This window comes from Engystomops pustulosus, chromosome 4 (assembly GCF_040894005.1).
Source record: "Engystomops pustulosus chromosome 4, aEngPut4.maternal, whole genome shotgun sequence".
In the NCBI taxonomy this organism is placed as follows: domain Eukaryota; kingdom Metazoa; phylum Chordata; class Amphibia; order Anura; family Leptodactylidae; genus Engystomops; species Engystomops pustulosus.
Window position 1 is genome coordinate 214112639 of NC_092414.1, and position 72089 is coordinate 214184727.

A 72089-nucleotide genomic window follows, 5' to 3' on the forward strand; every position below is an offset into this window, starting at 1 on the left:
GATATCTGTGGTAGATGTGTGTGGCGCCCCCTTCAGGAGGGTGAGACAGTATTATTATAGTATATATCTTACTCTTAGGTTATATGGGTGACCCTGGGGGGCAGATATCTGTGGTAGATGTGTGTGGCGCCCCCTTCAGGAGGGTGAGACAGTATTATTATAGTATATATCTTACTCTTAGGTTATATGGGTGACCCCGGGGGCAGATATCTGTGGTAGATGTGTGTGGCGCCCCCTTCAGGAGGGTGAGACAGTATTATTATAGTATATATCTTACTCTTAGGTTATATGGGTGACCCCCGGGGGCAGATATCTGTGGTAGAGGCAGGTGGCGCCCCCTTCAGGAGGGTGAGACAGTATTATTATAGTATATATCTTACTCTTAGGCTATATGGGTGACCCCGGGGGCAGATATCTGTGGTAGATGTGAGTGGCGCCCCCTTCAGGAGGGTGAGACAGTATTATTATAGTATATATCTTACTCTTAGGTTATATGGGTGACCCCGGGGGCAGATATCTGTGGTAGAGGCAGGTGGCGCCCCCTTCAGGAGGGTGAGACAGTATTATTATAGTATATATCTTACTCTTAGGTTATATGGGTGACCCCGGGGACAGATATCTGTGGTAGAGGCAGGTGGTGCCCCCTTCAGGAGGGTGAGACAGTATTATTATAGTATATATCTTACTCTTAGGTTATATAGATGACCCCGGGGGCAGATATCTGTGGTAGAGGCAGGTGGCGCCCCCTTCAGGAGGGTGAGACAGTATTATTATAGTATATATATTACTCTTAGGTTATATGGGTGACCCCGGGGGGCAGATATCTATGGTAGAGGTGTGTGGCGCCCCCTTCAGGAGGGTGAGACAGTATTATTATAGTATATATCTTACTCTTAGGTTATATGGGTGACCCCGGGGGCAGATATCTGTGGTAGAGCCAGGTGGCGCCCCCTTCAGGAGGGTGAGACAGTATTATTATAGTATATATCTTACTCTTAGGTTATATGTCTGACCCCGGGGGCAGATATCTGTGGTACAGGCAGGTGGCGCCCCCTTCAGGAGGGTGAGACAGTATTATTATAGTATATATATTACTCTTAGGTTATATGGGTGACCCCGGGGGCAGATATCTGTGGTAGAGGCAGGTGGCGCCCCCTTCAGGAGGGTGAGACAGTATTATTATAGTATATATCTTACTCTTAGGTTATATGGGTGACCCCGGGGGCAGATATCTGTGGTAGAGGTGTGTGGCGCCCCCTTCAGGAGGGTGAGACAGTATTATTATAGTATATAGCTTACTCTTAGGTTATATGGGTGACCCCCGGGGGCAGATATCTGTGGTAGAGGCAGGTGGCGCCCCCTTCAGGAGGGTGAGACAGTATTATTATAGTATATATATTACTCTTAGGTTATATGGGTGACCCCCGGGGGCAGATATCTGTGGTAGAGGCAGGTGGCGCCCCCTTCAGGAGGGTGAGACAGTATTATTATAGTATATATATTACTCTTAGGTTATATGGGTGACCCCCGGGGGCAGATATCTGTGGTAGAGGCAGGTGGCGCCCCCTTCAGGGGGATGAGACAGTATTATTATAGTATATATATTACTCTTAGGTTATATGGGTGACCCCCGGGGGGCAGATATCTGTGGTAGATGTGAGTGGCGCCCCCTTCAGGAGGGTGAGACAGTATTATTATAGTATATATCTTACTCTTAGGTTATATGGGTGACCCCGGGGGCAGATATCTGTGGTAGAGGCAGGTGGCGCCCCCTTCAGGAGGGTGAGACAGTATTATTATAGTATATATCTTACTCTTAGGTTATATGGGTGACCCCGGGGACAGATATCTGTGGTAGAGGCAGGTGGCGCCCCCTTCAGGAGGGTGAGACAGTATTATTATAGTATATATCTTACTCTTAGGTTATATAGATGACCCCGGGGGCAGATATCTGTGGTAGAGGCAGGTGGCGCCCCCTTCAGGAGGGTGAGACAGTATTATTATAGTATATATATTACTCTTAGGTTATATGGGTGACCCCCGGGGGCAGATATCTGTGGTAGAGGTGTGTGGCGCCCCCTTCAGGAGGGTGAGACAGTATTATTATAGTATATATATTACTCTTAGGTTATATGGGTGACCCCGGGGGCAGATATCTGTGGTAGAGCCAGGTGGCGCCCCCTTCAGGAGGGTGAGACAGTATTATTATAGTATATATCTTACTCTTAGGTTATATGTCTGACCCCGGGGGCAGATATCTGTGGTACAGGCAGGTGGCGCCCCCTTCAGGAGGGTGAGACAGTATTATTATAGTATATATATTACTCTTAGGTTATATGGGTGACCCCGGGGGCAGATATCTGTGGTAGAGGCAGGTGGCGCCCCCTTCAGGAGGGTGAGACAGTATTATTATAGTATATATCTTACTCTTAGGTTATATGGGTGACCCCGGGGGCAGATATCTGTGGTAGAGGTGTGTGGCGCCCCCTTCAGGAGGGTGAGACAGTATTATTATAGTATATAGCTTACTCTTAGGTTATATGGGTGACCCCCGGGGGCAGATATCTGTGGTAGAGGCAGGTGGCGCCCCCTTCAGGAGGGTGAGACAGTATTATTATAGTATATATATTACTCTTAGGTTATATGGGTGACCCCCGGGGGCAGATATCTGTGGTAGAGGCAGGTGGCGCCCCCTTCAGGGGGATGAGACAGTATTATTATAGTATATATATTACTCTTAGGTTATATGGGTGACCCCGGGGGGCAGATATCTGTGGTAGAGGTGTGTGGCGCCCCCTTCAGGAGGGTGAGACAGTATTATTATAGTATATATATTACTCTTAGGTTATATGGGTGACCCCGGGGGCAGATATCTGTGGTAGAGGCAGGTGGCGCCCCCTTCAGGAGGGTGAGACAGTATTATTATAGTATATATCTTACTCTTAGGTTATATGGGTGACCCCGGGGGCAGATAGCTGTGGTAGATGTGTGTGGCGCCCCCTTCAGGAGGGTGAGACAGTATTATTATAGTATATATCTTACTCTTAGGTTATATGGGTGACCCCGGGGGCAGATATCTGTGGTAGAGGCAGGTGGCGCCCCCTTCAGGAGGGTGAGACAGTATTATTATAGTATATATCTTACTCTTAGGTTATATGGGTGACCCCGGGGGCAGATATCTGTGGTAGATGTGTGTGGCGCCCCCTTCAGGAGGGTGAGACAGTATTATTATAGTATATATATTACTCTTAGGTTATATGGGTGACCCCGGGGGCAGATATCTGTGGTAGAGGCAGGTGGCGCCCCCTTCAGGAGGGTGAGACAGTATTATTATAGTATATATCTTACTCTTAGGTTATATGGGTGACCCCGGGGGCAGATATCTGTGGTAGATGTGTGTGGCGCCCCCTTCAGGAGGGTGAGACAGTATTATTACAGTATATATATTACTCTTAGGTTATATAGGTGACCCCGGGGGCAGATATCTGTGGTAGAGGCAGGTGGCGCCCCCTTCAGAAGGGTGAGACAGTATTATTATAGTATATATATTACTCTTAGGTTATATGGGTGACCCCGGGGGGCAGATATCTGTGGTAGAGGTGTGTGGCGCCCCCTTCAGGAGGGTGAGACAGTATTATTATAGTATATATCTTACTCTTAGGTTATATGGGTGACCCCGGGGGCAGATATCTGTGGTAGATGTGTGTGGCGCCCCCTTCAGGAGGGTGAGACAGTATTATTACAGTATATATCTTACTCTTAGGTTATATGGGTGACCCTGGGGGGCAGATATCTGTGGTAGAGGTGAGTGGTGCCCCCTTCAGGAGGGTGAGACAGTATTATTATAGTATATATCTTACTCTTAGGTTATATGGGTGACCCCGGGGGCAGATATCTGTGGTAGAGGCAGGTGGCGCCCCCTTCAGGAGGGTGAGACAGTATTATTATAGTATATATCTTACTCTTAGGTTATATGGGTGACCCCGGGGGCAGATATCTGTGGTAGAGGCAGGTGGCGCCCCCTTCAGGAGGGTGAGACAGTATTATTATAGTATATATCTTACTCTTAGGTTATATGGGTGACCCCGGGGGCAGATATCTGTGGTAGAGGCAGGTGGCGCCCCCTTCAGGAGGGTGAGACAGTATTATTATAGTATATATATTACTCTTAGGTTATATGGGTGACCCCGGGGGCAGATATCTGTGGTAGAGGCAGGTGGCGCCCCCTTCAGGAGGGTGAGACAGTATTATTATAGTATATATCTTACTCTTAGGTTATATGGGTGACCCCGGGGGCAGATATCTGTGGTAGATGTGTGTGGCGCCCCCTTCAGGAGGGTGAGACAGTATTATTATAGTATATATCTTACTCTTAGGTTATATGGGTGACCCCGGGGGCAGATATCTGTGGTAGATGTGTGTGGCGCCCCCTTCAGGAGGGTGAGACAGTATTATTATAGTATATATCTTACTCTTAGGTTATATGGGTGACCCCGGGGGCAGATATCTGTGGTAGATGTGTGTGGCGCCCCCTTCAGGAGGGTGAGACAGTATTATTATAGTATATATCTTACTCTTAGGTTATATGGGTGACCCCGGGGGCAGATATCTGTGGTAGAGGCAGGTGGTGCCCCCTTCAGGAGGGTGAGACAGTATTATTATAGTATATATCTCACTCTTAGGTTATATGGGTGACCCCGGGGGCAGATATCTGTGGTAGAGGCAGGTGGCGCCCCCTTCAGGAGGGTGAGACGGTATTATTATAGTATATATCTTACTCTTAGGTTATATGGGTGACCCCGGGGGGCAGATATCTGTGGTAGATGTGTGTGGCGCCCCCTTCAGGAGGGTGAGACAGTATTATTATAGTATATATATTACTCTTAGGTTATATGGGTGACCCCGGGGGCAGATATCTGTGGTAGAGGAAGGTGGCGCCCCCTTCAGGAGGATGAGACAGTATTATTATAGTATATATCTTACTCTTAGGTTATATGGGTGACCCCGGGGGCAGATATCTGTGGTAGAGCCAGGTGGCGCCCCCTTCAGGAGGGTGAGACAGTATTATTATAGTATATATCTTACTCTTAGGTTATATGTCTGACCCCGGGGGCAGATATCTGTGGTACAGGCAGGTGGCGCCCCCTTCAGGAGGGTGAGACAGTATTATTATAGTATATATATTACTCTTAGGTTATATGGGTGACCCCGGGGGCAGATATCTGTGGTAGAGGCAGGTGGCGCCCCCTTCAGGAGGGTGAGACAGTATTATTATAGTATATATCTTACTCTTAGGTTATATGGGTGACCCCGGGGGCAGATATCTGTGGTAGAGGTGTGTGGCGCCCCCTTCAGGAGGGTGAGACAGTATTATTATAGTATATAGCTTACTCTTAGGTTATATGGGTGACCCCCGGGGGCAGATATCTGTGGTAGAGGCAGGTGGCGCCCCCTTCAGGAGGGTGAGACAGTATTATTATAGTATATATATTACTCTTAGGTTATTTGGGTGACCCCCGGGGGCAGATATCTGTGGTAGAGGCAGGTGGCGCCCCCTTCAGGGGGATGAGACAGTATTATTATAGTATATATATTACTCTTAGGTTATATGGGTGACCCCGGGGGCAGATATCTGTGGTAGATGTGAGTGGCGCCCCCTTCAGGAGGGTGAGACAGTATTATTATAGTATATATATTACTCTTAGGTTATATGGGTGACCCCGGGGGCAGATATCTGTGGTAGAGGCAGGTGGCGCCCCCTTCAGGAGGGTGAGACAGTATTATTATAGTATATATCTTACTCTTAGGTTATATAGATGACCCCGGGGGCAGATATCTGTGGTAGAGGCAGGTGGCGCCCCCTTCAGGAGTGTGAGACAGTATTATTATAGTATATATCTTACTCTTAGGTTATATGGGTGACCCCGGGGGGCAGATATCTGTGGTAGAGGCAGGTGGCGCCCCCTTCAGGAGGGTGAGACAGTATTATTATAGTATATATATTACTCTTAGGTTATATGGGTGACCCCGGGGGGCAGATATCTATGGTAGAGGTGTGTGGCGCCCCCTTCAGGAGGGTGAGACAGTATTATTATAGTATATATATTACTCTTAGGTTATATGGGTGACCCCGGGGGCAGATATCTGTGGTAGAGCCAGGAGGCGCCCCCTTCAGGAGGGTGAGACAGTATTATTATAGTATATATCTTACTCTTAGGTTATATGTCTGACCCCGGGGGCAGATATCTGTGGTACAGGCAGGTGGCGCCCCCTTCAGGAGGGTGAGACAGTATTATTATAGTATATATATTACTCTTAGGTTATATGGGTGACCCCGGGGGCAGATATCTGTGGTAGAGGCAGGTGGCGCCCCCTTCAGGAGGGTGAGACAGTATTATTATAGTATATATCTTACTCTTAGGTTATATGGGTGACCCCGGGGGCAGATATCTGTGGTAGAGGTGTGTGGCGCCCCCTTCAGGAGGGTGAGACAGTATTATTATAGTATATAGCTTACTCTTAGGTTATATGGGTGACCCCCGGGGGCAGATATCTGTGGTAGAGGCAGGTGGCGCCCCCTTCAGGAGGGTGAGACAGTATTATTATAGTATATATATTACTCTTAGGTTATATGGGTGACCCCCGGGGGCAGATATCTGTGGTAGAGGCAGGTGGCGCCCCCTTCAGGGGGATGAGACAGTATTATTATAGTATATATATTACTCTTAGGTTATATGGGTGACCCCGGGGGGCAGATATCTGTGGTAGAGGTGTGTGGCGCCCCCTTCAGGAGGGTGAGACAGTATTATTATAGTATATATATTACTCTTAGGTTATATGGGTGACCCCGGGGGCAGATATCTGTGGTAGAGGCAGGTGGCGCCCCCTTCAGGAGGGTGAGACAGTATTATTATAGTATATATCTTACTCTTAGGTTATATGGGTGACCCCGGGGGCAGATAGCAGTGGTAGATGTGTGTGGCGCCCCCTTCAGGAGGGTGAGACAGTATTATTATAGTATATATCTTACTCTTAGGTTATATGGGTGACCCCGGGGGCAGATATCTGTGGTAGAGGCAGGTGGCGCCCCCTTCAGGAGGGTGAGACAGTATTATTATAGTATATATCTTACTCTTAGGTTATATGGGTGACCCCGGGGGCAGATATCTGTGGTAGATGTGTGTGGCGCCCCCTTCAGGAGGGTGAGACAGTATTATTACAGTATATATCTTACTCTTAGGTTATATGGGTGACCCTGGGGGGCAGATATCTGTGGTAGAGGTGAGTGGTGCCCCCTTCAGGAGGGTGAGACAGTATTATTATAGTATATATCTTACTCTTAGGTTATATGGGTGACCCCGGGGGCAGATATCTGTGGTAGAGGCAGGTGGCGCCCCCTTCAGGAGGGTGAGACAGTATTATTATAGTATATATCTTACTCTTAGGTTATATGGGTGACCCCGGGGGCAGATATCTGTGGTAGAGGCAGGTGGCGCCCCCTTCAGGAGGGTGAGACAGTATTATTATAGTATATATCTTACTCTTAGGTTATATGGGTGACCCCGGGGGCAGATATCTGTGGTAGAGGCAGGTGGCGCCCCCTTCAGGAGGGTGAGACAGTATTATTATAGTATATATATTACTCTTAGGTTATATGGGTGACCCCGGGGGCAGATATCTGTGGTAGAGGCAGGTGGCGCCCCCTTCAGGAGGGTGAGACAGTATTATTATAGTATATATCTTACTCTTAGGTTATATGGGTGACCCCGGGGGCAGATATCTGTGGTAGATGTGTGTGGCGCCCCCTTCAGGAGGGTGAGACAGTATTATTATAGTATATATCTTACTCTTAGGTTATATGGGTGACCCCGGGGGCAGATATCTGTGGTAGATGTGTGTGGCGCCCCCTTCAGGAGGGTGAGACAGTATTATTATAGTATATATCTTACTCTTAGGTTATATGGGTGACCCCGGGGGCAGATATCTGTGGTAGATGTGTGTGGCGCCCCCTTCAGGAGGGTGAGACAGTATTATTATAGTATATATCTTACTCTTAGGTTATATGGGTGACCCCGGGGGCAGATATCTGTGGTAGAGGCAGGTGGTGCCCCCTTCAGGAGGGTGAGACAGTATTATTATAGTATATATCTCACTCTTAGGTTATATGGGTGACCCCGGGGGCAGATATCTGTGGTAGAGGCAGGTGGCGCCCCCTTCAGGAGGGTGAGACGGTATTATTATAGTATATATCTTACTCTTAGGTTATATGGGTGACCCCGGGGGGCAGATATCTGTGGTAGATGTGTGTGGCGCCCCCTTCAGGAGGGTGAGACAGTATTATTATAGTATATATATTACTCTTAGGTTATATGGGTGACCCCGGGGGCAGATATCTGTGGTAGAGGCAGGTGGCGCCCCCTTCAGGAGAATGAGACAGTATTATTATAGTATATATCTTACTCTTAGGTTATATGGGTGACCCCGGGGGCAGATATCTGTGGTAGAGGCAGGTGGCGCCCCCTTCAGGAGGGTGAGACAGTATTATTATAGTATATATATTACTCTTAGGTTATATGGGTGACCCCGGGGGCAGATATCTGTGGTAGATGTGTGTGGCACCCCCTTCAGGAGGGTGAGACAGTATTATTATAGTATATATCTTACTCTTAGGTTATATGGGTGACCCCGGGGGCAGATATCTGTGGTAGATGTGTGTGGCGCCCCCTTCAGGAGGGTGAGACAGTATTATTATAGTATATATCTTACTCTTAGGTTATATGGGTGACCCCGGGGGCAGATATCTGTGGTAGATGTGTGTGGCGCCCCCTTCAGGAGGGTGAGACAGTATTATTATAGTATATATCTTACTCTTAGGTTATATGGGTGACCCCGGGGGTAGATATCTGTGGTAGAGGCAGGTGGCGCCCCCTTCAGGAGGGTGAGACAGTATTATTATAGTATATATATTACTCTTAGGTTATATGGGTGACCCCGGGGGCAGATATCTGTGGTAGAGGTGTGTGGCGCCCCCTTCAGGAGGGTGAGACAGTATTATTATAGTATATATCTTACTCTTAGGTTATATGGGTGACCCCCGGGGGCAGATATCTGTGGTAGATGTGTGTGGTGCCCCCTTCAGGAGGGTGAGACAGTATTATTATAGTATATATATTACTCTTAGGTTATATGGGTGACCCCGGGGGCAGATATCTGTGGTAGATGTGTGTGGCGCCCCCTTCAGGAGGGTGAGACAGTATTATTATAGTATATATCTTACTCTTAGGTTATATGGGTGACCCCCGGGGGCAGATATCTGTGGTAGATGTGTGTGGTGCCCCCTTCAGGAGGGTGAGACAGTATTATTATAGTATATATATTACTCTTAGGTTATATGGGTGACCCCGGGGGCAGATATCTGTGGTAGATGTGTGTGGCGCCCCCTTCAGGAGGGTGAGACAGTATTATTATAGTATATATATTACTCTTAGGTTATATGGGTGACCCCGGGGGCAGATATCTGTGGTAGAGGTGTGTGGCGCCCCCTTCAGGAGGGTGAGACAGTATTATTATAGTATATATCTTACTCCTAGGTTATATGGGTGACCCCGGGGGCAGATATCTGTGGTAGATGTGAGTGGCGCCCCCTTCAGGAGGGTGAGACAGTATTATTACAGTATATATCTTACTCTTAGGTTATATGGGTGACCCTGGGGGGCAGATATCTGTGGTAGAGGCAGGTGGCGCCCCCTTCAGGAGGGTGAGACAGTATTATTATAGTATATATCTTACTCTTAGGTTATATGGGTGACCCCGGGGGCAGATATCTGTGGTAGATGTGAGTGGCGCCCCCTTCAGGAGGGTGAGACAGTATTATTATAGTATATATCTTACTCCTAGGTTATATGGGTGACCCCGGGGGCAGATATCTGTGGTAGATGTGAGTGGCGCCCCCTTCAGGAGGGTGAGACAGTATTATTACAGTATATATCTTACTCTTAGGTTATATGGGTGACCCTGGGGGGCAGATATCTGTGGTAGAGGTGAGTGGTGCCCCCTTCAGGAGGGTGAGACAGTATTATTATAGTATATATCTTACTCTTAGGTTATATGGGTGACCCCGGGGGCAGATATCTGTGGTAGATGTGTGTGGCGCCCCCTTCAGGAGGGTGAGACAGTATTATTATAGTATATATATTACTCTTAGGTTATATGGGTGACCCCGGGGGCAGATATCTGTGGTAGAGGCAGGTGGCGCCCCCTTCAGGAGGGTGAGACAGTATTATTATAGTATATATATTACTCTTAGGTTATATGGGTGACCCCGGGGGCAGATATCTGTGGTAGATGTGTGTGGCGCCCCCTTCAGGAGGGTGAGACAGTATTATTATAGTATATATATTACTCTTAGGTTATATGGGTGACCCTGGGGGGCAGATATCTGTGGTAGAGGTGAGTGGTGCCCCCTTCAGGAGGGTGAGACAGTATTATTATAGTATATATATTACTCTTAGGTTATATGGGTGACCCCGGGGGCAGATATCTGTGGTAGATGTGTGTGGCGCCCCCTTCAGGAGGGTGAGACAGTATTATTATAGTATATATCTTACTCTTAGGTTATATAGATGACCCCGGGGGCAGATATCTGTGGTAGAGGCAGGTGGCGCCCCCTTCAGGAGGGTGAGACAGTATTATTATAGTATATATCTTACTCTTAGGTTATATGGGTGACCCCGGGGGGTAGATATCTGTGGTAGATGTGTGTGGCGCCCCCTTCAGGAGGGTGAGACAGTATTATTATAGTATATATCTTACTCTTAGGTTATATGGGTGACCCCGGGGGCAGATATCTGTGGTAGATGTGTGTGGCGCCCCCTTCAGGAGGGTGAGGCAGTATTATTATAGTATATATATTACTCTTAGGTTATATGGGTGACCCCGGGGGCAGATATCTGTGGTAGAGGCAGGTGGCGCCCCCTTCAGGAGGGTGAGACAGTATTATTATAGTATATATCTTACTCTTAGGTTATATGGGTGACCCTGGGGGTAGATATCTGTGGTAGATGTGTGTGGCGCCCCCTTCAGGAGGGTGAGACAGTATTATTATAGTATATATATTACTCTTAGGTTATATGGGTGACCCCGGGGGCAGATATCTGTGGTAGAGGCAGGTGGCGCCCCCTTCAGGAGGGTGAGACAGTATTATTATAGTATATATCTTACTCTTAGGTTATATGGGTGACCCCGGGGGGCAGATATCTGTGGTAGAGGCAGGTGGCGCCCCCTTCAGGAGGGTGAGACAGTATTATTATAGTATATATCTTACTCTTAGGTTATATGGGTGACCCCGGGGGGCAGATATCTGTGGTAGAGGCAGGTGGCGCCCCCTTCAGGAGGGTGAGACAGTATTATTATAGTATATATCTTACTCTTAGGTTATATGGGTGACCCCGGGGGCAGATATCTGTGGTAGATGTGTGTGGCGCCCCCTTCAGGAGGGTGAAACAGTATTATTATAGTATATATCTTACTCTTAGGTTATATGGGTGACCCCGGGGGCAGATATCTGTGGTAGAGGCAGGTGGCGCCCCCTTCAGGAGGGTGAGACAGTATTATTATAGTATATATCTTACTCTTAGGTTATATAGGTGACCCCGGGGGCAGATATCTGTGGTAGAGGCAGGTGGCGCCCCCTTCAGGAGGGTGAGACAGTATTATTATAGTATATATCTTACTCTTAGGTTATATGGGTGACCCCGGGGGCAGATATCTGTGGTAGATGTGTGTGGCGCCCCCTTCAGGGGGATGAGACAGTATTATTATAGTATATATCTTACTCTTAGGTTATATGGGTGACCCCGGGGGCAGATATCTGTGGTAGATGTGTGTGGCGCCCCCTTCAGGGGGATGAGACAGTATTATTATAGTATATATCTTACTCTTAGGTTATATAGGTGACCCCGGGGGCAGATATCTGTGGTAGAGGCAGGTGGCGCCCCCTTCAGGAGGGTGAGACAGTATTATTATAGTATATATATTACTCTTAGGTTATATGGGTGACCCCGGGGGGCAGATATCTGTGGTAGAGGCAGGTGGCGCCCCCTTCAGGAGGGTGAGACAGTATTATTATAGTATATATCTTACTCTTAGGTTATATGGGTGACCCCGGGGGCAGATATCTGTGGTAGAGGCAGGTGGCGCCCCCTTCAGGAGGGTGAGACAGTATTATTATAGTATATATCTTACTCTTAGGTTATATGGGTGACACCGGGGGCAGATATCTGTGGTAGAGGCAGGTGGCGCCCCCTTCAGGAGGGTGAGACAGTATTATTATAGTATATATCTTACTCTTAGGTTATATGGGTGACCCCGGGGGGCAGATATCTGTGGTAGAGGCAGGTGGCGCCCCCTTCAGGGGGATGAGACAGTATTATTATAGTATATATCTTACTCTTAGGTTATATGGGTGACACCGGGGGCAGATATCTGTGGTAGAGGCAGGTGGCGCCCCCTTCAGGAGGGTGAGACAGTATTATTATAGTATATATCTTACTCGTAGGTTATATGGGTGACCCCGGGGGCAGATATCTGTGGTAGAGGTGTGTGGTGCCCCCTTCAGGAGGGTGAGACAGTATTATTATAGTATATATCTTACTCTTAGGTTATATGGGTGACCCCGGGGGGCAGATATCTGTGGTAGATGTGTGTGGCACCCCCTTCAGGAGGGTGAGACAGTATTATTATAGTATATATCTTACTCTTAGGTTATATGGGTGACCCCGGGGGTAGATATCTGTGGTAGAGGCAGGTGGCGCCCCCTTCAGGAGGGTGAGACAGTATTATTATAGTATATATATTACTCTTAGGTTATATGGGTGACCCCGGGGGCAGATATCTGTGGTAGAGGTGTGTGGCGCCCCCTTCAGGAGGGTGAGACAGTATTATTATAGTATATATCTTACTCTTAGGTTATATGGGTGACCCCGGGGGCAGATATCTGTGGTAGAGGCAGGTGGCGCCCCCTTCAGGAGGGTGAGACAGTATTATTATAGTATATATCTTACTCTTAGGTTATATGGGTGACCCCGGGGGCAGATATCTGTGGTAGAGGCAGGTGGCGCCCCCTTCAGGAGGGTGAGACAGTATTATTATAGTATATATATTACTCTTAGGTTATATGGGTGACCCCCGGGGGCAGATATCTGTGGTAGATGTGTGTGGCGCCCCCTTCAGGAGGGTGAGACAGTATTATTATAGTATATATATTACTCTTAGGTTATATGGGTGACCCCGGGGGCAGATATCTGTGGTAGAGGCAGGTGGCGCCCCCTTCAGGAGGGTGAGACAGTATTATTATAGTATATATCTTACTCTTAGGTTATATGGGTGACCCCGGGGGCAGATATCTGTGGTAGAGGCAGGTGGCGCCCCCTTCAGGAGGGTGAGACAGTATTATTATAGTATATATATTACTCTTAGGTTATATGGGTGACCCCGGGGGCAGATATCTGTGGTAGAGGCAGGTGGCGCCCCCTTCAGGAGGGTGAGACAGTATTATTATAGTATATATCTTACTCTTAGGTTATATGGGTGACCCCGGGGGCAGATATCTGTGGTAGATGTGTGTGGCGCCCCCTTCAGGAGGGTGAGACAGTATTATTATAGTATATATCTTACTCTTAGGTTATATGGGTGACCCCGGGGGTAGATATCTGTGGTAGATGTGTGTGGCGCCCCCTTCAGGAGGGTGAGACAGTATTATTATAGTATATATCTTACTCTTAGGTTATATGGGTGACCCCGGGGGCAGATATCTGTGGTAGATGTGTGTGGCGCCCCCTTCAGGAGGGTGAGACAGTATTATTATAGTATATATCTTACTCTTAGGTTATATGGGTGACCCCGGGGGCAGATATCTGTGGTAGATGTGTGTGGCGCCCCCTTCAGGAGGGTGAGACAGTATTATTATAGTATATATCTTACTCTTAGGTTATATGGGTGACCCCGGGGGCAGATATCTGTGGTAGATGTGTGTGGCGCCCCCTTCAGGAGGGTGAGACAGTATTATTATAGTATATATCTTACTCTTAGGTTATATGGGTGACCCCGGGGGCAGATATCTGTGGTAGAGGCAGGTGGTGCCCCCTTCAGGAGGGTGAGACAGTATTATTATAGTATATATCTCACTCTTAGGTTATATGGGTGACCCCGGGGGCAGATATCTGTGGTAGAGGCAGGTGGCGCCCCCTTCAGGAGGGTGAGACGGTATTATTATAGTATATATCTTACTCTTAGGTTATATGGGTGACCCCGGGGGGCAGATATCTGTGGTAGATGTGTGTGGCGCCCCCTTCAGGAGGGTGAGACAGTATTATTATAGTATATATATTACTCTTAGGTTATATGGGTGACCCCGGGGGCAGATATCTGTGGTAGAGGAAGGTGGCGCCCCCTTCAGGAGGATGAGACAGTATTATTATAGTATATATCTTACTCTTAGGTTATATGGGTGACCCCGGGGGCAGATATCTGTGGTAGAGCCAGGTGGCGCCCCCTTCAGGAGGGTGAGACAGTATTATTATAGTATATATCTTACTCTTAGGTTATATGTCTGACCCCGGGGGCAGATATCTGTGGTACAGGCAGGTGGCGCCCCCTTCAGGAGGGTGAGACAGTATTATTATAGTATATATATTACTCTTAGGTTATATGGGTGACCCCGGGGGCAGATATCTGTGGTAGAGGCAGGTGGCGCCCCCTTCAGGAGGGTGAGACAGTATTATTATAGTATATATCTTACTCTTAGGTTATATGGGTGACCCCGGGGGCAGATATCTGTGGTAGAGGTGTGTGGCGCCCCCTTCAGGAGGGTGAGACAGTATTATTATAGTATATAGCTTACTCTTAGGTTATATGGGTGACCCCCGGGGGCAGATATCTGTGGTAGAGGCAGGTGGCGCCCCCTTCAGGAGGGTGAGACAGTATTATTATAGTATATATATTACTCTTAGGTTATATGGGTGACCCCCGGGGGCAGATATCTGTGGTAGAGGCAGGTGACGCCCCCTTCAGGGGGATGAGACAGTATTATTATAGTATATATATTACTCTTAGGTTATATGGGTGACCCCGGGGGCAGATATCTGTGGTAGATGTGTGTGGCGCCCCCTTCAGGAGGGTGAGACAGTATTATTATAGTATATATATTACTCTTAGGTTATATGGGTGACCCCCGGGGGCAGATATCTGTGGTAGAGGCAGGTGACGCCCCCTTCAGGGGGATGAGACAGTATTATTATAGTATATATATTACTCTTAGGTTATATGGGTGACCCCGGGGGCAGATATCTGTGGTAGATGTGAGTGGCGCCCCCTTCAGGAGGGTGAGACAGTATTATTATAGTATATATCTTACTCTTAGGTTATATGGGTGACCCCGGGGGCAGATATCTGTGGTAGAGGCAGGTGGCGCCCCCTTCAGGAGGGTGAGACAGTATTATTATAGTATATATCTTACTCTTAGGTTATATGGGTGACCCCGGGGACAGATATCTGTGGTAGAGGCAGGTGGTGCCCCCTTCAGGAGGGTGAGACAGTATTATTATAGTATATATCTTACTCTTAGGTTATATAGATGACCCCGGGGGCAGATATCTGTGGTAGAGGCAGGTGGCGCCCCCTTCAGGAGTGTGAGACAGTATTATTATAGTATATATATTACTCTTAGGTTATATGGGTGACCCCGGGGGCAGATATCTGTGGTAGAGGCAGGTGGCGCCCCCTTCAGGAGGGTGAGACAGTATTATTATAGTATATATATTACTCTTAGGTTATATGGGTGACCCCGGGGGCAGATATCTGTGGTAGAGCCAGGAGGCGCCCCCTTCAGGAGGGTGAGACAGTATTATTATAGTATATATCTTACTCTTAGGTTATATGTCTGACCCCGGGGGCAGATATCTGTGGTACAGGCAGGTGGCGCCCCCTTCAGGAGGGTGAGACAGTATTATTATAGTATATATATTACTCTTAGGTTATATGGGTGACCCCGGGGGCAGATATCTGTGGTAGAGGCAGGTGGCGCCCCCTTCAGGAGGGTGAGACAGTATTATTATAGTATATATCTTACTCTTAGGTTATATGGGTGACCCCGGGGGCAGATATCTGTGGTAGAGGTGTGTGGCGCCCCCTTCAGGAGGGTGAGACAGTATTATTATAGTATATATATTACTCTTAGGTTATATGGGTGACCCCGGGGGGCAGATATCTGTGGTAGAGGCAGGTGGCGCCCCCTTCAGGAGGGTGAGACAGTATTATTATAGTATATAGCTTACTCTTAGGTTATATGGGTGACCCCCGGGGGCAGATATCTGTGGTAGAGGCAGGTGGCGCCCCCTTCAGGAGGGTGAGACAGTATTATTATAGTATATATATTACTCTTAGGTTATATGGGTGACCCCCGGGGGCAGATATCTGTGGTAGAGGCAGGTGGCGCCCCCTTCAGGGGGATGAGACAGTATTATTATAGTATATATATTACTCTTAGGTTATATGGGTGACCCCGGGGGGCAGATATCTGTGGTAGAGGTGTGTGGCGCCCCCTTCAGGAGGGTGAGACAGTATTATTATAGTATATATATTACTCTTAGGTTATATGGGTGACCCCGGGGGCAGATATCTGTGGTAGAGGCAGGTGGCGCCCCCTTCAGGAGGGTGAGACAGTATTATTATAGTATATATCTTACTCTTAGGTTATATGGGTGACCCCGGGGGCAGATAGCTGTGGTAGATGTGTGTGGCGCCCCCTTCAGGAGGGTGAGACAGTATTATTATAGTATATATCTTACTCTTAGGTTATATGGGTGACCCCGGGGGCAGATATCTGTGGTAGAGGCAGGTGGCGCCCCCTTCAGGAGGGTGAGACAGTATTATTATAGTATATATCTTACTCTTAGGTTATATGGGTGACCCCGGGGGCAGATATCTGTGGTAGATGTGTGTGGCGCCCCCTTCAGGAGGGTGAGACAGTATTATTACAGTATATATATTACTCTTAGGTTATATAGGTGACCCCGGGGGCAGATATCTGTGGTAGAGGCAGGTGGCGCCCCCTTCAGGAGGGTGAGACAGTATTATTATAGTATATATATTACTCTTAGGTTATATAGATGACCCCGGGGGCAGATATCTGTGGTAGAGGTGTGTGGCGCCCCCTTCAGGAGGGTGAGACAGTATTATTATAGTATATATCTTACTCTTAGGTTATATGGGTGACCCCGGGGGCAGATATCTGTGGTAGATGTGTGTGGCGCCCCCTTCAGGAGGGTGAGACAGTATTATTATAGTATATATCTTACTCTTAGGTTATATGGGTGACCCCGGGGGCAGATATCTGTGGTAGATGTGTGTGGCGCCCCCTTCAGGAGGGTGAGACAGTATTATTATAGTATATATCTTACTCTTAGGTTATATGGGTGACCCCGGGGGCAGATATCTGTGGTAGAGGCAGGTGGCGCCCCCTTCAGGAGGGTGAGACAGTATTATTATAGTATATATCTTACTCTTAGGTTATATGGGTGACCCCGGGGGCAGATATCTGTGGTATATGTGTGTGGCGCCCCCTTCAGGAGGGTGAGACAGTATTATTATAGTATATATCTTACTCTTAGGTTATATGGGTGACCCCGGGGGCAGATATCTGTGGTAGAGGCAGGTGGCGCCCCCTTCAGGAGGGTGAGACAGTATTATTATAGTATATATCTTACTCTTAGGTTATATGGGTGACCCCAGGGGCAGATATCTGTGGTAGATGTGTGTGGCGCCCCCTTCAGGAGGGTGAGACAGTATTATTATAGTATATATCTTACTCTTAGGTTATATGGGTGACCCCGGGGGCAGATATCTGTGGTAGAGGTGTGTGGCGCCCCCTTCAGGAGGGTGAGACAGTATTATTATAGTATATATCTTACTCTTAGGTTATATGGGTGACCCCGGGGGGTAGATATCTGTGGTAGATGTGTGTGGCGCCCCCTTCAGGAGGGTGAGACAGTATTATTATAGTATATATATTACTCTTAGGTTATATGGGTGACCCCGGGGGCAGATATCTGTGGTAGAGGCAGGTGGCGCCCCCTTCAGGAGGGTGAGACAGTATTATTATAGTATATATCTTACTCTTAGGTTATATGGGTGACCCCGGGGGCAGATATCTGTGGTAGATGTGTGTGGCGCCCCCTTCAGGAGGGTGAGACAGTATTATTATAGTATATATCTTACTCTTAGGTTATATGGGTGACCCCGGGGGGCAGATATCTGTGGTAGAGGTGAGTGGCGCCCCCTTCAGGAGGGTGAGACAGTATTATTATAGTATATATCTTACTCTTAGGTTATATGGGTGACCCCGGGGGGCAGATATCTGTGGTAGAGGTGAGTGGCGCCCCCTTCAGGAGGGTGAGACAGTATTATTATAGTATATATCTTACTCTTAGGTTATATGGGTGACCCCGGGGGGCAGATATCTGTGGTAGATGTGTGTGGCGCCCCCTTCAGGAGGGTGAGACAGTATTATTATAGTATATATCTTACTCTTAGGTTATATGGGTGACCCCGGGGGGCAGATATCTGTGGTAGAGGCAGGTGGCGCCCCCTTTAGGAGGGTGAGACAGTATTATTACAGTATATATATTACTCTTAGGTTATATGGGTGACCCCGGGGGCAGATATCTGTGGTAGAGGTGAGTGGCGCCCCCTTCAGGAGGGTGAGACAGTATTATTATAGTATATATCTTACTCTTAGGTTATATGGGTGACCCCGGGGGCAGATATCTGTGGTAGAGGCAGGTGGCGCCCCCTTCAGGAGGGTGAGACAGTATTATTATAGTATATATCTTACTCTTAGGTTATATGGGTGACCCCGGGGGGCAGATATCTGTGGTAGAGGCAGGTGGCGCCCCCTTCAGGAGGGTGAGACAGTATTATTATAGTATATATATTACTCTTAGGTTATATGGGTGACCCCGGGGGCAGATATCTGTGGTAGAGGTGTGTGGCGCCCCCTTCAGGAGGGTGAGACAGTATTATTATAGTATATATATTACTCTTAGGTTATATGGGTGACCCCGGGGGTAGATATCTGTGGTAGATGTGTGTGGCGCCCCCTTCAGGAGGGTGAGACAGTATTATTACAGTATATATATTACTCTTAGGTTATATGGGTGACCCCGGGGGCAGATATCTGTGGTAGACGCAGGTGGCGCCCCCTTCAGGAGGGTGAGACAGTATTATTATAGTATATATATTACTCTTAGGTTATATGGGTGACCCCCGGGGGCAGATATCTGTGGTAGATGTGTCTGGCGCCCCCTTCAGGAGGGTGAGACAGTATTATTATAGTATATATATTACTCTTAGGTTATATGGGTGACCCCGGGGGCAGATATCTGTGGTAGATGTGTGTGGCGCCCCCTTCAGGAGGGTGAGACAGTATTATTATAGTATATATCTTACTCTTAGGTTATATGGGTGACCCCGGGGGGCAGATATCTGTGGTAGAGGTGTGTGGCGCCCCCTTCAGGAGGGTGAGACAGTATTATTATAGTATATATCTTACTCTTAGGTTATATGGGTGACCCCGGGGGCAGATATCTGTGGTAGATGTGTGTGGCGCCCCCTTCAGGAGGGTGAGACAGTATTATTACAGTATATATATTACTCTTAGGTTATATGAGTGACCCCGGGGGCAGATATCTGTGGTAGAGGCAGGTGGCGCCCCCTTCAGGAGGGTGAGACAGTATTATTATAGTATATATCTTACTCTTAGGTTATATGGGTGACCCCGGGGGCAGATATCTGTGGTAGATGTGTGTGGCGCCCCCTTCAGGAGGGTGAGACAGTATTATTATAGTATATATCTTACTCTTAGGTTATATGGGTGACCCCGGGGGCAGATATCTGTGGTAGATGTGTGTGGCGCCCCCTTCAGGAGGGTGAGACAGTATTATTATAGTATATATATTACTCTTAGGTTATATGGGTGACCCCGGGGGCAGATATCTGTGGTAGATGTGTGTGGCGCCCCCTTCAGGAGGGTGAGGCAGTATTATTATAGTATATATCTTACTCCTAGGTTATATGGGTGACCCCGGGGGCAGATATCTGTGGTAGAGGCAGGTGGCGCCCCCTTCAGGAGGGTGAGACAGTATTATTATAGTATATATCTTACTCTTAGGTTATATGGGTGACCCCGGGGGCAGATATCTGTGGTAGATGTGTGTGGCGCCCCCTTCAGGAGGGTGAGACAGTATTATTATAGTATATATATTACTCTTAGGTTATATAGGTGACCCCGGGGGCAGATATCTGTGGTAGATGTGTGTGGCGCCCCCTTCAGGAGGGTGAGACAGTATTATTATAGTATATATATTACTCTTAGGTTATATAGGTGACCCCGGGGGCAGATATCTGTGGTAGAGGTGTGTGGCGCCCCCTTCAGGAGGGTGAGACAGTATTATTATAGTATATATCTTACTCTTAGGTTATATGGGTGACCCCGGGGGGCAGATATCTGTGGTAGAGGTGTGTGGCGCCCCCTTCAGGAGGGTGAGACAGTATTATTATAGTATATATCTTACTCTTAGGTTATATGGGTGACCCCGGGGGGCAGATATCTGTGGTAGAGGCAGGTGGTGCCCCCTTCAGGAGGGTGAGACAGTATTATTATAGTATATAGCTTACTCTTAGGTTATATGGGTGACCCCGGGGGTAGATATCTGTGGTAGAGGTGTGTGGCGCCCCCTTCAGGAGGGTGAGACAGTATTATTATAGTATATATATTACTCTTAGGTTATATGGGTGACCCCGGGGGCAGATATCTGTGGTAGAGGCAGGTGGCGCCCCCTTCAGGAGGGTGAGACAGTATTATTATAGTATATATCTTACTCTTAGGTTATATGGGTGACCCCGGGGGCAGATATCTGTGGTAGAGGTGTGTGGCGCCCCCTTCAGGAGGGTGAGACAGTATTATTATAGTATATATATTACTCTTAGGTTATATGGGTGACCCCGGGGGCAGATATCTGTGGTAGATGTGAGTGGCGCCCCCTTCAGGAGGGTGAGACAGTATTATTATAGTATATATATTACTCTTAGGTTATATGGGTGACCCCGGGGGCAGATATCTGTGGTAGAGGTGTGTGGCGCCCCCTTCAGGAGGGTGAGACAGTATTATTATAGTATATATCTTACTCTTAGGTTATATGGGTGACCCCGGGGGGCAGATATCTGTGGTAGATGTGAGTGGCGCCCCCTTCAGGAGGGTGAGACAGTATTATTATAGTATATATCTTACTCTTAGGTTATATGGGTGACCCCGGGGGCAGATATCTGTGGTAGAGGCAGGTGGCGCCCCCTTCAGGAGGGTGAGACAGTATTATTATAGTATATATCTTACTCTTAGGTTATATAGATGACCCCGGGGGCAGATATCTGTGGTAGAGGCAGGTGGCGCCCCCTGGCTGTCATGTAATGCAGATTTCTCTCACATCATGGAGGATAATCCTGAGCCCAGGAGCTGACACTCTCCCCTGTGCCATGTATCCCTGTGCTGCGTGCTCTCCCTGGCAGCCATCATGATGTGACGTGTGAGGCTGTGTGCCGGGCACAGGGTGTAGTGATGGGTGACAGCCTGCACCCACAGGGTGCTGCACTGATATACGGTGTATATATATTGTATGTATGAATAATATATAGGGCTCCAGCCCCCCGCCCATCCCCCTCCTTCCTCCCCGCCCCTCCCCCTCCGCAGAGCCCCGGATGTCAGTGACGTCAGTGAGAGCCATCTTTTGTCAGGAGCTGGAGAAGAAGGAGCTGCAGCAGCACCAGAGCCTGAACAGCACCCTGCAAGATGTGAGTGTCCTGCACCCTGCACCCCGCACCCTGCACCCACACACAGCACACAGGGAGGGCCCTGCACCCACACACAGCACCCCTGCATCACATGCTGGACACCACAGACACCCATAGGCGTGGATGTCCCCTGCACCAAGGTGTGACACACGCACACACTGCAGCCAGCCTGGGCTACACGCACACACCGCAGCCCAGGCCTGTGTCACCCCCATGTCACAGCATCACACCGTCACCTGCCCCCAGCAGCACACCGACATCTGCCCCCAGCGTCACCTGCCCCCATGTCACAGCATCACACCGACATCTGCCCCCAGCATCATCTACCCCGATGTCACAGCATTACACCGACATCTGCCCCCAGCGTCATCTACCCCGATGTCACAGCATTACACCGACATCTGCCCCCAGCATCATCTACCCCGATGTCACAGCATTACACCGACATCTGCCCCCAGCGTCACCTGCCCCCATGTCACAGCACCACACCGTCATCTGCCCCCAGCAGCACACCGACATCTGCCCCCAGCGTCAACTGCCCCCATGTCACACCAACATCTGCCCCAGCATCACCTGCCCCCAGCGTCACACCGACATCTGCCCCCAGCATCACACCGACATCTGCCCCCAGCATCACACCGACATCTGCCCCCAGCATCACACCGACATCTGCCCCCAGCATCACACCGACATCTGCCCCCAGCATCACACCGACATCTGCCCCCAGCATCACACCGACATCTGCCCCCAGCATCACACCGACATCTGCCCCCAGCATCACACCGACATCTGCCCCCAGCATCACACCGACATCTGCCCCCAGCATCACACCGACATCTGCCCCCAGCATCACACCGACATCTGCCCCCAGCATCACACCGACATCTGCCCCCAGCATCACACCGACATCTGCCCCCAGCATCACACCGACATCTGCCCCCAGCATCACACCGACATCTGCCCCCAGCATCACACCGACATCTGCCCCCAGCATCACACCGACATCTGCCCCCAGCATCACACCGACATCTGCCCCCAGCATCACACCGACATCTGCCCCCAGCATCACCGACATCTGCCCCAGCATCACCTGCCCCCAGCATCACACCGACATCTGCCCCCAGCATCACACCGACATCTGCCCCCAGCATCACACTGACATCTGCCCCCAGCATCACACCGACATCTGCCCCCAGCATCACCGACATCTGCCCCCAGCATCACCGACATCTGCCCCCAGCATCACCGACATCTGCCCCAGCATCACCTGCCCCCAGCATCACACCGACATCTGCCCCCATGTCACAGCATCACACCGCCATCTGCCCCCAGCATCACACCGACATCTGCCCCCAGCATCACACCGACATCTGCCCCCAGCATCACACCGACATCTGCCCCCAGCATCACACCGACATCTGCCCCCAGCATCACACCGACATCTGCCCCCAGCATCACCGACATCTGCCCCCAGCATCACCGACATCTGCCCCAGCATCACACCGACATCTGCCCCCAGCATCACACCGACATCTGCCCCCAGCATCACACCGACATCTGCCCCCAGCATCACACCGACATCTGCCCCCAGCATCACACCGACATCTGCCCCCAGCATCACACCGACATCTGCCCCCAGCATCACACCGACATCTGCCCCCAGCATCACACCGACATCTGCCCCCAGCATCACACCGACATCTGCCCCCAGCATCACACCGACATCTGCCCCCAGCATCACACCGACATCTGCCCCCAGCATCACACCGACATCTGCCCCCAGCATCACACCGACATCTGCCCCCAGCATCACACCGACATCTGCCCCCAGCATCACACCGACATCTGCCCCCAGCATCACACCGACATCTGCCCCCAGCATCACACCGACATCTGCCCCCAGCATCACACCGACATCTGCCCCCAGCATCACACCGACATCTGCCCCCAGCATCACCGACATCTGCCCCAGCATCACCTGCCCCCAGCATCACACCGACATCTGCCCCCAGCATCACACCGACATCTGCCCCCAGCATCACACCGACATCTGCCCCCAGCATCACACCGACATCTGCCCCCAGCATCACCGACATCTGCCCCCAGCATCACCGACATCTGCCCCCAGCATCACCGACATCTGCCCCAGCATCACCTGCCCCCAGCATCACACCGACATCTGCCCCCATGTCACAGCATCACACCGACATCTGCCCCCAGCATCACCGACATCTGCCCCAGCATCACCTGCCCCCAGCATCACACCGACATCTGCCCCCATGTCACAGCATCACACCGCCATCTACAGCCCCAGTGTCCCCTTACAGCATCATCTACCCCAATATCACACCTTCATCTACCCCCAGTGTCATCACTCACTGTCATCTACCCCAGTGTCACCCAACAACATCCGCTACCTCCAATGTCACATTGTTATCTGCCCCAGAGTCAGCCCACATTGTTATCTGCCCCAGAGTCAGCCCACATTGTTATCTGCCCCAGAGTCAGCCCACATTGTTATCTGCCCCAGAGTCAGCCCACATTGTTATCTGCCCCAGAGTCAGCCCACATTGTTATCTGCCCCAGAGTCAGCCCACATTGTTATCTGCCCCCTTAACACGCCGCCATCTGCCCCAGTGTTGATCTACACCATAATCTCTCCTAGTATCCGCTGCATCATTTCCTGCTTTAGTGTCTCCCTACACCATCGCCTGCCCCAGTTACACCCTACCAACATCTGCCCCGGTGTCCCTCCACAACTTTACATGCCCCGTTTCACAGTCATCTACCCCATTGTTGGCCCTCGTTGTCACCTGCCCCAGTGTCACACACTGGGTTCCCCAACAACACACCAAGCCAGCCTCAGCCCTGCACCCTGCCGGTGTCACCCATCTATATACAGTGCACCCAGCTACAGCCTAATGTCACCCATCTATATACAGTGCACCCAGCTACACCCTAATGTCACCCATCTATATACAGTGCACCCAACTACAGCCTAATGTCACCCATCTATATACAGTTCACCCAGCTACAGCCTAATGTCACCCATCTATGTACAGTGCACCCAACTACACCCTAATGTCACCCATCTATATACAGTGCACCCAACTACAGCCTAATGTCACCCATCTATATACAGTGCACCCAGCTACAGCCTAATGTCACCCATCTATATACAGTGCACCCAGCTACAGCCTAATGTCACCCATCTATATACAGTGCACCCATCTACAGCCTAATGTCACCCATCTATGTACAGTGCACCCAACTACACCCTAATGTCACCCATCTATATACAGTGCACCCAGCTACAGCCTAATGTCACCCATCTATATACAGTGCACCCAGCTACAGCCTAATGTCACCCATCTATATACAGTGCACCCAGCTACAGCCTAATGTCACCCATCTATGTACAGTGCACCCAACTACACCCAAATGTCACCCATCTATATACAGTGCACCCAGCTACAGCCTAATGTCACCCATCTATATACAGTTCACCCAGCTACAGCCTAATGTCACCCATCTATATACAGTGCACCCAGCTACAGCCTAATGTCACCCATCTATATACAGTGCACCCAGCTACACCCTAATGTCACCCAACTATATACAGTGCACCCAACTATAGCCTAATGTCACCCATCTATATACAGTGCACCCAGCTACAGCCTAATGTCACCCATCTATATACAGTGCACCCAGCTACACCCTAATGTCACCCAACTATATACAGTGCACCCAACTATAGCCTAATGTCACCCATCTATATACAGTGCACCCAGCTACAGCCTAATGTCACCCATCTATATACAGTGCACCCAGCTACACCCTAATGTCACCCAACTATATACAGTGCACCCAACTATAGCCTAATGTCACCCATCTATATACAGTGCACCCAGCTACACCTTAATGTCACCCATCTATATACAGTGCACCCATCTATATACAGTGCACCCAGCTACAGCCTAATGTCACCCATCTATATACAGTGCACCCAGCTACAGCCTAATGTCACCCATCTATATACAGTGCACCCAGCTACAGCCTAATGTCACCCATCTATATACAGTGCACCCAGCTACAGCCTAATGTCACCCATCTATATACAGTGCACCCAGCTACAGCCTAATGTCACCCATCTATATACAGTGCACCCAGCTACAGCCTAATGTCACCCATCTATATACAGTGCACCCAGCTACAGCCTAATGTCACCCATCTATATACAGTGCACCCAGCTACAGCCTAATGTCACCCATCTATATACAGTGCACCCAACTACAGCCTAATGTCACCCATCTATATACAGTGCACCCAACTACACCCTAATGTCACCCATCTATATACAGTGCACCCAACTACACCCTAATGTCACCCATCTATATACAGTGCACCCAGCTACAGCCTAATGTCACCCATCTATATACAGTGCACCCAGCTACAGCCTAATGTCACCCATCTATATACAGTGCACCCAGCTACAGCCTAATGTCACCCATCTATATACAGTGCACCCAGCTACATCCTAATGTCACCCATCTATATGCAGTGCACCCAGCTACACCCTAATGTCACCCATCTATATACAGTGCACCCAGCTACAGCCTAATGTCACCCATCTATATACAGTGCACCCAGCTACAGCCTAATGTCACCCATCTATATACAGTGCACCCATCTATATACAGTGCACCCAGCTACAGCCTAATGTCACCCATCTATATACAGTGCACCCAGCTACAGCCTAATGTCACCCATCTATATACAGTGCACCCAGCTACAGCCTAATGTCACCCATCTATATACAGTGCACCCAGCTACAGCCTAATGTCACCCATCTATATACAGTGCACCCAGCTACAGCCTAATGTCACCCATCTATATACAGTGCACCCAGCTACAGCCTAATGTCACCCATCTATATACAGTGCACCCAGCTACAGCCTAATGTCACCCATCTATATACAGTGCACCCAGCTACAGCCTAATGTCACCCATCTATATACAGTGCACCCATCTATATACAGTGCACCCAGCTACACCCTAATGTCACCCATCTATATACAGTGCACCCAGCTACAGCCTAATGTCACCCATCTATATACAGTGCACCCAGCTACAGCCTAATGTCACCCAACTATATACAGTGCACCCAGCTACAGCCTAATGTCACCCATCTATATACAGTGCACCCAGCTACAGCCTGATGTCACCCATCTATATACAGTGCACCCAGCTACAGCCTAATGTCACCCATCTATATACAGTGCACCCAACTACAGCCTAATGTCACCCAACTATATACAGTGCACCCAGCTACAGCCTAATGTCACCCAACTATATCCAGTGCACCCAGCTACAGCCTGATGTCACCCATCTATATACAGTGCACCCAGCTACAGCCTAATGTCACCCATCTATATACAGTGCACCCAACTACAGCCTAATGTCACCCAACTATATACAGTGCACCCAGCTACAGCCTAATGTCACCCATCTATATACAGTGCACCCAACTACAGCCTAATGTCACCCAACTATATACAGTGCACCCAACTATAGCCTAATGTCACCCATCTATATACAGTGCACCCAGCTACAGCCTAATGTCACCCATCTATATACAGTGCACCCATCTATATACAGTGCACCCATCTATATACAGTGCACCCATCTATATACAGTGCACCCAGCTACAGCCTAATGTCACCCATCTATATACAGTGCACCCAGCTACAGCCTAATGTCACCCATCTATATACAGTGCACCCAGCTACAGCCTAATGTCACCCATCTATATACAGTGCACCCAGCTACAGCCTAATGTCACCCATCTATATACAGTGCACCCAGCTACAGCCTAATGTCACCCATCTATATACAGTGCACCCAGCTACAGCCTAATGTCACCCATCTATGTACAGTGCACCCAGCTACAGCCTAATGTCACCCATCTATATACAGTGCACCCAGCTACAGCCTAATGTCACCCATCTATATACAGTGCACCCAGCTACAGCCTAATGTCACCCATCTATGTACAGTGCACCCAGCTACAGCCTAATGTCACCCATCTATATACAGTGCACCCAACTACAGCCTAATGTCACCCATCTATATACAGTGCACCCATCTATATACAGTGCACCCAGCTACAGCCTAATGTCACCCATCTATGTACAGTGCACCCAGCTACAGCCTAATGTCACCCATCTATATACAGTGCACCCAGCTACAGCCTAATGTCACCCATCTATATACAGTGCACCCATCTACAGCCTAATGTCACCCATCTATATACAGTGCACCCAGCTACAGCCTAATGTCACCCATCTATATACAGTGCACCCATCTATATACAGTGCACCCATCTATGTACAGTGCACCGAGCTCTGTATCCCTGTAGGAGGGGACATTACACAGGACGGAGGGCGTCCAGGGTCAGGAGAGGCGTCTCACACATAACATACAGTATATACTGAGCGGAGATACAGGGATTGGTGGGGTGTAGGTTGTTACTGCTGATAATGATGATGGTTGATGAGCCGCACACATCCCCCAGTATACAATCTTCTAGGGCTATATACATATGTATCCATCATCTCTCCTGCCCCCATGTATCTGGATGTTGTGTTATTCCCAGGGATTAATTACTCCATAATCAGGGATTAGTGCGCTGGTGTCTCCGGCCTGGACCTTCTCTAAGCCTCCTCCGGCCTAGTCACAGTCCTCACACTGTATTATTACTGTGTATCTGGTGTCATGTGGACCTCCTGGACAGAACCGCAGAATCCTGAGGATTATAGAACCCGACCATAGAACAGTCCGGAATATACTGTGATATATATAGCCGTCCTTACATTGTATATGCCCTACACTCCATGTAGTATGTGTATAGGGACTGTATACTGTATGTATATATGGGGTTATCCATGCTGTATCATGTCTACTCCATGTTGTATGGCTCGTACATCTAGAGGCTGGAGGTTCCTCCATTCTTCTTTGTACATCTAGAGGCTGGAGGTTCCCCCATTCTTCTTTGTACATCTAGAGGCTGGAGGTTCCTCCATTCTTCTTTGTACATCTAGAGGCTGGAGGTTCCTCCATTCTTCTCTGTACATCTAGAGGCTGGAGGTTCCCCCATTCTTCTCTGTACATCTAGAGGCTGGAGGTTCCCCCATTCTTCTCTGTACATCTAGAGGCTGGAGGTTCCCCCATTCTTCTCTGTACATCTAGAGGCTGGAGGTTCCTCCCATTCTTCTCTGTACATCTAGAGGCTGGAGGTTCCTCCATTCTTCTCTGTACATCTAGAGGCTGGAGGTTCCCCCATTCTTCTTTGTACATCTAGAGGCTGGAGGTTCCCCCATTCTTCTCTGTACATCTAGAGGCTGGAGGTTCCCCCCCATTCTTCTTTGTACATCTAGAGGCTGGAGGTTCCCTCCATTCTTCTCTGTACATCTAGAGGCTGGAGGTTCCCCCCCATTCTTCTTTGTACATCTAGAGGCTGGAGGTTCCCCCATTCTTCTCTGTACATCTAGAGGCTGGAGGTTCCCCCATTCTTCTTTGTACATCTAGAGGCTGGAGGTTCCTCCATTCTTCTTTGTACATCTAGAGGCTGGAGGTTCCCCCCCATTCTTCTTTGTACATCTAGAGGCTGGAGGTTCCCCCATTCTTCTCTGTACATCTAGAGGCTGGAGGTTCCCCCATTCTTCTTTGTACATCTAGAGGCTGGAGGTTCCTCCATTCTTCTTTGTACATCTAGAGGCTGGAGGTTCCCCCATTCTTCTTTGTACATCTAGAGGCTGGAGGTTCCCCCATTCTTCTTTGTACATCTAGAGGCTGGAGGTTCCCCCATTCTTCTTTGTACATCTAGAGGCTGGAGGTTCCCCCATTCTTCTCTGTACATCTAGAGGCTGGAGGTTCCCCCATTCTTCTTTGTACATCTAGAGGCTGGAGGTTCCTCCATTCTTCTCTGTACATCTAGAGGCTGGAGGTTCCCCACATTCTTCTCTGTACATCTAGAGGCTGGAGGTTCCCCCATTCTTCTCTGTACATCTAGAGGCTGGAGGTTCCCCCCATTCTTCTCTGTACATCTAGAGGCTGGAGGTTCCCCCATTCTTCTTTGTACATCTAGAGGCTGGAGGTTCCCCCCATTCTTCTTTGTCCATCTAGAGGCTGGAGGTTCCCCCATTCTTCTTTGTACATCTAGGGGCTGGAGGTTCCCTCCATTCTTCTTTGTACATCTAGAGGCTGGAGGTTCCCCCATTCTTCTCTGTACATCTAGAGGCTGGAGGTTCCTCCATTCTTCTTTGTACATCTAGAGGCTGGAGGTTCCCCCCATTCTTCTTTGTACATCTAGAGGCTGGAGGTTCCCCCATTCTTCTTTGTACATCTAGAGGCTGGAGGTTCCCCCATTCTTCTCTGTACATCTAGAGGCTGGAGGTTCCCCCATTCTTCTTTGTACAGCTAGAGGCTGGAGGTTCCCCCCATTCTTCTTTGTACATCTAGAGGCTGGAGGTTCCTCCATTCTTCTCTGTACATCTAGAGGCTGGAGGTTCCTCCATTCTTCTCTGTACATCTAGAGGCTGGAGGTTCCCCCATTCTTCTTTGTACAGCTAGAGGCTGGAGGTTCCCCCCATTCTTCTTTGTACATCTAGAGGCTGGAGGTTCCTCCATTCTTCTTTGTACATCTAGAGGCTGGAGGTTCCTCCATTCTTCTCTGTACATCTAGAGGCTGGAGGTTCCTCCATTCTTCTCTGTACATCTAGAGGCTGGAGGTTCCCCCATTCTATTCTGTACATCTAGAGGCTGGAGGTTCCCCCATTCTTCTTTGTACATCTAGAGGCTGGAGGTTCTCCCATTCTTCTTTGTACATCTAGAGGCTGGAGGTTCCTCCATTCTTCTTTGTACATCTAGAGGCTGGAGGTTCCCCCATTCTTCTTTGTACATCTAGAGGCTGGAGGTTCCTCCATTCTTCTTTGTACATCTAGAGGCTGGAGGTTCCTCCATTCTTCTCTGTACATCTAGAGGCTGGAGGTTCCTCCATTCTTCTCTGTACATCTAGAGGCTGGAGGTTCCTCCATTCTTCTTTGTACATCTAGAGGCTGGAGGTTCCCCCATTCTTCTTTGTACATCTAGAGGCTGGAGGTTCCCCCATTCTTCTTTGTACATCTAGAGGCTGGAGGTTCCTCCATTCTTCTTTGTACATCTAGAGGCTGGAGGTTCCTCCATTCTTCTCTGTACATCTAGAGGCTGGAGGTTCCCCCCATTCTTCTTTGTACATCTAGAGGCTGGAGGTTCCTCCATTCTTCTTTGTACATCTAGAGGCTGGAGGTTCCTCCATTCTTCTTTGTACATCTAGAGACTGGAGGTTCCCCCATTCTTCTTTGTACATCTAGAGGCTGGAGGTTCCTCCATTCTTCTTTGTACATCTAGAGGCTGGAGGTTCTCCCATTCTTCTCTGTACATCTAGAGGCTGGAGGTTCCTCCATTCTTCTTTGTACATCTAGAGGCTGCAGGTTCCCCCATTCTTCTCTGTACATCTAGAGGCTGGAGGTTCCCCCATTCTTCTCTGTACATCTAGAGGCTGGAGGTTCCCCCATTCTTCTTTGTACATCTAGAGGCTGGAGGTTCCCCCCATTCTTCTTTGTACATCTAGAGGCTGGAGGTTCCCCCCATTCTTCTTTGTACATCTAGAGGCTGCAGGTTCCCCCATTCTTCTCTGTACATCTAGAGGCTGGAGGTTCCCCCCATTCTTCTTTGTACATCTAGAGGCTGGAGGTTCCCCCATTCTTCTTTGTACATCTAGAGGCTGGAGGTTCCCCCATTCTTCTTTGTACATCTAGAGGCTGGAGGTTCCTCCATTCTTCTTTGTACATCTAGAGGCTGGAGGTTCTCCCATTCTTCTCTGTACATCTAGAGGCTGGAGGTTCCTCCATTCTTCTTTGTACATCTAGAGGCTGCAGGTTCCCCCATTCTTCTCTGTACATCTAGAGGCTGGAGGTTCCCCCCATTCTTCTTTGTACATCTAGAGGCTGGAGGTTTCACCATTCTTCTTTGTACATCTAGAGGCTGGAGGTTCCCCCATTCTTCTTTGTACATCTAGAGGCTGGAGGTTCCTCCATTCTTCTTTGTACATCTAGAGGCTGCAGGTTCCCCCATTCTTCTCTGTACATCTAGAGGCTGGAGGTTCCCCCCATTCTTCTTTGTACATCTACATCTGGAGGCTGGAGGTTTCCCCCATTCTTCTTTGTACATCTAGAGGCTGGAGGTTTCACCCATTCTTCTTTGTACATCTACATCTGGAGGCTGGAGGTTCCCCCCATTCTTCTTTGTACATCTAGAGGCTGGAGGTTTCACCATTCTTCTTTGTACATCTAGAGGCTGGAGGTTCCCCCATTCTTCTTTGTACATCTAGAGGCTGGAGGTTCCTCCATTCTTCTTTGTACATCTAGAGGCTGCAGGTTCCCCCATTCTTCTCTGTACATCTAGAGGCTGGAGGTTCCCCCCATTCTTCTTTGTACATCTAGAGGCTGGAGGTTTCACCATTCTTCTTTGTACATCTAGAGACTGGAGGTTCCCCCATTCTTCTTTGTACATCTAGAGGCTGGAGGTTCCCCCATTCTTCTTTGTACATCTAGAGGCTGGAGGTTCCTCCATTCTTCTTTGTACATCTAGAGGCTGGAGGTTCTCCCATTCTTCTCTGTACATCTAGAGGCTGGAGGTTCCTCCATTCTTCTTTGTACATCTAGAGGCTGCAGGTTCCCCCATTCTTCTCTGTACATCTAGAGGCTGGAGGTTCCCCCATTCTTCTTTGTACATCTAGAGGCTGGAGGTTCCCCCCATTCTTCTTTGTACATCTAGAGGCTGGAGGTTTCACCATTCTTCTTTGTACATCTAGAGGCTGGAGGTTCCCCCATTCTTCTTTGTACATCTAGAGGCTGGAGGTTCCCCCATTCTTCTTTGTACATCTAGAGGCTGGAGGTTCCCCCATTCTTCTTTGTACATCTAGAGGCTGGAGGTTCCCCCATTCTTCTTTGTACATCTAGAGGCTGGAGGTTCCCCCATTCTTCTTTGTACATCTAGAGGCTGGAGGTTCCCCCATTCTTCTTTGTACATCTAGAGGCTGGAGGTTCCTCCATTCTTCTCTGTACATCTAGAGGCTGGAGGTTCCTCCATTCTTCTCTGTACATCTAGAGGCTGGAGGTTCCTCCATTCTTCTTTGTACATCTAGAGGCTGGGGGTTCCCCCATTCTTCTCTGTACATCTAGAGGCTGGAGGTCCCCCCATTCTTCTTTATACATCTAGAGGCTGGAGGTTCCTCCATTCTTCTTTGTACATCTAGAGGCTGGAGGTTCCTCCATTCTTCTTTGTACATCTAGAGGCTGGAGGTTCCTCCATTCTTCTCTGTACATCTAGAGGCTGGAGGTTCCCCCATTCTTCTCTGTACATCTAGAGGCTGGAGGTTCCCCCATTCTTCTCTGTACATCTAGAGGCTGGAGGTTCCCCCATTCTTCTCTGTACATCTAGAGGCTGGAGGTTCCTCCCATTCTTCTCTGTACATCTAGAGGCTGGAGGTTCCTCCATTCTTCTCTGTACATCTAGAGGCTGGAGGTTCCCCCATTCTTCTTTGTACATCTAGAGGCTGGAGGTTCCCCCATTCTTCTCTGTACATCTAGAGGCTGGAGGTTCCCCCCCATTCTTCTTTGTACATCTAGAGGCTGGAGGTTCCCTCCATTCTTCTCTGTACATCTAGAGGCTGGAGGTTCCCCCCCATTCTTCTTTGTACATCTAGAGGCTGGAGGTTCCCCCATTCTTCTCTGTACATCTAGAGGCTGGAGGTTCCCCCATTCTTCTTTGTACATCTAGAGGCTGGAGGTTCCTCCATTCTTCTTTGTACATCTAGAGGCTGGAGGTTCCCCCCCATTCTTCTTTGTACATCTAGAGGCTGGAGGTTCCCCCATTCTTCTCTGTACATCTAGAGGCTGGAGGTTCCCCCATTCTTCTTTGTACATCTAGAGGCTGGAGGTTCCTCCATTCTTCTTTGTACATCTAGAGGCTGGAGGTTCCCCCATTCTTCTTTGTACATCTAGAGGCTGGAGGTTCCCCCATTCTTCTTTGTACATCTAGAGGCTGGAGGTTCCCCCATTCTTCTTTGTACATCTAGAGGCTGGAGGTTCCCCCATTCTTCTCTGTACATCTAGAGGCTGGAGGTTCCCCCATTCTTCTTTGTACATCTAGAGGCTGGAGGTTCCTCCATTCTTCTCTGTACATCTAGAGGCTGGAGGTTCCCCACATTCTTCTCTGTACATCTAGAGGCTGGAGGTTCCCCCATTCTTCTCTGTACATCTAGAGGCTGGAGGTTCCCCCCATTCTTCTCTGTACATCTAGAGGCTGGAGGTTCCCCCATTCTTCTTTGTACATCTAGAGGCTGGAGGTTCCCCCCATTCTTCTTTGTCCATCTAGAGGCTGGAGGTTCCCCCATTCTTCTTTGTACATCTAGGGGCTGGAGGTTCCCTCCATTCTTCTTTGTACATCTAGAGGCTGGAGGTTCCCCCATTCTTCTCTGTACATCTAGAGGCTGGAGGTTCCTCCATTCTTCTTTGTACATCTAGAGGCTGGAGGTTCCCCCCATTCTTCTTTGTACATCTAGAGGCTGGAGGTTCCCCCATTCTTCTTTGTACATCTAGAGGCTGGAGGTTCCCCCATTCTTCTCTGTACATCTAGAGGCTGGAGGTTCCCCCATTCTTCTTTGTACAGCTAGAGGCTGGAGGTTCCCCCCATTCTTCTTTGTACATCTAGAGGCTGGAGGTTCCTCCATTCTTCTCTGTACATCTAGAGGCTGGAGGTTCCTCCATTCTTCTCTGTACATCTAGAGGCTGGAGGTTCCCCCATTCTTCTTTGTACAGCTAGAGGCTGGAGGTTCCCCCCATTCTTCTTTGTACATCTAGAGGCTGGAGGTTCCTCCATTCTTCTTTGTACATCTAGAGGCTGGAGGTTCCTCCATTCTTCTCTGTACATCTAGAGGCTGGAGGTTCCTCCATTCTTCTCTGTACATCTAGAGGCTGGAGGTTCCCCCATTCTATTCTGTACATCTAGAGGCTGGAGGTTCCCCCATTCTTCTTTGTACATCTAGAGGCTGGAGGTTCTCCCATTCTTCTTTGTACATCTAGAGGCTGGAGGTTCCTCCATTCTTCTTTGTACATCTAGAGGCTGGAGGTTCCCCCATTCTTCTTTGTACATCTAGAGGCTGGAGGTTCCTCCATTCTTCTTTGTACATCTAGAGGCTGGAGGTTCCTCCATTCTTCTCTGTACATCTAGAGGCTGGAGGTTCCTCCATTCTTCTCTGTACATCTAGAGGCTGGAGGTTCCTCCATTCTTCTTTGTACATCTAGAGGCTGGAGGTTCCCCCATTCTTCTTTGTACATCTAGAGGCTGGAGGTTCCCCCATTCTTCTTTGTACATCTAGAGGCTGGAGGTTCCTCCATTCTTCTTTGTACATCTAGAGGCTGGAGGTTCCTCCATTCTTCTCTGTACATCTAGAGGCTGGAGGTTCCCCCCATTCTTCTTTGTACATCTAGAGGCTGGAGGTTCCTCCATTCTTCTTTGTACATCTAGAGGCTGGAGGTTCCTCCATTCTTCTTTGTACATCTAGAGACTGGAGGTTCCCCCATTCTTCTTTGTACATCTAGAGGCTGGAGGTTCCTCCATTCTTCTTTGTACATCTAGAGGCTGGAGGTTCTCCCATTCTTCTCTGTACATCTAGAGGCTGGAGGTTCCTCCATTCTTCTTTGTACATCTAGAGGCTGCAGGTTCCCCCATTCTTCTCTGTACATCTAGAGGCTGGAGGTTCCCCCATTCTTCTCTGTACATCTAGAGGCTGGAGGTTCCCCCATTCTTCTTTGTACATCTAGAGGCTGGAGGTTCCCCCCATTCTTCTTTGTACATCTAGAGGCTGGAGGTTCCCCCCATTCTTCTTTGTACATCTAGAGGCTGCAGGTTCCCCCATTCTTCTCTGTACATCTAGAGGCTGGAGGTTCCCCCCATTCTTCTTTGTACATCTAGAGGCTGGAGGTTCCCCCATTCTTCTTTGTACATCTAGAGGCTGGAGGTTCCCCCATTCTTCTTTGTACATCTAGAGGCTGGAGGTTCCTCCATTCTTCTTTGTACATCTAGAGGCTGGAGGTTCTCCCATTCTTCTCTGTACATCTAGAGGCTGGAGGTTCCTCCATTCTTCTTTGTACATCTAGAGGCTGCAGGTTCCCCCATTCTTCTCTGTACATCTAGAGGCTGGAGGTTCCCCCCATTCTTCTTTGTACATCTAGAGGCTGGAGGTTTCACCATTCTTCTTTGTACATCTAGAGGCTGGAGGTTCCCCCATTCTTCTTTGTACATCTAGAGGCTGGAGGTTCCTCCATTCTTCTTTGTACATCTAGAGGCTGCAGGTTCCCCCATTCTTCTCTGTACATCTAGAGGCTGGAGGTTCCCCCCATTCTTCTTTGTACATCTACATCTGGAGGCTGGAGGTTTCCCCCATTCTTCTTTGTACATCTAGAGGCTGGAGGTTTCACCCATTCTTCTTTGTACATCTACATCTGGAGGCTGGAGGTTCCCCCCATTCTTCTTTGTACATCTAGAGGCTGGAGGTTTCACCATTCTTCTTTGTACATCTAGAGGCTGGAGGTTCCCCCATTCTTCTTTGTACATCTAGAGGCTGGAGGTTCCTCCATTCTTCTTTGTACATCTAGAGGCTGCAGGTTCCCCCATTCTTCTCTGTACATCTAGAGGCTGGAGGTTCCCCCCATTCTTCTTTGTACATCTAGAGGCTGGAGGTTTCACCATTCTTCTTTGTACATCTAGAGACTGGAGGTTCCCCCATTCTTCTTTGTACATCTAGAGGCTGGAGGTTCCCCCATTCTTCTTTGTACATCTAGAGGCTGGAGGTTCCTCCATTCTTCTTTGTACATCTAGAGGCTGGAGGTTCTCCCATTCTTCTCTGTACATCTAGAGGCTGGAGGTTCCTCCATTCTTCTTTGTACATCTAGAGGCTGCAGGTTCCCCCATTCTTCTCTGTACATCTAGAGGCTGGAGGTTCCCCCATTCTTCTTTGTACATCTAGAGGCTGGAGGTTCCCCCCATTCTTCTTTGTACATCTAGAGGCTGGAGGTTTCACCATTCTTCTTTGTACATCTAGAGGCTGGAGGTTCCCCCATTCTTCTTTGTACATCTAGAGGCTGGAGGTTCCCCCATTCTTCTTTGTACATCTAGAGGCTGGAGGTTCCCCCATTCTTCTTTGTACATCTAGAGGCTGGAGGTTCCCCCATTCTTCTTTGTACATCTAGAGGCTGGAGGTTCCCCCATTCTTCTTTGTACATCTAGAGGCTGGAGGTTCCCCCATTCTTCTTTGTACATCTAGAGGCTGGAGGTTCCTCCATTCTTCTCTGTACATCTAGAGGCTGGAGGTTCCTCCATTCTTCTCTGTACATCTAGAGGCTGGAGGTTCCTCCATTCTTCTTTGTACATCTAGAGGCTGGGGGTTCCCCCATTCTTCTTTGTACATCTAGAGGCTGGAGGTTCCCCCATTCTTCTTTGTACATCTAGAGGCTGGAGGTTCCTCCATTCTTCTCTGTACATCTAGAGGCTGGAGGTTCCCCCATTCTTCTTTGTACATCTAGAGGCTGGAGGTTCCCCCATTCTTCTTTGTACATCTAGAGGCTGGAGGTTCTCCCATTCTTCTCTGTACATCTAGAGGCTGGAGGTTCCTCCATTCTTCTTTGTACATCTAGAGGCTGGAGGTTCCCTCCATTCTTCTTTGTACATCTAGAGGCTGGAGGTTCCTCCATTCTTCTCTGTACATCTAGAGGCTGGAGGTTCCTCCATTCTTCTCTGTACATCTAGAGGCTGGAGGAACCTCCATTCTTCTCTGTACATCTAGAGGCTGGAGGTCCCCCCATTCTTCTTTATACATCTAGAGGCTGGAGGTTCCTCCATTCTTCTTTGTACATCTAGAGGCTGGAGGTTCCTCCATTCTTCTTTGTACATCTAGAGGCTGGAGGTTCCTCCATTCTTCTTTGTACATCTAGAGGCTGGAGGAACCTCCATTCTTCTCTGTACATCTAGAGGCTGGAGGTCCCCCCATTCTTCTTTATACATCTAGAGGCTGGAGGTTCCTCCATTCTTCTTTGTACATCTAGAGGCTGGAGGTTCCTCCATTCTTCTTTGTACATCTAGAGGCTGGAGGTTCCTCCATTCTTCTTTGTACATCTAGAGGCTGGAGGTTCCTCCATTCTTCTCTGTACATCTAGAGGCTGGAGGTTCTCCCATTCTTCTTTGTACATCTAGAGGCTGGAGGTTCCTCCATTCTTCTCTGTACATCTAGAGGCTGGAGGTTCCCCCCATTCTTCTCTGTACATCTAGAGGCTGGAGGTTCCTCCATTCTTCTTTGTACATCTAGAGGCTGCAGGTTCCCCCATTCTTCTCTGTACATCTAGAGGCTGGAGGTTCCTCCATTCTTCTTTGTACATCTAGAGGCTGGAGGTTCCTCCATTCTTCTCTGTACATCTAGAGGCTGGAGGTTCCTCCATTCTTCTTTGTACATCTAGAGGCTGGAGGTTCCTCCATTCTTCTCTGTACATCTAGAGGCTGGAGGTTCCTCCATTCTTCTTTGTACATCTAGAGGCTGGAGGTTCCCCCATTCTTCTTTGTACATCTAGAGGCTGGAGGTTCCCCCATTCTTCTTTGTACATCTAGAGGCTGGAGGTTCCTCCATTCTTCTCTGTACATCTAGAGGCTGGAGGTTCCCCCATTCTTCTTTGTACATCTAGAGGCTGGAGGTTCCTCCATTCTTCTCTGTACATCTAGAGGCTGGAGGTTCCGCCATTCTTCTCTGTACATCTAGAGGCTGGAGGTTCCCCCATTCTTCTTTGTACATCTAGAGGCTGGAGGTTCCTCCATTCTTCTTTGTACATCTAGAGGCTGGAGGTTCCCCCATTCTTCTTTGTACATCTAGAGGCTGGAGGTTCCCCCATTCTTCTTTGTACATCTAGAGGCTGGAGGTTCCCCCATTCTTCTCTGTACATCTAGAGGCTGGAGGTTCCCCCATTCTTCTTTGTACATCTAGAGGCTGGAGGTTCCTCCATTCTTCTTTGTACATCTAGAGGCTGGAGGTTCCCCCATTGTATCTTGTTTGCATGCTCAGGGTCCTCCTGGAAGGTGAACCTACCCCTGGTCTCAGGTCTTCTGCAGCCTCCTCCAGGGTGTGTGGTGTATTTGGCTCCATCCATCTTCCCATCATCTCTTGGCTGTAGCGTGGCCTCCTCTAGCGTGGGGCTTCCCTTGTGGTGTGACAGTGGGGATGGTGTGATCGGGGGAGGTGTAGTGATGGTGTTTGGCTGTATTAGTCTCCTCTGAGCTCGGCCCCCTCTTCCATGTCCTTGCTGCCCCCCCCCCCTGGAGGACCCATGAGCAGTGCATCTCCAGCCCCTTCTTCCATGTCCTTGCTGTGCCCCCCCCCCCTGGAGGACCCATGAGCAGTGCATCTCCAGCCCCTTCTTCCATGTCCTTGCTGTGCCCCCCCCCCTGGAGGACCCATGAGCAGTGGATCTCCAGCCCCTTCTTCCATGTCCTTGCTGTGCCCCCCCCCCCTGGAGGACCCATGAGCAGTGCATCTCCAGCCCCTTCTTCCATGTCCTTGCTGTGCCCCCCCCCCCCCCTGGAGGACCCATGAGCAGTGGATCTCCAGCCCCTTCTTCCATGTCCTTGCTGCCCCCCCCCCCCCTGGAGGACCCATGAGCAGTGGATCTCCAGCCCCTTCTTCCATGTCCTTGCTGTGCCCACCCCCCCCTGGAGGACCCATGAGCAGTGCATCTCCAGCCCCTTCTTCCATGTCCTTGCTGCCCCCCCCCCCTGGAGGACCCATGAGCAGTGGATCTCCAGCCCCTTCTTCCATGTCCTTGCTGTGCCCCCCCCCCCCTGGAGGACCCATGAGCAGTGCATCTCCAGCCCCTTCTTCCATGTCCTTGCTGTGCCCACCCCCCCCTGGAGGACCCATGAGCAGTGCATCTCCAGCCCCTTCTTCCATGTCCTTGCTGCCCCCCCCCCTGGAGGACCCATGAGCAGTGCATCTCCAGCCCCTTCTTCCATGTCCTTGCTGTGCCCCCCCCCTGGAGGACCCATGAGCAGTGCATCTCCAGCCCCTTCTTCCATGTCCTTGCTGTGCCCCCCCCCTGGAGGACCCATGAGCAGTGGATCTCCAGCCCCTTCTTCCATGTCCTTGCTGTGCCTCCCCCCCCTGGAGGACCCATGAGCAGTGCATCTCCAGCCCCTTCTTCCATGTCCTTGCTGCCCCCCCCCCCCCCTGGAGGACCCATGAGCAGTGCATCTCCAGCCCCTTCTTCCATGTCCTTGCTGCCCCCCCCCCCCCTGGAGGACCCATGAGCAGTGCATCTCCAGCCCCTTCTTCCATGTCCTTGCTGCCCCCCCCCCTGGAGGACCCATGAGCAGTGCATCTCCAGCCCCTTCTTCCATGTCCTTGCTGTGCCCCCCCTGGAGGACTCATGAGCAGTGCATCTCCAGCCCCTTCTTCCATGTCCTTGCTGTGCCCCCCCTGGAGGACCCATGAGCAGTGCATCTCCAGCCCCTTCTTCCATGTCCTTGCTGTGCCCCCCCTGGAGGACCCATGAGCAGTGCATCTCCAGCCCCTTCTTCCATGTCCTTGCTGTGCCCCTGCATAGGACAGGACTGGTTATGGCCTCCAGTAATGGCTGCTTCTTGTCGCCCCCCCCCTGGAGGACCCATGAGCAGTGCATCTCCAGCCCCTTCTTCCATGTCCTTGCTGTGCCCCTGCATAGGACAGGACTGGTTATGGCCTCCAGTAATGGCTGCTTCTTGTCGCCCCCCCCTGGAGGACCCATGAGCAGTGCATCTCCAGCCCCTTCTTCCATGTCCTTGCTGCCCCCCCCCCCCTGGAGGACCCATGAGCAGTGCATCTCCAGCCCCTTCTTCCATGTCCTTGCTGTGCCCCCCCCCCTGGAGGACCCATGAGCAGTGGATCTCCAGCCCCTTCTTCCATGTCCTTGCTGTGCCCCCCCCCCTGGAGGACCCATGAGCAGTGCATCTCCAGCCCCTTCTTCCATGTCCTTGCTGTGCCCCCCCCCCCCCTGGAGGACCCATGAGCAGTGGATCTCCAGCCCCTTCTTCCATGTCCTTGCTGCCCCCCCCCCCCTGGAGGACCCATGAGCAGTGGATCTCCAGCCCCTTCTTCCATGTCCTTGCTGTGCCCACCCCCCCCTGGAGGACCCATGAGCAGTGCATCTCCAGCCCCTTCTTCCATGTCCTTGCTGCCCCCCCCCCCTGGAGGACCCATGAGCAGTGGATCTCCAGCCCCTTCTTCCATGTCCTTGCTGTGCCCCCCCCCCCTGGAGGACCCATGAGCAGTGCATCTCCAGCCCCTTCTTCCATGTCCTTGCTGTGCCCACCCCCCCCTGGAGGACCCATGAGCAGTGCATCTCCAGCCCCTTCTTCCATGTCCTTGCTGCCCCCCCCCCTGGAGGACCCATGAGCAGTGCATCTCCAGCCCCTTCTTCCATGTCCTTGCTGTGCCCACCCCCCCCTGGAGGACCCATGAGCAGTGCATCTCCAGCCCCTTCTTCCATGTCCTTGCTGCCCCCCCCCCTGGAGGACCCATGAGCAGTGCATCTCCAGCCCCTTCTTCCATGTCCTTGCTGTGCCCACCCCCCCCTGGAGGACCCATGAGCAGTGCATCTCCAGCCCCTTCTTCCATGTCCTTGCTGTGCCCCCCCCCTGGAGGACCCATGAGCAGTGCATCTCCAGCCCCTTCTTCCATGTCCTTGCTGTGCCCCCCCCCTGGAGGACCCATGAGCAGTGGATCTCCAGCCCCTTCTTCCATGTCCTTGCTGTGCCTCCCCCCCCTGGAGGACCCATGAGCAGTGCATCTCCAGCCCCTTCTTCCATGTCCTTGCTGCCCCCCCCCCCCCCTGGAGGACCCATGAGCAGTGCATCTCCAGCCCCTTCTTCCATGTCCTTGCTGCCCCCCCCCCCTGGAGGACCCATGAGCAGTGCATCTCCAGCCCCTTCTTCCATGTCCTTGCTGCCCCCCCCCCTGGAGGACCCATGAGCAGTGCATCTCCAGCCCCTTCTTCCATGTCCTTGCTGTGCCCCCCCTGGAGGACTCATGAGCAGTGCATCTCCAGCCCCCTGAACCCTGCGATACACTTCATCCCTGTGACCCCATCTCCTTGGGTCTCATGATGCGGATTGTTCTGTAGCAGACACTGAGGCCTCCACAACATCCGAGGTTACATGGAGAAGACATGACACAGTAATATGGAGTAATGCTGGAGAAACCAGACTGATCCCCTGATAATCCACATCCTGCTGTATGTGTATATATATACTCCGCACTGTATGTATATGGGGCAGTATAAACACTGTATATACTGTATACTCTGCAGTGTATGTATATAGGATTGTATACACACTGCACATCCTGTATACTCTGCAGTGTATGTATATGGGGCAGTATAAACACTGTATATACTGTATACTCTGCAGTGTATGTATATGGGGCAGTATAAACACTGTATATACTGTATACTCTGCAGTGTATGTATATGGGGCAGTATAAACACTGTATATACTGTATACTCTGCAGTGTATGTATATGGGGCAGTATAAACACTGTATATACTGTATACTCTGCAGTGTATGTATATAGGGCAGTATACACAATGTATATACTGTATACTCTGCAGTGTATGTATATAGGGCAGTATACACACTGTATATCCTGTATACTCTGCAGTGTATGTATATAGGGCAGTATACACACTGTATATACTGTATAGTCTGCAGTGTATGTATATAGGGCTGTATACACACTGTATATACTGTATACTCTGCAGTGTATGTATATAGGGCAGTATACACACTGTATATACTGTATACTCTGCAGTGTATGTATATAGGACAGTATACACACTGTATATACTGTATACTCTGCAGTGTATGTATATAGGGCAGTATACACACTGTATATACTGTATACTCTGCAGTGTATATAGGGCAGTATACACACTGTATATACTGTATACTCTGCAGTGTATATAGGGCAGTATACACACTGTATATACTGTATACTCTGCAGTGTATGTATATAGGGCAGTATACACACTGTATATGCTGTATACTCTGCAGTGTATGTATATAGGGCAGTATACACACTGTATATACTGTATACTCTGTGTATACTGCCCTATATACATACACTGCAGAGTATACAGTATATACAGTGTGTATACTGCCCTATATACATACACTGCAGAGTATACAGTATATACAGTGTGTATACTGCCCTATATACATACACTGCAGAGTATACAGGATATACAGTGTGTATACTGCCATATATACATACACTGCAGAGTATACAGTATATACAGTGTGTATACTGCCCCATATACATGCACTGCAGAGTATACAGTATATACAGTGTGTATACTCCCCTATATACATACACTGCAGAGTATACAGTATATACAGTGTGTATACTGCCCTATATACATACACTGCAGAGTATACAGCATATACAGTGTGTATACTGCCCTATATACATACACTGCAGAGTATACAGTATATACAGTGTGTATACTGCCCTATATACATACACTGCAGAGTATACAGTATATACAGTGTGTATACTGCCCTATATTCATATACTGCAGAGTATACAGGATATACAGTGTGTATACTGCCCCATATACATACACTGCAGAGTATACAGTATATACAGTGTGTATACTGCCCTATATACATACACTGCAGAGTATACAGCATATACAGTGTGTATACTGCCCTATATACATACACTGCAGAGTATACAGTATATACAGTGTGTATACTGCCCTATATACATACACTGCAGAGTATACAGTATATACAGTGTGTATACTGCCCTATATACATACACTGCAGAGTATACAGTATATACAGTGTGTATACTGCCCTATATACATACACTGCACTGTATATACTGTATACTCTGCAGTGTATGTATATGGGGCAGTATACACACTGTATATACTGTATACTCTGCAGTGTATGTATATGGGGCAGTATACACACTGTATATACTGTATACTCTGCAGTGTATGTATATAGGGCAGTACACACACTGTATATACTGTATACTTGCAGTGTATGTATATAGGGCAGTATACACACTGTATATACTGTATACTCTGCAGTGTATGTATATAGGGCAGTATACACACTGTATATACTGTATACTCTGCAGTGTATGTATATAGGGCTGTATACACACTGTATATACTGTATACTCTGCATTGTATGTATATGGGGCAGTATATACTGTATACTCTGCAGTGTATGTATATAGGGCAGTATACACAATGTATATACTGTATACTCTGCAGTGTATGTATATAGGGCAGTATACACACTGTATATACTGTATACTCTGCAGTGTATGTATATGGGGCAGTATACACACTGTATATGCTGTATACTCTGCAGTGTATGTATATAGGGCAGTATACACACTGTATATACTGTATACTCTGCAGTGTATGTATATAGGGCAGTATACACACTGTATATACTGTATACTCTGCAGTGTATGTATATAGGGCAGTATACACACTGTATATACTGTATACTCTGCAGTGTATGTATATAGGGCAGTATACACACTGTATATACTGTATAATCTGCAGTGTATGTATATGGGGCAGTATACACACTGTATATACTGTATAGTCTGCAGTGTATGTATATGGGGCAGTATACACACTGTATATACTGTATACTCTGCAGTGTATGTATATAGGGCAGTATACACAATGTATATACTGTATACTCTGCAGTGTATGTATATAGGGCAGTATACACACTGTATATACTGTATACTCTGCAGTGTATGTATATAGGGCAGTATACACACTGTATATACTGTATACTCTGCAGTGTATGTATATGGGGCAGTATACACACTGTATATACTGTATACTCTGCAGTGTATGTATATGGGGCAGTATACACACTGTATATGCTGTATACTCTGCAGTGTATGTATATTGGGCAGTATACACACTGTATATGCTGTATACTCTGCAGTGTATGTATATAGGGCAGTATACACACTGTATATACTGTATACTCTGCAGTGTATGTATATGGGGCAGTATACACCCTGTATATACTGTATACTCTGCAGTGTATGTATATGGGTCAGTATACACCCTGTATATACTGTATACTCTGCAGTGTATGTATATGGGTCAGTATACACACTGTATATACTGTATAGTCTGCAGTGTATGTATATGGGGCAGTATACACACTCTATATACTGTATACTCTGCAGTGTATGTATATAGGGCAGTATACACACTGTATATGCTGTATACTCTGCAGTGTATGTATATAGGGCAGTACACACACTGTATATCCTGTATACTCTGCAGTGTATGTATATAGGGCAGTATACACAATGTATATACTGTATACTCTGCAGTGTATGTATATGGGTCAGTATACACACTGTATATACTGTATAGTCTGCAGTTTATGTATATGGGGCAGTATACACACTGTATATACTGTATACTCTGCAGTGTATGTATATAGGGCAGTATACACACTGTATATGCTGTATACTCTGCAGTGTATGTATATAGGGCAGTATACACGCTGTATATGCTGTATACTCTGCAGTGTATGTATATAGGGCAGTATACACACTGTATATACTGTATACTCTGCAGTATATGAATATAGGGCAGTATACACACTGTATATACTGTATACTCTGCAGTGTATGTATATAGGGCAGTATACACACTGTATATACTGTATATTCTGCAGTATATGAATATAGGGCAGTATACACACTGTATATACTGTATAGTCTGCAGTGTATGTATATGGGGCAGTATACACACTCTATATACTGTATACTCTGCAGTGTATGTATATAGGGCAGTATACACAATGTATATACTGTATACTCTGCAGTGTATGTATATAGAGCACTGTGCACTCTGTATATCCTGTATACTCTGCAGTGTATGTATATAGGGCAGTATAAACACTGTATATACTGTATACTCTGCAGTGTATGTATATGGGGCAGTATACACACTGTATATACTGTATACTCTGCAGTGTATGTATATGGGGCAGTATACACACTGTATATGCTGTATACTCTGCAGTGTATGTATATGGGGCAGTATACACACTGTATATACTGTATACTCTGCAGTGTATGTATATGGGGCAGTATACACACTGTATATCCTGTATACTCTGCAGTGTATGTATATGGGGCAGTATACACACTCTATATACTGTATACTCTGCAGTGTATGTATATAGGGCAGTATACACACTGTATATCCTGTATACTCTGCAGTGTATGTATATAGGGCAGTATACACACTGTATATACTGTATAGTCTGCAGTGTATGTATATGGGGCAGTATACACACTCTATATACTGTATACTCTGCAGTGTATGTATATAGGGCAGTATACACAATGTATATACTGTATACTCTGCAGTGTATGTATATAGAGCACTGTGCACTATGTATATCCTGTATACTCTGCAGTGTATGTATATAGGGCAGTATAAACACTGTATATACTGTATACTCTGCAGTGTATGTATATAGGGCAGTATACACACTGTATATACTGTATACTCTGCAGTGTATGTATATGGGGCAGTATACACAATGTATATACTGTATACTCTGCAGTGTATGTATATAGGGCAGTATACACACTGTATATACTGTATACTCTGCAGTGTATGTATATAGGGCAGTATACACACTGTATATCCTGTATACTCTGCAGTGTATGTATATAGGGCAGTATACACACTGTATATACTGTATAGTCTGCAGTGTATGTATATAGGGCAGTATACACAATGTATATACTGTATACTCTGCAGTGTATGTATATAGAGCACTGTGCACTCTGTATATCCTGTATACTCTGCAGTGTATGTATATAGGGCAGTATACACAATGTATATACTGTATACTCTGCAGTGTATGTATATAGAGCACTGTGCACTCTGTATATCCTGTATACTCTGCAGTGTATGTATATAGGGCAGTATAAACACTGTATATACTGTATACTCTGCAGTGTATGTATATAGGGCAGTATACACACTGTATATACTGTATACTCTGCAGTGTATGTATATGGGGCAGTATACACACTGTATATGCTGTATACTCTGCAGTGTATGTATATGGGGCAGTATACACACTGTATATACTGTATACTCCGCACTGCATGTATATAGGGCAGTATACACACTGTATATACTGTATACTCTGCAGTGTATGTATATGGGGCAGTATACACACTGTATATACTGTATACTCTGCAGTGTATGTATATGGGGCAGTATACACACTGTATATACTGTATACTCTGCAGTGTATGTATATGGGGCAGTATACACACTGTATATCCTGTATACTCTGCAGTGTATGTATATGGGGCAGTATACACACTGTATATACTGTATACTCTGCAGTGTATGTATATGGGGCAGTATACACACTGTATATACTGTATACTCTGCAGTGTATGTATATGGGGCAGTATACACACTGTATATCCTGTATACTCTGCAGTGTATGTATATGGGGCAGTATACACACTGTATATACTGTATACTCTGCAGTGTATGTATATGGGGCAGTATACACACTCTATATACTGTATACTCTGCAGTGTATGTATATAGGGCAGTATACACACTGTATATACTGTATACTCTGCAGTGTATGTATATAGGGCAGTATACACACTGTATATACTGTATACTCTGCAGTGTATGTATATAGGGCAGTATACACACTGTATATGCTGTATACTCTGCAGTGTATGTATATGGGGCAGTATACACACTGTATATCCTGTATACTCTGCAGTGTATGTATATGGGGCAGTATACACACTGTATATCCTGTATACTCTGCAGTGTATGTATATGGGGCAGTATACACACTGTATATCCTGTATACTCTGCAGTGTATGTATATGTGGCAGTATACACACTGTATATCCTGTATACTCTGCAGTGTATGTATATGGGGCAGTATACACACTGTATATGCTGTATACTCTGCAGTGTATGTATATAGGGCAGTATACACTGTATATACTGTATACTCTGCAGTGTATGTATATGGGGCAGTATACACACTGTATATACTGTATACTCTGCAGTGTATGTATATGGGGCAGTATACACACTGTATATACTGTATACTCTGCAGTGTATGTATATGGGGCAGTATACACACTGTATATCCTGTATACTCTGCAGTGTATGTATATGGGGCAGTATACACACTGTATATACTGTATACTCTGCAGTGTATGTATATGGGGCAGTATACACACTGTATATACTTTAACAAAACCTTAGAAGAGCACATGAGTGAAATCTGGTTCATAGAAATCTCCTTATACCATTTGATTAAAATTTAATTCCTTTTATTAAATCATTACATTTATTTAAAACCAACAGTATGACAATATAATTGGTGGTACAAACAAAAAATGAGTTATCCTCGGGAGTTCCACTAAAGCGTCCACACTCCACATATACACAGGAATATATCCAGGTTACTATCCACATATAAGTTAGTCAAAAGAATATTGTAAAGTGCCAGTGCACCAGTATCCATACATATGTTTATCACAGAAAATACTGTAAAGTGCCAGTCACCAGTATCCATACATATGTTTATCACAGAAAATACTGTAAAGTGCCAGTCACCAGTATCCATACATATGTTTATCACAGAAAATACTGTAAAGTGCCAGTCACCAGTATCCATACATATGTTTATCACAGAAAATACTGTAAAGTGCCAGTCACCAGTATCCATACATATGTTTATCACAGAAAATACTGTAAAGTGCCAGTCACCAGTATCCATACATATGTTTATCACAGAAAATACTGTAAAGTGCCAGTGCACCAGTATCCATACATATGTTTATCACAGAAAATACTGTAAAGTGCCAGTGCACCAGTATCCATACATATGTTTATCACAGAAAATACTGTAAAGTGCCAGTGCACCAGTATCCATACATATGTTTATCACAGAAAATACTGTAAAGTGCCAGTGCAGTGCAACTCAACATAAATATGTAACTAGAATTTCGGATGTTATATAGTGTTGTATGCCTTTTTTAAAAAAAAAATGTACGGAATAGCTTACCCATGTTCTGTTTGGTGTGGGCGCTGATACCCCGACGCGCGTTTCACGTTGCCGCTTCCTCAGGGGGCCTGTGTGTGCATGTGTGTGCCTTCTTGTATTTAAAGATCTTGGCGTGTCACGTGGGCAGGGTGAGGTGACGCCCCACTTCGGCCGGAACCGGAAGGGGCAAGGAAGCCACGCCCCCGACCGCATCATCGCGGGAGTGGCAGCCGCCGTGTCACGTGATCCGCCCTGATGTTGACGTCATTCCCCACTCCGCCGCTGCCCCCATGATCCCCGCCCCCAGTGTCGAAACGGAGGATACAGCACTGGACCCAAGAACATGTTACTCCGGAACAGCGATGCACCTTTAGTGGAATGTCTTCCATCCTACGTACGGGACACGATGGACGTCCTGGCAAGGGTCAATGGGATTTCATTAGATCCCGATATGTGCTTGGTTACCGCAGACGTAGAATCTTTATATACGTGCATTGAGCACCAAGACGACTTAAATGCTGCACAATACTTCCTAAATTCCAGCTGTATGGACCGATCCCTTGCCAATTTGATTTTGGAATTGCTGTCATTTGCTTTGACTCATAATTTCTTTGTCTTTAAAGACGTGTTTTATTTGCAGCAGCGCGGCACTGCCATGGGGGCGGCCTGTGCTCCGTCGTACGCCAACCTCTTCCTCGGATTATGGGAGAGGAACATCTTTGGTGACGATGGGGTACAGCTATACTGTATACACATTGTACATCCTGTATACTCTGCTGTGTATATATATCTGGCAGTATGAACACTGTATATAGTATATGCGGTGCAGTATATATAGGGCAGTATGAACACTATATACTGTATATTCTGCAGTGTACACATTGTATATACTGCATTTTCTGCAGTGTATGTATATAGGGCAGTATACACACTGTATATCTTGTATACTCTGCAGTATATGTGTATAGGGCAGTATACACGCTGGATTTCCTGTATACTCTGTATTGTATGTAGATTGGGCAGTATACACCCCGTTCATCATGTATACTCTGCTATTTGTGTCCATAAGGCAGTCAGGGTTGGCTCCAGGTTTCAGTAGGCCCCTGGGCGACAGAGACTTAGTAGGCCCCTTTTGTAATGAACTCGTGTGGCGGCATCAAAAGTTCCATAGTTTATCAAACCAAACAGCCCCCTGATGGTTATTTTATATAAATCCCCCACACCCCCATTAGATACTTCCTCCCTAACCCCCATGGATTCCTTATGTGTGGCCCCCCAGGAACCCTGGACTTGCCCAAATATGCCCAGTGCTTGCGCCGGCCCTGAAGGCAGTATACACACTAAACTGTTTTTTTTTTTTGTGGTGCGAACATTCTGCAAATCTGTCAGAACAGGGGCCACATGTCACAGGGGTCACAGGGGTTAATCCAACAAAAAACATGCATAAACCTTTAATAAACATACATCTATATATTCAGTACACTTTGTTGTGTGTATATAGGGCAGTATACACACTGTATATCCTGTATACTCTGCAGTGTATGTATATAGGGCTGTATACACACAGTACATCCTGTATACTCTGCAGTGTATGTACGTAGGGGAGTATATACTGTATACTCTGCAGTGTATGTACATAGAGCAGTATACACACTGCACATCCTGTATACTCTGCAGTGTATGTATATAGGGGAGTATATGCTGTATACTCTGCAGTGTATGTACATAGAGCAGTATACACACTGCACATCCTGTATACTCTGCAGTGTATGTATATAGGGCAGTATATACACTGTATATGCTGTATACTCTGCAGTGTATGTACATAGAGCAGTATACACACTGCACATCCTGTATACTCTGCAGTTTATGTATATAGGGCAGTATACACACTGTATATCCTGTATACTCTGCAGTATATTTGTATAGGGCAGTATACACACTGTATGTACTGTATACCTTGTGTGGTATGTATGTGTTAGGGCAGTATACACCTTAATTATTCTGCATTTCTCGGATATTTCTGAGAGGATCCATGCCCCCGGGTGATGGGCGGAGGGGTGCGGAGAGTCTGCAGACGTGACTCTTCTAACCTGACGTTAGATTTAATCACATTAGAAGTGTCTGACTTTCCTGCCAAAAAATGAAATTCGTGATCACTGCCGAGTATTCAGCACCACAAAACTCCCGGCTGCAGCATTTAAAGGGGCACCAAAAAAATGGAAAGATCTTCCCATCTATGTCATGATATGTCTCCAGATACGCCGTTCAGGTGTGCGGGAAAGCTGGGTGACCATTTTAAGACGTGTCTTAAGAGAAAGAAAAACTTTTCTGTTGCCCATAGCAACAAATACCATCTTGGGTTTTTTTTAACGTTTTTGGTAAAGCTCATGACACAATCACCAGCGTTATATAATTCTATGTTTTCAGTCAGTAAGACCAGCACATAGATGCTGATGATAATGGCAGCCATTTTGTGTGGGCCGGACCAGTGGTAATGAGAATATCACCAATCAATACCCCCACCCCTGACCCTGTAAGATCATTAGCGAGGCACAGCCCCTCCATCTGCCGTCATTATCAGCAAATCAATAGGGACAAGCTGGGAGCTCACAAAATGGCCGCCTCCACTATGTGTCTAGTCTGAGGAGAAGGATATGTAGGGCCACAGAGGTCACCACAGTGCTGTGACAGGACACACAGCGATTTGGTCATACGCCTCAGTGTGAACTATACCTAACTATACATAAAGATTTATTATATGTACATTGGCGGTTTTCAGATTTTACATTAAAGTCGGGGATCTGCTTGGTAGCCAGGGATGGTGTTGTCATTCCTGGTTATGTTTAGGGCAATGGCAGCCATACTATAACATGTCACTTATGAATAAAACAAGCTGCCTGCTCCCTATGACAACACTTCCTGGCCCATGACAAGTTATAAATTGGGAATAAATCATATAATGTCCATGACAGGAAGTATTGTCAAATGAAAGCTCCATGTTATAGCCTACTCAGATCCATAGGTGCTGCCACCCATCTTTTGTTAATTGATGGGTGGCAGTCAATTTGCCATATAGGTTTCCACCCAGCTTTTCCATATCTCCATAAGTTCTATGCCTCACTTCTGCCTCACTTCTAATTCTACTACATGTACGTGTCTGTATAGTAATATTTGCCATAAAATGTCTGTCATCTACATTTATCCGTGCAGGTCTAGCGTATGGAGCCAAAATGAGAATATACAAGTCGTTTATGACATTCCCTTTAAGAATCTTGTGTCTATGAGGAAGATCTGCAATAGAGGTTCGGGTTGGAGAATGGATCTGGTTAGAAGAGATCATCTCCAGTCATGTTCCCCTGGAAGCTGCTTTCTATGGCGTTTGCTTTTTAGGCTTCGTTCACACATGGTGTTTACATTGCGTTTTGTATAAAGTAGCTGAGGAGATGAGATTTGCCTAATGCATTGCTGTTAACATTTACTTTTTAAAAAATGTGATAAGAAATTCATTTTTAGTAAACACAATGTTAACACAATGTTAACGTAATGGTTAAGTGCTGTAGACACATTGCGTTAACATTGTAAATGCCAATGTTAACACAATGCAATTAGGCAAATCCACCCTCCCCCTCAGAGAGGATTACAGAATCGGGTGCAGAGATTTCAAGATTCCTGAATTTTACACTGTGACCCAGTCACATGAGCTAGTTTTATGGCTAATATTGCATGAGGGTGACGTGCTGATAATACTAATCTTTATTTATATAGCACCATCATATTCCGTAGTGCGTTACAAATCATAGGTGACAGTCCTTAGTTGTGGAGCCAAAGTCGAGATGTACGGTCTGGCCTTTTCAGACCATAGAACCGCTTTTGCCTGATATTCTGAGGTAAAAGTTGCAGTGTGGTGCAGGCTGGGCGAGATATCACCATAGGTGTACGTCATTGGTCATTGCAGGTCATTTATCATGGTGTCTCTGTGGCCGCGTTGCGATGGCACCGTCACTGCTGTATGATTTGTGTAAATTCTCTGTTACACAGCAGATCCTCTCGCGTTTTCCTGACTCATTAGAAATCTCATTTTCCAAAACCTTCTCCTGGCGGCGCGTCCTCCTGATTCAGCGGATACCGCCGGAGCCTATAGAGAGGCAGCCACAGCTCTGCAACGTACTGATCTCCCTGCACCACCAGAGGGAGCCACAACCTGTAATATAATACTGTGCTGGTGCTCTCTGTAGTCAGCCACTGGGGGACACCAGCAATACATAGATAGATAGGAGATAGATATTAGAGATATGAGATGGATAGATAGATATTTAAAACAGACGGATATATAGATATCGGAAATGTATAGACATGAGACGTATAAATGAATGGATAGGTAGATAGATACAAGACGGAAAGATAAGAGATGGATGACCAATAGATTGATATATGTGGCTGGATAGATATGAGACGTATAAATGGATATGAGCCGGATTGGTAGATATTAGTGTGAGGTATAGTCGCACAATATGGCAGCCTCTTCCATCATGACCAGATAGCGAAGTCTCTTCTCTGTCACATCAATCAGACGCCACATGATGACAGATCGTCTCACTCCCACCTTCTGGTGACTCACATGGAGTCAAGGATTTTACGGATCTCAACGAAAACCATGATTATTGCTATTTTATGTCAGCAACTCTATGGATTTTCAGAGCACCTGGTGTCCCTATGATAACACTTCCTGCCTCTACCAGATCCTTTTCACGACAGGCGGCACACATCCGTGTAATTAAAACCAAACAGAAAGGATAAATATAGATGGAGAGAGCGTTCCCCGTAGAGTGATACCCCCCACTCATCACATCCCTCCTCACATGAGGTGAGAAGATGATTTACACCTCTGGAGGGATGTGAGATACCATGCAGATGCTGAGCACCCGCTTATATTCCTATTATTAACCCCTTAAAGGGAGACACCGCTTATGGCAGCAGGAGGGGGAGCAGCGTGGTCACAGTTGGACATAAGACTCCCTGACATCACATCTAATACACGGTGTGAGGTGACCCTGGCGATGACCAAGATGTCCACCAGTCACATGACTGCCCTGTGATTATGAGCGAGGCTTCTCCTGGACTCTTATCAGAACCAGTGCAGTCTGTACTAAGTGCAGGGGGCGGCAGATTACTGAATACCGGCGCCGAGCCTCCATGAATCTGCCGCCCCCTGCGCTGCTCAGGAAGTGGGCAAGATTATTTTTTGGTGCAGCTCTCCTCCACCATCTTCTCTGTAGACCTGTATCTTCCCATCATCCTCGCCTTCCTCTCCTCCACCTCCTTCTCTGTAGACCTGTATCCTCCCATAATCCTCTCCTTCCTCTCCTCCACCTCCTTCTCTGTAGACCTGTATCTTCCCATCATCCTCGCCTTCCTCTCCTCCACCATCGTCTCTATAGACCTGTATCCTCCCATCTTCCTTGCTGTCCTTTCCTCCACCACCTTCTCTGTAGACCTGTATCTTCCCATCATCCTCGCCTTCCTCTCCTCCACCACCTTCTCTGTAGACCTGTATCTTCCCATCATCCTCGCCTTCCTCTCCTCCACCATCGTCTCTGTAGACCTGTATCTTTCCATCATCCTCGCCTTCCTCTCCTCCACCATCTTCTCTGTAGACCTGTATCTTCCCATCATCCTCGCCATCCTCTCCTCCACCATCTTCTCTGTAGACCTGTATCTTCCCATCATCCTCGCCTTCCTCTCCTCCACCATCGTCTCTGTAGACCTGTATCTTCCCATCATCCTCGCCTTCCTCTCCTCCACCATCTTCTCTGTAGACCTGTATCTTCCCATCATCCTCGCCTTCCTCTCCTCCACCACCTTCTCTGTAGACCTGTATCTTCCCATCATCCTCGCCTTCCTCTCCTCCACCACCTTCTCTGTAGACCTGTATCTTCCCATCATCTCCACCTTCCTCTCCTCCACCACCTTCTCTGTAGACCTGTATCTTCCCATCATCTCCACCTTCCTCTCCTCCACCACCTTCTCTGTAGACCTGTATCTTCCCATCATCTCCACCTTCCTCTCCTCCACCACCTTCTCTGTAGACCTGTATCTTCCCATCATCTCCACCTTCCTCTCCTCCACCACCTTCTCTGTAGACCTGTATCTTCCCATCATCTCCACCTTCCTCTCCTCCACCATCTTCTCTGTAGACCTGTATTTTCCTTGCTGTCCTCTCCTCCACCTCCTTCTCTGTAGACTTGTATCCTCCCATCATCCTCGCCTTCCTCTCCTCCACCACCTTCTCTGTAGACCTGTATCTTCCCATCATCCTCGCCATCCTCTCCTCCACCATCGTCTCTGTAGACCTGTATCCTCCCATCATCCTCGCCATCCTCTCCTCCACCATCGTCTCTGTAGACCTGTATCTTCCCATCTTCCTTGCTGTCCTCTCCTCCACCTCCTTCTCTGTAGACCTGTATCCTCCCATCTTCCTTGCTGTCCTCTCCTCCACCACCTTCTCTGTAGACCTGTATCCTCCCATCTTCCTTGCTGTCCTCTCCTCCACCACCTTCTCTGTAGACCTGTATCCTCCCATCTTCCTTGCTGTCCTCTCCTTCACCACCTTCTCTGTAGACCTGTATCCTCCCATCTTCCTTGCTGTCCTCTCCTCCACCTCCTTCTCTGTAGACCAAAGAAAACAAGTCTTGTTACTTTGCTTGCTTTTGGATTTTATTGGCCGTCTCACCTTCCAGGCTTCCATCTTCTTCTTTTGTTACTTCTTCTTTATCACATTCCTCTTATTCATTCCTTCTTTTTCTTTTGACCACTATTTTTTTTATCCTTTATCATCTTTTCTCGCTTTCCTTATTTCCTATGGCTGTACCATCCATACCATCATGTTCTTCTCCATCTTATTCATGAGGCATCAGGTCTTAGTTGCCTCCATGGTGTACACTGACCCTGGTTGTACTGGAGGTGGTGACATCCCTCTGGTGTGTGGCCGATGTGCGCCCTGACCACACACTTCTCCATGTGCTGTGTGTAATTTTACCTCCTGGATTACGGGTCAGATATAGCCCTGGGTGTAAATGTGGGCAGATAATCCTGATTACTGATAGTCACAGTTTCTTTATTTATGCCTTAATCTTCACGTTGTTGCTATTTTTATCCCTCCTGGAAATCTTCATGCCACCAGTGATGTCCCGGGCCACATGCAAACTTTATCTACCCTCTTATACCTTCTAAAACATTAGCGCACCACTTCTAACACATCCCCTTACACGTGTACACCCACTACACCCCATCTGATGGACACTAGGCACCCATTATCTGAATCTGTAGACGGAGGTATTCTAGTAACTCTACCAAAAACTTTTGACCGCCTCCTCTTTTTTTAGGTCTGCCCCAGCTGCTGGCCCCCCCGCTGCCCCCGGAGAAGGAGGAGCACCCCAAGCTCCCCCCAACCTCACCAGCAACAGGAGGCTCCAACAAACCCAGGCACAGGTCGATGAGGTGAGTCCTAACGAGAAGTGGTGGTAGATAGATATCGAGACGTGTCCATAGGATGGACAATGTTTACGGCCTGTTCTCCTTACTACAGGTGGTGGATATTATGCGTGTGAATGTAGACAAGGTTTTGGAACGAGATCAGAAGCTGTCCGAGTTGGATGACCGCGCGGACGCTCTGCAGGCCGGAGCCTCGCAGTTTGAAACCAGTGCGGCCAAACTCAAGCGCAAGTACTGGTGGAAAAACCTCAAGGTGAGTAGACAAGCGGCCTACCCCGGAGGCTTGGGAGATCACAAGGTCGGAGGAACCGGTGGAGTTCCTGTCAAACTCTATCCTCTATAAGGTTATGTGTCGAAAGATGAAGTTGGGTACGGCCACCTTTAGGGGAGAGCACGATCCTACACTCTTCCATGATACTAGGACATCACGAACTTGAAGGTCGGAGGAGTTGGTGGAGTTTCTATCCAACTTTATCTTCTGATAGATCACATGTCCAAAGAGTCCTTCAGAACTGACTCCCCTTTATGTTCAGACATTTGGACTCTCTCTATTTTGGGTTTTCGAGACTGGGTCAAACCACTGATGGTTTTTGTCCAAAACAACCACAGGAACATATCAACATACCTTGCGCCCCATTGTCCCTTCTCCCCAGCCGTAGGTCTGGACATGCTCCTGTGGCTCAGTATCTCATCTAGTTACCGATCCGCTCTTCAGTTTTGGTGGTCGGAGGATAGAAGTTTATCGGATAGATGAGGCGGTGGTCTCTAACGCTTCTGTCTTCTCTCCGCAGATGATGATCATAATGGGAGTGATATGCGCCATCATCCTCATCATAATTATTGGTGAGTGGTTTCCGTGTGGCGTGTATATATGTATATAGCGTGTGTATAGCTGCTGCTGTGATCTGTGCTGTGTATATACGTGACGCACTGTACTAACCTCTTCTTTTTCTCTCGCTTTTTCTCCCCTTCCCGCCATCGCTCTGTATCATAACAATCCCATCCCGCCTCTAACCCCTCTCCTCCTACCCCACCATTCTGCCCCCCCTCCATCCTCCATGTTTTTTTCTTCTTCCAGTTTACTTCAGCACCTAAGGACAGCGAATCTCTCCCCGTCTTCTCTGTCTGATTTTTCTCCCCTCTTCGCCGGATCTCTCATCTCTACCCCCCCACAGCTGGGACCAGACAAAACTCAACATAATTCCCCCCTTCCTCCTGCCTCTCCCGCCCTCCCCTCCTACCACAGGGGGGGCATATTGTGTAGAAGCTGTCCCTTCTCGCTCTCTCTCCCATGTAAATACCCAATGACCCGGAGTTCCCCCTTAACTTATATATACACACATCTATATATATATATATTTAATTTGTCCGTGTGCAGGTTTTTCTGTTCCCTCGTTTCCCGTGACGCTGTGTGTCCGTGATGTTTATACACTTACCCCCCGGCCCCGAGGGGGGGAGGGAGGGTGCAATTACCCCCAGAACTGGTCTCTTATTTCCCCCCCGTCCCTCATGAAACGAGTCAGGTTTTTGGCTTTTATTTTTCCTAATTTTTTTTTTTTTTTTTGAGGATTGTGTGTGTGTATGTACAGTATGTGTGTAAAAAAAATAATAAAAATAAAATAAAACTATATATAATATATAAATCCTCAGAATACCCCCCTCTCCCTCCCCCCAACTCAGTATGCCAATGTCTTACTATAGATTTCATGCATGGGGCGTTATAGATGGACGAGATGTGACCCCTGACCCTAGGATTTCCCAGAATGCTTATCAGTCCCGTATTGGGGAGGAGCATCCCCCCCTTCTCACTTGCACTAATCTGGAGGGATTTGGTGTAAGGATTTGGGTTGATGCCCTCCCCCCTCACCGCCCCCTGTGCCTATGTGTTCTGCCTTGCAGGGGGCAGAATCGGCACTGGGGCAGATGAGGAGAGAGAGAGGCAGGGTCAGGAGATAATAGCAGGGGGGCAGGTTAGTGTCCCGGCTACCCCCTGCCACTAAGGAGGGACGTGGCATTGTGCGGTGGCACGGGCGCTTCTTAAGGGGTATTTTTCCTAATTAAGATGAATTAAACTGCCCCTCTACCCCGCAACGAGAGATGCCATGATGGTAACTGTGTCAAATCCCAACTCCATGACTGTAATAAGAGAGGAAGCCCTCTTACCCCGAGGAACCCGCCTTCTGTACACCCGTTACATCCAAACCCTGCATGGGAACAGCCATTATGTAGCTGCAACCGGCCCGGGGCAATGAGGCACATAGAAAGTGGACCCCCTACCCCGCAACCCCCCACTGCAGAACCCCCTGTGTGCCTGGTTGCCCCGTTTGCCTGCAATGTATCATTAGGAGGGAGGGGGTGAGTGTGTCCAGGGGCAATAGGGTTAATCTCCCCCTCTCTCCTTGTTAACCCCCCCCCCCACCTTCCCTCCTCCTACCCCCACAACATAAATATTAAAATAAATGTTGTTTAACCAAAACCAGTGGTGTTGTGATTTATTTTCGGGGTGGCCATAGATGTGGGGGCATCATGCTTTGAAGGAAACCTCCACTAGACACACTCAAATAGGATATCCACCAAGGTAGGTCTCTATTTACTTCCTGTAGTCACCTCCCACTAGGGAGTTTGATTAACTTCCTGTCTGGCAATGACCCGACTTCCTGTCTGGCAATGACCCGACTTCCTGTCTGGCAATGACCCGACTTCCTGTCTGGGTGACCGCCAGTTCTTTACATGGGGAGAAGCGGTCATAGAAAGTTGTCTCTGCTGTTCACAAGTCTCTCCACACGGACTCCAGATTCCTCCAATGCGGAAGAAGAGAAGACGACAAGAAACCAGCAAGACCCCAAAAAATGGGCCTCAGCCGGGGGGGCAAGGAGAGGCCTACAAATCCCATGTGCTCAGGGGGAAAGACGTCTGGGACATTCACATACACTATAAAATTAAATTAAGAAAAATTAAAAAAAATATATGTTTTAAATACCCAAATAATAAAAAAGCAGAAATCAAAATATAATTTTAATTTTTTAAAATTCATTTTTGTTACATAAGTTGTCATCATTTTTTTTTTTTTTTTTTTTATAATCCTTTTTACTTCCTTTATTTAGATTTTTCTCAAAATTGTTTTCATCCAAATCTATTCTTATACAAAGGAGGTTTTTTTTTTAAGGAGGTTTTTTTTTAAAATGACTTTGTTGAAGTTGCCCCATTATGAATGTGGAATGATAAAAGATTTGGTTGAAATTGCAATAATAATAAAAAAAATTATTCTGTCTAAGTTTTTTGGGGGTTTTTTTTTGTACTTCTTTAAAAATCTACCATTAAAATCCATCCTGATAACCCAGGGACATTACTCATAGTTCCAGGCACCGGGACTGTGGTATCTCTTTATATTTGGTATCCATGGCCTCCTTCGTTTTAAAATCAACATGTATAATTATGCTAATGAGCCAGAAGGGCTCTGGGGGGTGTTACCAGAGCCCCTCTGTGCTGTAGTGCTCTGCACACAGCACAGAAATGATCACCTCCCTGCAGCCAGGACAACAATGATGGCTGGATAGGTAAGTAACCACCGGAGCCAAGGTATGTAGCATCAACGCTTCCAACCCCTATGGATAATTAGTTAACCTCTTCACGCCCTTGATGACCAGAAATCCAGGAATGAAACCACCTGTTTATTCTATACTGCCAGGAATACTGACAATTAACCCTTTTACTACCCTAGACCACCAGGGATATTGAAAGTAACTCCTTCACTGCCCTAGACCACCGGCTACACTGACATTAACCCATTCATTATCTTAGACCCCTAGTTATACTGGAACGAATGCCTTCGTTATTCTGGAGCACCAGTTATACTAACATTAACCCCTTTACTGCCCCAGACCACCAGGTATATTTAAAGTTATCCCTCCACTGGCCTTGACCACCGGATGAACCAAGATTAACCCTAGACTGTCCAAGTATACTGACATTGACTCCCATCATTGCGGTAGCCCACAAAATAGTTGAGCACCCAGGATGTAGCCCCTAAGCATGGCTGTGCTGTATCACACCATCCACCAGGAGGCAGCGAGGTCCGTACACTTCCGAGAAAACCCCTGGAGTATAATAGCGTCAGTATAGATGACACCCCAGAGGGGCGAGTACCATTATCTCACATAGAGGCGATGGGGGCGAGTGTCAGGGATATGGCTACAGCCCACACCCCGCTTCTCTCACCCTGTAGTGGGGGGGGGGGGGGGCGCCCAAGCAAAACACAAAGGAAAATACATGAAAAATATGCGTCTTGTATCATCAGGACGACCTACACACAAGATATTCAGCGCATTATCTCTATACATCAAAGCATCTGCCGTGTAATGAGTCATCCCGGAGACCCCCGACGCCCCCACACTCCCCCAATCCAGCGCTTATTATCCTCAAGAGTCAGTGGGAAAACTCCATTTACTAGGGGATTTTATCACCTTTTTAGTTCAGATTATTTTATTTTTTGCATATTTTTGTTATGCCTATAAAGTGCAAATCAAAATATTTTTATATAGTTATTTTTTTTAATCCTTTTTTATCATGTTTTATATTATCAATGTTTTTTTTAATTATATTTTAAAATTTTTATTTTATTTAATATTTTTTATTTTATTTGTATATTTTGTCATTTTCCATTTTAAAAAAAGTTTTCTATGTTTTTATGGTTTTATTGTTCCGCTTGTATATATGTTATTTTATATATTTCTGTTACTCTTCCCCCTCCTTTTTTGTACATTATGTCAATTTAAAAATTTCAATTATATTAAATATTGTTTCTTATTTATATGGTTTAATTGTGTAAATGTAACATTTTTATTTCATTATACTATTTTTTTTTATATAAATATTTTTTTCTTTTTTGTTCTTGTATTTTTTTTTTTATTAATTATTTTTTCTACTTTTGCATATTTTTACGGCGTTATTATGTATTTTGAATATATTTCCATGTCTTCATTATACTATTTATTTTTTATCTATTTATTGTATTTTTTTTTTACCTTTTTTTATTTATACTTATTTTTATATCATTTGTTAATTTTTCTATTTTTGTTGCATAGTCTTATGGTTTTATTATGTATTTTGTATATTTTTTTTTATGTCAACCTTCTCTGATATTTATGGTATTAACTTTTTCCTCTTTTTTTTTTTTTTTTTGCATATTTTCAGGTTTTTATCATTTTTAATTGTTACATATGTTATGTTACTTTTTTGCATATTTTTAGGTTACTTTTACAATTTTTTACTATGGTATCATCTTTTTTGAATTTTTGTTTGCATATTTTAATGCCATTATTATTATTTTTTTATTAAGTTTTACATGTTATATTTTGATTGGTGTATCTCATTTGCATACGATATCATTGTCCGTTTTTTTCATTTGTCTTTTAGCCCCTTGTCCGCTTTTCCATAGCTTGATCTACAAAAAGCAGAAACTGAACCCTCTTTGCTTTTGTCTCTTTGTCCTGTTGCTTTGCTGCATCGCCCCTCACACTCACATCTGTGTTTTTCCAGCTGACTGGCGGCGCTCGTGATTGGCCGTTGCCAGGTTACGGGTACACAATCGGCCGCGTGACGCACGATCCAGTTGTGAGTCATCAGTAAATATTCTTGTCGCCGGAGACTCGTTTATTTCTCGTTCTATTATTGTTACATTGATGACAATTGTCAAGGAATTTAAAGAAAAAAAAAAAAACAAGTTAATTGATCGTTAGCGTTATGTAACCGAGCGCGGGAATGTCAGATTTTTTTTTTAGTGTGCATATTAATATTTTTCAATATTTTGGGATAGAGAGGGGCGGGGTCATCCACATACAGGTGACATCATATCGGACATCATGTCGGGGTACCTGGACCCCCCCCCTTCCCCTCCCCCACGTGGCACCAGCATTTAAACTACGAACAGGGCGAGGATCCTCCCCAAAGTGCCGGCACACAGTGTTAAGCTGTTCAAAGAGTTAACACTGGCACCAATTGCAACGTTAACGTTAAGGGGGAGGGGTTTTTGAACTGAGACTCCACCCATTTCCGAACTTCTAGTCTGCTCATAGTGGTAAGCGGTGGTGTAACTTGAAGCTGATGCGCCCCAGTTATAAGTTTCTGCCAGGCCCCCACCATAATGTCAGGTTTACAGTGTTAGTTTTCTCATTTAACAACTTATGGGCCCCCCTAAGCCTCTTGGGTCCTGTTGCAACCGCACCCTCCTAAAGCTACGCCCCTTCTTATGCCCAATTTCTTTTTAGATTGGTCTGGCTCCAAAGCCCACGCTTCTGTGACGCTCATTCCACATGTTGCCTTTACATTGTGTTAACAAATTAATTTACACAGTGTTAACAAACATGTTAACCCCTTAATGACCAACATCTTTTTATGGCGAGCGTTAAGGGATCTTCTGATGTGATGTCTTTCTATGGGCCTGTTATCTCAGCCCAGCCTCAAAATAAGCTCCAATCCCGGGTGGTTAACCTCTTGGACCTCTTTAACCGTTTGTCACCGCATGCGCAGACGGCAGGTTTGTCGGACGAAGGCGCGCAGCTCCTTATAGCGAAGATCTCGGGTAGGCGGAACAAAGAGGCTACTGGGGCGTGGAGTAGCTGCACCGTGTAGCCTCAGCTCCGGCTACTCCGCTCCCCAGCAGCCTCTTTAGAAAATTTACATATTCTGATAAAAGTTATCAAAAAAGTGCGGGGACGTGAGGATTATCCCTCAAAAGGACTATCCTCACATCCGATAGATCCACCTGATCTACCTTTATAGGGAGATTCGTGGTGGTAGGTTCCCTTTTAAAAAGAATTAAAAAAAAAAACATTACAGCGCCTCTAGTGGTCACAGGTTGTGACTGGTATTGCAGCTCTACTTTATGGAAGTAAAGGAATTTTATCTGCAGCCTCATAGTAGCCATAACATAGCGTTTACATACTTCGCTATACGGAGTAGTTTGAGGTGTCGTTTTTGCGGGATGAGCGGACGTTTTCTTTGCCACCATGTTGAGGACTGTAGAACCTTGTGATTGCTATTTATTACATCTTTTATATGTTGCAAAACGTTCTGTGTTTTGGGCAGTTTTTTCTGTTATGAGGTTTAATAACTGTTATTATGTATTGATAGATCGGGCATTTTGGGACGTGGCGATACCCGACGTGTTTCTGATTTTTACTGTTTATTTTCATATCCGTTCTATAGTAAGGGGGGGATTTGAATTTTTAGGTTTAATTTTTTTTTTTTAACTTTTAATTAAATTTTTTTACATTTTTTTGCAGACCCAACCCCACCCCTATAGATATATATATTATATACTAGTATCACACCAATGATGGGGGTTGTAGTATGTAATTATATGCACTAGTATCACACTGATCATGGGGGTTGTACTGTGTACTTATATACACTAGTATCACACCAATGATGGGGGTTGTAGTGTGTAATTATATACACTAGTATCACACAGATGATGGGTTTTGTAGTGTGTAGTTTTATACACTAGTATCACACAGATGATGGGGGTTGTAGTGTGTACTTATTATATACACTAGTATCACACCAATGATGGGGGTTGTAGTGTGTAATTATATACACTAGTATCACACAGATGATGGGTTTTGTAGTGTGTAGTTTTATACACTAGTATCACACAGATGATGGGGGTTGTAGTGTGTAGTTTTATTCACTAGTATCACACAGATGATGGGGGTTGTAGTGTGTAGTTTTATTCACTAGTATCACACAGATGATGGGGGTTGTAGTGTGTAGTTTTATTCACTAGTATCACACAGATGATGGGGGTTGTAGTGTGTAGTTTTATTCACTAGTATCACACAAATCATGGGGGTTGTAGTGTGTAGTCAGATACACTAGTATCACACATATGATGGGGGTTGTAGTGTGTAGTCAGATACACTAGTATCACACAGATGATGATATGTTAATAAGGGGATATATACTCCTTACACTGTGTTCCCACATATTTCAATTTTTCTCCCATAACAAAACCAGGCTGTGACCCCCCAATATATCATAAATAACATTGGGGGGATTTATCAGAAGTGCCCATGGCAACCAATCAGAGCTCAGCTTTCATTTCCCCACAGCTGTTTATAAAATGAAAGTTGAGCTGTTATTGGTTGTCATGGGCAACTAGAAGAGTTTTACCTCAGACACTTCTCCCCCAATTGTGTGTTGAACAGATGATGGGGGTTGTAGTGTGTAGTTATATGCGCTAGTATCACACAGATGATGGGGGCTGTAGTGTGTAGTTATATGCACTAGTATCACACTGATGATGGGGGCTGTAGAGTGTAGTTTTATACACTAGTATCACACACATGATGGGGGTTGTACTGTGTACTTATATACACTAGTATCACACACATGATGGGGGTTGTACTGTGTACTTATATACACTAGTATCACACACATGATGGGGGTTGTACTGTGTACTTATATACGCTAGTATCACACACATGATGGGGGTTGTACTGTGTACTTATATACGCTAGTATCACACACATGATGGGGGTTGTACTGTGTAGTTATATACGCCAGTATCACACACATGATGGGGGTTGTACTGTGTAGTTATATACGCTAGTATCACACACATGATGGGGGTTGTAGTGTGTTGTTTTGTACACTAGTATCACACACATGATGGGGTTGTAGTGTGTAGTTATATGCACTAGTATCACACACATGATGGGGGTTGTAGTGTGTAGTTATATACACTAGTATCACACAGATGATGGGGATTGTAGTGTGTAGTCATATACACTAGTATCACACACATGATGGGGGTTGTAGTGTGTTGTTTTGTACACTAGTATCACACACATGATGGGGGTTGTAGTGTGTTGTTTTGTACACTAGTATCACACACATGATGGGGGTTGTAGTTATATACACTAGTATCACACACATGATGTGGGTTGTAGTCATTGTGTTATTATGTCACTGTATCACACACATTGCTTGTCTCGTGTCTTCTCACATCCCTCAGACCCCGCCTCCCAGAGCTCCAATCACAGTGCAGGGGGCGGGGACACTCATCTGTGACAGCCAATCGATTGATAGGGGTGTGTCTCAGTGCTGAGATCTCACGTGTATTGTGGAATGGTAGAAGCTGGGGAGGAAAACACAAAACAGAGAAGTCACCCGCAATCTACAGAGACTGCACGGGAGAGGTGACCCGCAATCTACAGAGACTGCACGGGAGAGGTGACCCGCAATCTACAGAGACTGCACGGGAGAGGTGACCCGCAATCTACAGAGACTGCACGGGAGAGGTGACCCGCAATCTACAGAGACTGCACGGGAGAGGTGACCCGCAATCTACAGAGACTGCACGGGAGAGGTGACCCGCAATCTACAGAGACTGCACGGGAGAGGTGACCCGCAATCTACAGAGACTGCACGGGAGAGGTGACCCGCAATCTACAGAGACTGCACGGGAGAGGTGATCCGCAATCTACAGAGACTGCACGGGAGAGGTGACCCGCAATCTACAGAGACTGCACGGGAGAGGTGACCCGCAATCTACAGAGACTGCACGGGAGAGGTGACCCGCAATCTACAGAGACTGCACGGGAGAGGTGACCCGCAATCTACAGAGACTGCACGGGAGAGGTGACCCGCAATCTACAGAGACTGCACGGGAGAGGTGACCCGCAATCTACAGAGACTGCACGGGAGAGGTGACCCGCAATCTACAGAGACTGCACGGGAGAGGTGACCCGCAATCTACAGAGACTGCACGGGAGAGGTGACCCGCAATCTACAGAGACTGCACGGGAGAGGTGACCCGCAATCTACAGAGACTGCACGGGAGAGGTGACCCGCAATCTACAGAGACTGCACGGGAGAGGTGACCCGCAATCTACAGAGACTGCACGGGAGAGGTGACCCGCAATCTACAGAGACTGCACGGGAGAGGTGACCCGCAATCTACAGAGAAGTCACCCGCAATCTACAGAGAGGTGACCCGCAATCTACAGAGAAGTCACCCGCAATCTACAGAGAGGTTACCCGCAATATACACAGGGTAACAAAAGAAAACGCGACCCCATAAAGACTCTTTTGTGTCAAAACACAGATCCTATAGATGGACTCTCTGTTCTTAAGATGTTTTGCTAAAGACGCCGCCCGGTGACCTGCATCACATCTCCACACAGCAGGTAAGAGCCTCAGTGTGATCATACTGTATAATGTGTCCTGTACATACATCCCCCAGCACCAGGATTATTACATCTGTATCCAGTCCTGAAGACCACACTGATACACTGTAACACCCAACCCCCCAGCTGTATTAGCTGAGTATGCGAGATTGTTCCTGACAATAGTAATATAACTACTATAATACTGCCCCCTATGTACAAGAATATAACTAATATAATACTGCCCCCTATGTACAAGAATGTAACTACTACAATACTGCCCCCTATGTACAGGAATATAACTACTATAATACTGCCCCCTATGTACAAGAATATAACTACTATAATACTGCCCCCTATGTACAAGGATATAACTACTATAATACTGCCCCCTATGTACAGGAATATAACTACTATAATACTGCCCTCTATGTACAAGAATATAACTACTATAATACTGCCCCCTATGTACAGGAATATAACTACTGTAATACTGCCCCCCATGTACAAGAATATAACTACTATAATACTGCCTCCTATGTACAGGAATATAACTACTATAATACTGCCCCCTATGTACAGGAATATAACTACTATAATACTGCCCCCTATGTACAAGAATGTAACTACTACAATACTGCCCCCTATGTACAAGAATATAACTACTATAATACTGCCCCCTATGTACAAGAATATAACTACTATAATACTGCCCCCTATGTACAGGAATATAACTACTATAATACTGCCCCCTATGTACAGGAATATAACTACTATAATACTGCCCCCTATGTACAGGAATATAACTACTATAATACTGCCCCCTATGTACTGGAATATAACTACTATAATACCTCCCCCTATGTACAAGAATATAACTACTATAATACTGCCCCCTATGTACAAGAATATAACTACTATAATACTGCCCCCTATGTACAAGAATGTAACTACTACAATACTGCCCCCTATGTACAGGAATATAACTACTATAATACTGCCCCCTATGTACAAGAATATAACTACTATAATACTGCCCCTATGTACAGGAATATAACTACTATAATACTGCCCCCTATGTACAAGAATATAACTACTATAATACTGCCCCTATGTACAGGAATATAACTACTATAATACTGCCCCCTATGTACAGGAATATAACTACTATAATACTGCCCCCTATGTACAGGAATATAACTACTATAATACTGCCCCCTATGTACAAGAATATAACTACTATAATACTGACCCCTATGTACAGGAATATAACTACTATAATACTGCCCCCTATGTACAGGAATATAACTACTATAATACTGCCCCCTATGTACAGGAATATTACTACTATAATACTGCCCCCTATGTACAGGAATATTACTACTATAATACTGCCCCCTATGTACAGGAATATAACTACTATAATACTGCCCCTATGTACAGGAATATTACTACTATAATACTGCCCCCTATGTACAGGAATATAACTACTATAATACTGCTCCCTATGTACAGGAATATAACTACTATAATACTGCCCCCTATGTACAGGAATATAACTACTATAATACTGCCCCCTATGTACAGGAATATAACTACTATAATACTGCCCCCTATGTATAGAAATACAACTACTATAATACTGCCCCCTATGTACAAGAATATAACTACTATAATACTGCCCCCTATGTACAAGAATATAACTACTATAATACTGCCCCCTATGTACAAGAATATAACTACTATAATACTGCCCCCTATGTACAAGAATATAACTACTATAATACTGCTGCCTATGTACAAGAATATAACTACTATAATACTACCCCCTATGTACAAGAATATAACTACTATAATACTACCCCCTATGTACAGGAATATAACTACTATAATACTGCCCCCTATGTACAAGAATATAACTACTATAATACTGCCCCCCTATGTACAAGAATATAACTACTATAATACTACCCCCTATGTACAGGAATATAACTACTATAATACTGCTCCTATGTACAGGAATATAACTACTATAATACTGCCCCCTATGTACAAGAATATAGCTACTATAATACTGCCCCCTATGTACAAGAATATAACTACTATAATACTGCCCCCTATGTACAAGAATATAACTACTATAATACTGCCCCCTATGTACAAGAATATAACTACTATAATACTGCCCCCTATGTACAAGAATATAACTACTATAATACTGCCCCCTATGTACAAGAGTATAACTACTATAATACTGCCCCCTATGTACAAGAATATAACTACTATAATACTGCCCCCTATGTACAGGAATATAACTACTATAATACTGCCCCCTATGTACAGGAATATAACTACTATAATACTGCCCCCTGTGTACAAGAATATATCTACTATAATACTGCCCCTATGTACAAGAATATAACTACTATAATACTGCCCCCTATGTACAGGAATATAACTACTATAATACTGCCCCCTATGTACAAGAGTATAACTACTATAATACTGCCCCCTATGTACAGGAATATAACTACTATAATACTGCCCCCTATGTACAGGAATATAACTACTATAATACAGATTGTGTTATTATTATTATTACTATAGGGGGTTATTACGCTGCCCCCTCTGGTGGTCTTGTGCCGGTATCTCTTGATGTGGTTATGATTTTCGGTCCCTGTTCCCCTCCTCTCTCTCTCTCCTCGGTTATTATGTCACTGTTGTGTTATATAAGACTAGTGAGTCATGTTGCGGTATATTATTATGTGATCTGGTTGCAGCTCCCGTCTTCCTCTTTGTGAGATGATGATCTTCTAGGAATGGCGATGCCCTCTCCCCAGGTTATGGCAGTAATTGTGGGGTGTATGGGGGTCCCTGTTATGGATTAGAACAACTTGTATATGAGAAGTATAGCACACAGCGCCATCTTACTGTGTTCCATGTGTTGTCAAGAGTTGTCGGAGATTCTATGTTTCCAGTGATTGTTGATGGTGATCGGTGGAGGTCCAACCTCAAGGATCTACCTAGACATCTGCTGACTAGTGAGCCCTGTGTATGAGGTCTTTCCAGGACCATTGGATCTCCCAAAGGTTGGACCTCTAATGGTCATAGCATGTCCTCTTCAAATGTCATGGCTGGAAATCTCACCACGTATCTCCTTCTTTTAGGGTTGGGGTACAGGTTGTCCCTCAAATTCTACTAGTCTGAAGGAGATTCAGTCTGATATCTGGGGGTCCGACCCTTAGGACCCTCGATGATCACAAGAACTGTTGTCCCTGATTAGCACAAGTGAAGTATCAGGATGCATGAATGACCACTGATATCTCCTGTCTTTCCAATATTTAGCACGCCCTCATGCCGCTTTGATATTTTTTGCTTACTCGGGATCCATAGAGCTTCTAAAGGTTGGACCTTCACTGATTAGAACATGTCCCCACTATGTATCTCTCCTCGTCGGTAGGGGGTCAGTTTTAAAATCGAGACATAAAATTGTAGTCTAATTATAACAAACAAGTGTCTAATTTTGAAGGCTTCAACCTTTTAGAACCTTCACCCCCCCCTCCCTCCAGTCACAAAACTGAGGTCCTTGAACAATCCACGTGAATGTACATGAGAGCTTTATGTATCGCTAAAATCAAGGAAATTAGACTGTGGCACAGACGTCCGACATGGTTGTCTTTTGATGGCACTTGCGCCTTCATTCCGCTTTGATATTTACTTCTAATTTGGGATAGGTGGAGCTTCTAAAGGCCCTCCACCGACCATAAGATGCCCTCAAGTGTCTTCAAAGGTGTTTCTGGACTTCTTAACGTATATACTTCTTGTACAAGTGGTAGTTTTGTATTTATTACTTAAAGGGGTTGTTACTTAGGTTGAGGAATAAGGGTCTTTAAGGCCACCTCTGATGACAAGTTCCTGAGTTCCATCGTTCCATGTAGATGGACTGTTGCTTGACTACCAACCACAGTCATTGCCTGCACGCACCAGAAGAAGATTATTATATGGGCGGATTGGGCAGCCACCCAGGGCCACCCTTGCACCTCTTAATGCGCCCCATGCACACATGACAGTCTTTATCTGTTTTTTTGCGTCTTCATGCCACTTTGACATTTCCTTCTTTTCTCGCTGTTTTACATCTTTAGATTCTCTCCCACTCTTCTTTCATCTCCACTTTTCATTCACTGCTTTCTAAGGATCCATGCGCTGACGCACGCCACCTCACACCGCGTGTAATCTGCCCACACATGTGCTCTGGTCATGTGCCGCCGTGTATATGTTTCACCTTCCCGGCTGCGTGCTGATTGGCTGCCCCACTAACCTAGCTCCTGCCCTGGGGCTGGGGAGAGGAACAGATGAGACGAGGTATGCAGCCTCGTGTGCCGGAGCGTGCACTAGAGAACACCGCGCCCCCTCGCTGTTCGAAACGGCCAATCACCTCTGGGCGCCACCTATCAATAAAATGATCTTCTACCTTCTTGTACATCTGGAGGATGGTCCTTTTTATTATGTTTACTGTAGGTTTTATTTGTCTCGAGCCCGATCATCCCACTTCACCGGGACCTGACTTATTATACATCTCATTATTGCGCGTTCAGCCTGGTATTTCTTCCATGTATTCCCAGAACGTTCCTGGGGTGGCAGCACGTTGCTACAATTTCCCAGATAGTCCTCAGTCTCAATGTTGCAACTCCACCAATATCCATGCAAAGCTTCACGTAGATATCTATCAAGCTAGAGCCCAAAGAACCATCCACCACCGATGAACACCGATACACCGTAACCAGCCCTAAACCTGTGCCACCAGGACATGACCAGGGATGACCAATAAACCACCGATAGATGGAGTAAATATCAATGATTATTGGGTGGATGTTGTCTTTTAGGTGATCGGTTGTTGGTAGAGCAGAAGGCAGATGTCCATGGCCATCAAGGAGTTCATGGAGGAATAGATCTTCTGCTAGACATATAGGGAGCCTCGTCTCAGCTAGTGGACCCATGTGCGACATTGACCTCTGCCTCCACCTACAGTAAGTGAAGGCAGACTTGGGGTGTGTTCGGAGGCTGACCTTACACCACCTGTGGGTGGAGCTGGATAACACGTCGTAGCCATAGACCGGTCAAAGTGCCCATGATGTCTACTGCTGAAAGTGCCTGCAGTAGATTGCCATTTGGACTGAATTATGAAGTTATTGATGAAGGGGACCTTGTCTGATGGATCAGGTGAAAGGG

General features: G+C 46.8%; 1 protein-coding gene across 1 annotated transcript; it reads left to right on the forward strand.

Annotated features, from left to right (window-relative positions):
- Positions 1–21766: 21766 nt before the first annotated feature.
- VAMP2 (vesicle associated membrane protein 2) lies at positions 21767–59167 on the forward strand. Its single transcript, XM_072149894.1, has 5 exons — positions 21767–21900; positions 56583–56697; positions 56786–56944; positions 57483–57534; positions 57770–59167. Coding segments are annotated over exons 1-5 (345 nt in total). The 5' UTR covers positions 21767–21898; the 3' UTR covers positions 57787–59167.
- The last annotated feature ends 12922 nt before the right edge of the window (positions 59168–72089 follow it).

Excerpts from the sequence above, each read along its gene's own strand:
- VAMP2 (XM_072149894.1), top strand. Across the intron at positions 56,698-56,785 it reads CCCAGGCACAGGTCGATGAG|GTGGTGGATATTATGCGTGT; the intron begins GTGAGTCCTAAC and ends TCCTTACTACAG. Across the intron at positions 56,945-57,482 it reads ACTGGTGGAAAAACCTCAAG|ATGATGATCATAATGGGAGT; the intron begins GTGAGTAGACAA and ends TTCTCTCCGCAG.